The 69,469-nt window shown below is 61.0% G+C and overlaps 1 protein-coding gene and 1 long non-coding RNA gene across 2 annotated transcripts; one reads left to right on the forward strand and one right to left on the reverse strand.

The window, feature by feature from the left end:
- Positions 1 to 484: 484 nt before the first annotated feature.
- TESK1 (testis associated actin remodelling kinase 1) lies at positions 485 to 27,604 on the reverse strand. The gene is made up of 10 exons (XM_084628193.1): positions 27,169 to 27,604; positions 12,660 to 12,781; positions 12,230 to 12,278; positions 9,214 to 9,360; positions 7,895 to 7,977; positions 7,253 to 7,343; positions 5,729 to 5,812; positions 3,940 to 4,029; positions 3,377 to 3,527; positions 485 to 2,843 (listed from the first exon to the last, which is right to left on the reverse strand). The coding sequence occupies exons 1-10, from the start codon at positions 27,412 to 27,414 to the stop codon at positions 1,768 to 1,770; spliced, it is 2,139 nt and encodes a 712-aa protein (XP_084484319.1). The 5' UTR covers positions 27,415 to 27,604; the 3' UTR covers positions 485 to 1,767.
- Positions 27,605 to 60,498: 32,894 nt separating this feature from the next.
- LOC311520787 lies at positions 60,499 to 68,503 on the forward strand. The gene is made up of 2 exons (XR_014711698.1): positions 60,499 to 61,316; positions 66,022 to 68,503. It is a non-coding gene; the product is annotated as an uncharacterized lncRNA (long non-coding RNA).
- Positions 68,504 to 69,469: the final 966 nt, after the last annotated feature.

Genomic DNA, 69,469 nt, shown 5'->3' on the forward strand with positions numbered 1-69,469 from the left:
CCCGGGGACCCCGTGACAGCTGCCCCCAGCAACATGGTGCAGGGATGGAGCCAGGGTGGCCCCAGCTGCCGTGCTCCCAGCACAGGATTGGCTCCATCCCTCCCACCGGTGTATCCCCCTGGGCCCCGGCCAGAAGGCAGCAAGGACGAGCCCCCTCCCCAGCGACACCTTCCTTTTCACCAGCAGCTGCTGAGCCTACCTGCCCCACTGCCCGCCCCCCACCATCCCCTCCTCCCTGCGCTGCAACCAGGGGCCTCCTGGGGCTGAAACCCACAGGAACAGCCTTAAGTTCTGCTGACACGCTCCCCACCCCCAGGGCTGTGCAATCCCAAGGACACAGATGGGGAAACCGAGGCACAGCACTGAGGGGCCTCACTTGAGGTGGGTTTTCCTGACTCACACTCCCAGGCCTGGCTGTGTCCCTGTCCTGCGACCAGCAAGACCAGTGCCCCCCCCCCCCCCCGCACGGCACACACACAGTGGGTGCTGGGACAGTCACTTTTATTGGAACACCTTAAATAAGCCGTATATATTACTAGCAATTATCAATCATAATAAAAAACAAGAGTCTGCACGCACCAGGGCATCGTACACGTCGGCTGCGGGGAGCCCGGGGGCCACCCCAGGCAGGGACTGGGCAGCTTGGGGACGCAGCTGGGGGGGGCAAGCCCCAGCTACCATATTGCAAACAGACCTGCCCCATTGGCCACTCCACAGCCGCCATGGAGGGGGCAGGGCCTGAACCAGGAAGTGATGGGGGTGGGGTGGGGGGGTGTATTTATCCCCACTTGCCAGGGACTGGCATCCAGCCTGCTTTGTGCCCGGCGGGCCGCAGGCCCTGCCCCCCCCCCCCCCCCAGACAGGCAGGTTCCATGGGGGAGGGCATCGCGCTGTCTCCCCTGCTCAGCGCCCGGCTCACCCGTTACCCAGCCCCCTTACCCCTGTGTGTGATGGACAGAGGGGAGCCCCCAGTGCACACTGCTGCCCCCCAGGCTTGTGCTCCCATCGCCTCTGAGCACGGGGGCTGGGGAGCGGACGTGCAGGGACAAGCGACCAAGGAGGAGCCCCAGGCCCTGGAGTGACCCCCTGACTGCAGCTGCTCAGGGGTCACCCCTGCTCCTCTCCCACAGCCGCGGGCAGGGAGGGGCGGCATGGAGGGCCGGCCCAGCCCACCTCCCCCAGCGAGCCTTCCCAGAGACTCCTGGGTGGCATCGCGCCCCGCTGGTCCATCAGCGCCACACCTGTGTCTGGTCACCGGAGCCCCCAGCTTTGAGTGGGGGTGCAGAGCCCCTCTGCCCAGCCACGTCCCCATGGTGGGACATGAACCGGCACCGCTCCCCCCTCCTAGGGGAAGCGCTGGCCCCGACGGGGTCGTGCGCACGAGGCCGCCATGTTATTGCACATCAGCCCAGCACGACTCGCCCACCCCCCGTGCCCCTGCAGGGAGCCAGCCCCGCACAGAGCCGGCTGCTGGGACTGTGCCCAGCCTCTCGCTCCCTGCACGAGGTCCCCCTCCTCCCCGCTCACACTTGGCCAGCCAGGACCCGAGCCCAGGTTGTGCGTGGCCTTGGCAATGGCTGACGGTCTCACCAACACGGCGAGCGGCCCTGAGGCGACCCTAGGGGAGAAGTGGGGTCCCGGCCGGCAGGCCAGGTCCGGGGATTCCTGGGCTCCTTGCTCCGGGCCCTGCTCAGCGCAGGCCATGGGGGGAGCTGGAGCCGAGGCGGGGGGGGCTCGCCCATCTGTCCATCGCCCATCTGCCCCCCACTAGGACTGCGCCTCCGGCAGCTTGAGGCTGGGCTCGGGCGGGCGCTTGGGGTGGTGGCCCCGGTCCTGGCAGAGGAGGCTCTTGGCCTCGCAGGTGAGGTGCTGGTAGCGGGGCGGGCTGGGCGCGGGCCGAGGGCAGACGGAGGCGAAGCTGAAGCTGAAGGGGCCCAGGCAGCAGCCGGGGCAGGCCAGCACCTCGTCCTGCTCCAGCCCGGCGCTGGAGGCATGCCGGGGCAGCGTGCTCGAGTGCTCCGTCCGCTCCAAGGCCGCCGCGCGGGGGATGCTGAGCTCCGAGCAGCCGCGCTCCAGGCCGCGGCCCCAGCCGTGCGGGGTGCTCACCACCACGCTGTTGTTGTTGAGGGGCAGGCCGTTGGGGGGCCCCGGCGGCCAGGGCTGGGCGCCCGACGCCGAGGTGCTGATGAAGGTGCCGTTGGCGAGCGGCGGGGCGGGCGCCGGCTCGGGCTCGGGGCTGTCGGGGCTGCAGTCCATCTGCTCCACCGCGGGGGGGCTGGGAAGGGGCGAGCGCCCTGCCACCTCCCCCGTCGCCCCCCAGCTCTGAGCGGGGAAGGGGCTGTGAGGCTGGGGGCCCTCCCCACACGCCGGGGACTCCTGCCGCCGGCAGGTGCGGGCCAGCTCCCCCCACAGAGCCAGGCTCCCCCGGCGGGCCGGCTCGGGGGACGTGGGCAGCGAGCGGCTCTTGCCTGTCAGCACCAGGGGGGCGGAGAAGTCGCACTGCGCCTCCACCACGGGCTCGGGCGTGACGGGCGTGCCCAGCTGGTAGGGGGCGGGCGGCGGCAGGGCGAAGGACAGTGAGATGACCGACTTGCTGGGCGTGTCGAAGAGCTTGATCTTCCCGCCCTTCAGGTCCTCGCGCCGGGAGAAGGGGTTGAGGCGCAGCGGCATCTCCTTGGGGCGGGCGCCCGCGTCGGGCTCCTGGGGCGGCAGCAGGGCCGGGGACCTGGGGGGGAACATGTCCGAGCGGCTGCGGGCGAGGCGGGGGTCGGGCTGGAGGTGCGGCCAGCTCAGATCCCGCGGCGCTGGCTGCTTGGGGAGCGCGGGCTCGCTCGCTGCCTCGCCTGGCACAACACGGACAGCGGGTTAGCAGCCCCCCAGGCTGGGCCGGGCCCGCGGCCTCCAGCCCCTCCCGCCCGTTTGGAGAGCGCCTGGCTCCGTGCGCAGCCAGGGGCTCTGGGCACCGGGCGGGAGAACCCCCTGGGCACCCTGCTGCCCGGCCGTCTGCCCCGCCACAGCAGGCCTGGGTCACGCCAGCCCCCTGCCCTCCCGCCCCGCAGAGCGGGGCTGGCATTTCCGCCTGATCCCACCCCAGGGCTGTGGGGCCTCCCCATTAGTTCAGTGGGGTGAGAGACGGGTCCCCACGGGGGGGACAGCCAGCAAGCCGCCCGCGGACCCCTTTGCTGCAGCCCTCTCCAGCAAGCGCCCGGGGACAGGCTCAGCGTCCGCAGTGCCCAGCTCTGGCCACAGGGGGGCAGCACATGCCCTAAGGTCCCTTCAGCACCCGTAGTGCCCAGCCCAGTGCCAAGGGCTGCTGGGGGTGCCCGGGGGGGGGTCAGCAGGACGGACAGGCCCGGGGGAGGGGCAGTCACGGTACCGTTCGGCGTGGCCGGGGTCCCGGGCGAGGGCACGCTCTCCCCATCGCTCTGTGGGTCGGGGCCAGTGCCCCCCGCTCCCAGCTGGTGCTGCAGGATACCCTCCAGGCGCTGCGTGATCTCCACGAAGGCGGGTCGGGCCGTCGGCTCCATCTGGGTGCGGGAGTCGCCACATCACCGACGGCCACGGGCACCAACTCTCCCACCCGCCTGCCCGGCTTCACCGGGGCCCCGCCCCCGTGGGACTTGGGAGGGATTGCTGGGCAGGAGACGGGGGCAGCTTCCCCCCAGAGCAGGGGACAGCTTGCTTGTGCTGCCCCGTCCTGCACGCTGGGGGCGAGGGAGGGGAGAGCAGGCACGGATCCCAGTGGCTCTGGTGCCAGGATCCCAGTCCCATTCGGGGACAGGCTGGCCGGGGGGCAGGCCTTGGCACCAGGAATCTGAATTTCAGATGCGGGTCCCTGTTTGAGGCAATCACCCGGCTGCCTCGTCTCGGTGTCCGGGAGATGGGGGCAGGCCCAGGGACCCTGCCCAGGGGGAGGGAAGGGAAGAGAGGGACACGTACCCTGCAGCAGTGGAAGGCCAGCTGGAGGAAGGCCGCAGGGCAGTCATCCCCCACCATGTTGCAGAAAGCGGCAACGTCCAGCCCAAAATCCTGCCCGGGGAGACGAGGGGAGGTCAGCAACTGAGCCCGAATCACGGGGTCCAGGGCAGGAGGCCTGCCCCCCTCCCCAGCGCCCCTCTGCATTGAGCTCCTGCCCCAGACGGCGCCCCAGGGGGATCCCAGCCACAGGTCAGGAAGTTCCCCAAAGCCCTGCCCCGCACAGGAGCCGTCCCTGGACCCGGGGAGCAGGGCCCGTGTCTCCGGGGGAGTGCGTGGCCTCCTGCGGTGCGTCTACACTGCACTAAAGGAGCCGTGGCACAGACGCAGCTGGCCCAGCTCAGCCGACAGGGGCTGCGGGGCGACGGGGAGGGTCCCAACGCCCACGCTGCTGTCTAGCCCTGCAGCCCGAGCCAGCTGAGCCGGCTCTGGGGCAGCGCCGCGGGTTTCTCTTGCAGCGTAGAGGTGCCCGGGGGGATCGGGGCCTCGGGGCGCAGGGTCAAACCAGGACCAGGAGTACAACTCCCCTGCCACGAGGAAGGGTCGGGGGCAGCCAGTGTCTCCTGGGACGGCGCCGGAGATGGCTCAGCCCGACAGGTCACTGCAGGGGCTCGGCCTCCCTCCCAGCACCGGGGACCCGGGCCCAGGAATTGCTTGGCCTCGGCCTTGCCTCCCGCTGTAGCTGGAGGCGGCTCCAGCTCGTCCCCGGCTCCCCGGACAGGGACAATGGGCAGGCTGGTCCGTGCTCTAAATGCTGGGTCCAGTTATTAGCACGGAGCAGCACGTCCCCCTGTCACCCCACACGTACACCAGGGGCAACGCAGAGGGGAGCAGCATCTCCACCCCTGGGCAACACAGCCACAGCCCGGGCAATGGGCTGGCACCCCCAGGGTCCTTGGGGCAGGACACCCCAGCTAGAGAGACAGCGACCCTAGCATGAGGGCTGCCCAAGCATCCCCACTCAGCCCCTGCCTCAGTCACCCACAGCTTGCCGGCTTTGCAGCATGACCCAGCTGGGCGGTGGGGTCTGCACAGCTCTCGCGGCATGTGGAAGCGCTCTCTTGGGGCTTGACGCCCATCACCCTGGTATCTGAGCTGGGGCGTGGCCCATAGGGAGGAGACGCACGCCGCGTGCTGGCGCTGAGCGAGCTGGGAGCCTGCGGAACTCCCTGCCGCAGCGCAGCGTGACTGGCGGGATCACTGACCAGCGTGGGCCAGCTGCAGGGGCCTCCCCTCAGGCCATGCTCACAGCCCAGAGACGCTCAGCGTGCACAGCCCGGCTGGCCCCGCGAGGGGACAGGAGGGGGCTCCCCACGCAGCCCTGGCCAGCCAGGGGAGAGGGCGTCTCGGGGAGCAGGTCAGTCTCTCGAGACAGGAAACGCCAGGGGGTGCCGGCCACGGTGCCTCTGCCCTGTTGGCGTTGTCCGAGGGGGTCCTGGCTGCCCGCAGAGAACACAAGAGCCTGGCCCCCAGGGGCTGCTCCCCGTACAGGTCCAGGTCACACGATCCCCTTGCGCTGGCTCACAGCTAGGCGGCCCCATGAGCCGGGTGCCCCAGGGAGCCTGGCACCTGTGCTGCTGGCACATGGGGCAGAGTCAGGCTGCAGGGTTGTAGCGGGAGCCAGGCCGCATGCAGGCCTCTGCACCCCTGCCATGTGCCCCCCCGCAACGCTCCGCCTCGGCCCCCCGGCTCGCACCAACCCCAGGGCAGGCCCTCGTCCCTCCCGGCACCAGGTGGCCCAGCCGAGCGTTACCTCGGTGCGGGGCAGGTAGTCCGGATCCGCGGGGACCCGCGCGATGGTCTCACACAGGATGATGCCGTAGGCAAAGACGTCAGCCTGCGGAGAGGAGCGGGAGGTGGAGGGTTTGGCAGAGGCGCTGAGGGGAACCCGACTGCCCTTCCGCTGGGCACGCATGAGCCAGGACATCCTCACGGCGCCCGCTGGGGCCACGGCCCCGCCGTACAGCACGGCACATCACGGCTTCCGCAGCCCCGGCCTCTCCCAGTGCGGCGGGGGGAGGGGGTGCTGGCTGTGGGGGGCTCCCGGCTACTCCAGCCTGGCCTCTCCCAGCAGGGTGTGTGTCGGAGGTGTGGTGGGTTGGCCAGGGGAGTGACAGGTTCAGGATGCCCTCCAGGAAACGCTGGAAGGACAGTGTCAGTGACCACTGTGATGAAGCGGGACTGTTCTTAATGTTTCTTCTGAATAGTGTGGGGGTGCCTCAGTTTCCCCTAGGCAGTTCTTAAGTATCTAGGGGGTGGGATAAGGGGATGTAATTGTTGCAGAGCAAAGGGCCAGGGTACATAAATGGCCGACACTCTGTCTCCTGGCCACTGATAGCCTGGGCCCGTCCCCCCTGCAAGGTGAGAGCTAAAGGGTTGGAGAACAAAGGAATCCGGTGACCTCCTGGCCCAGGAAAGGAACAAAGCCCAGAGGAGGAGGGGCTGGAGGGAGTTTCAGTTTGGGGGCTGGCCGGGACATGGAGTGAAGGGCAGATGTGGTTGTCTGGCTCACTGCCCCCCAAAATGGACCCGGCTGAGGGGTCCTGGTCTCTGCACCTACAAGCTCTGTGTTAGACCATGTTCCTGTCGTCTAATAAACCTTCTGTTTTACTGGCTGGCTGAGAGTCACGTCTGACTGCGGAGTTGGGGGGCAGGACCCTCTGGCTTCCCCAGGACCCCGCCTGGGCGGACTCGCTGGGGGGAAGCGCACGGAGGGACAGAGGAGGCTGAATGCTCCGAGGTCAGACCCAGGGAGGTGGAGCCGGGTGAGCTGTGTGTCCTGCAGACAGGCTGCTCACAGAAAGGCGACTGCCCCAGAGTCCTGCCTGGCTTCGTGGGGAGCAGTTCCAGAGCATCGCCCAGGGAATCTGTGACACCCACACAGCCCCCTCGCCCTGCCATCCCCCAGCACCCTCCATGTCCCACCACCCCCCATGCCCTCTGCACCTTGCCCCCACATTTCCCCCCTACCCTGCTGGCCCCCTCACCCTCCCCATGCCCTGCCGCCCCCAGCACCTCCCATGCCCCCCGCACCCTGTCAGCCCCCCCATGCCCTGCTGCCTCCCAGCACCTTCCCCCCCGCTGACCCCCAGGAGCCACCATCACACACACATCCCCCCGCTCCACTGTGGCCCTGCTGGCTGCCAGGCCGGCACTGCCCCTGGAAATGGCCGAGCCCAGGCGTGGCAAAGGCAAGCAGCCCCTGGTCCCGCCAGCCTGGCCGTGCCCGGTGCCCAGCGCAGCGAGGGGAAGGCCCCAGGCGCAGGCAGCGAGTTACCTTCTCGTTGTACAGCTCCCCACGCAGCACCTCCGGGGCCATCCAGTACGGCGAGCCCACCACGGCCAGCGGCTCCTTCTGAGCGTCCTCGCTGGTGGGGCAGAGCCGCGGGGTTAGCCCCGGGCCCCGGCCCTGCCGGGCAACCCCGAGCCCCCACGGTCTCCTCCCCGACCCAGGGAAAGCCCAGCTCCCCTGCGTCCCCTGCCCAGCTGGGGCAACCCCCAGTTCTCCCCCCAGGTCTCCTCCCCCAGCCGGGCAAGCCCCAGCCCCACCGGGTCGCTGCCCACAGCCCCCCCGCCCCCGGGTCTCCTCCCCGGGGTCCCTGCTCACAGCCGGGGCAGCCCCCAGCACCCAGGTCCCCTCCCCAAGCCAGGCAACTCCCGGTCCCCCTGGGTCCCCGCCCCAAGCCAGGGTCAGCTTGCAGCGCTTCAAATCCCTTCCCCGAGCCCTCCCCATCCCCCCTCCAGCCAGGGGCAACCCACACCACCCAAACGACCCCCCGATTTCCCTCCCCCAGCTGGCTCTGATCCCCAGGAGGGGGTGGGTGCCGCCCTGCCTTGGGGGTGGGAAGGGTCCAGAGGGGACTGCTGGCCCCTCTGCCTAGGCCTGCCCCGCTCCGGGGTGGGGGAGCTCCCCACGCACCTGTAGGTGGGAATCTTCTCTGCCAGGCCGAAGTCGCCCACCACGGCCGTGTAGCCGTTGTCCTCGCTCTTCACCAGGCAGTTCTGAGAGCCAGAGGAGAGGAGACGTCACGCCGCCTGCCCCGCCTGGCACCTGCCCCATGACACACTGCCCCCTACAGGCAATCGAGAGGGTCGCGGGCAGGGGCATTCCCACCCTGCTGTCCCGGGGGAGGGCAGCGAGAATCCGAGGGAGCGCAGGGGGTCCAGCTCAGCCCTCTCTGCGTGTGTGATGAAGTTGGGGATGTTTGTAGCGTTCTACACGAATAGCGTGTGCGCGCCTCAGTTTCCCTGTGTGCTGCATGTTTAAGAATGTGGCGGGAAAGGGGTTGTTGTTGTAAAGGACCAGGTGTGACCTCTCCAAGCAGCTGGGACCCCCAGACAACGGCCTGGAGATGGGGAACCCCAACAACTGCTGCCCTGGTGACTAAGAGGCCCACCCCCGCTTGGCAGTCAGCCGGTTCTGGCCAGTGGGAAGACACCGGGCTGCGGAGAGAGGACCCAGGAGACCTGACCAGCTGGTCCAGCCAGAAGGGAACAAAGGATAGACGAGAGCAGAGGAGACCAGGCAGCCTGTTTACCTGGGACTGAAGACAAAGGACAGGGGAGGAGCTGTTGGGGACGGGTGATATCAGATGCCCAGCTGGAGGGGGGGCGTCTCTGGGCTGGGAGGGGACAGCAGCCAGAGCCCACCTGGATGTGGGACGGCCCTAGATGTGCTGGGCTGAGGGAAGCCAGGCCTGAGGCCGGAGAGTTTCCTGTGCTGGGTTCAGACTTTCAATAAACCCTCCTGTGTTATGCTGGCTGAGAGTCGCTCTGGTCTAGAGATCAGGGGGATTATTCCCTCTGGCCGTGGAGGCCCCGGGGGCCCAGAGCGAGGGGACTCCCCGAGGGGGCCCATGGCAGAGACAGGCGGGCTAAGGCTCAGAGCGGTGCGGCTCCAGGAGGCAGAGGGGCTGGACCCCCGAGAGCAAGCGGACCCCCGCGAAGAGCAGTCGCACTGAGGGGGTCCCCCCAGGGACTGTACGGGGCCGGGACAACGTGCCCTTCACACCGTCCCGTCAGGGAAGCCCCCAGGCGGCAGAGCGAGGCTTGGGCTCAGCACCCTGCCAGCCCCGGCTCGTCCCGGGGCCCCCGCGGCTTCCACGGGGCCGGGCAATGGAGGGGCTGTTTCCTCCGGGACCCTGCGCCGTGGGCGAGCGAGCGAGGGCTCCGGGGGGCCGGGGAGCGCAGGGGAGGGGCTGGCAGCTGGGGGGGAGCGCGGGGGAGGGCACTGCCCACCTTGGAGGTGAGGTCGCGGTGGAAGATGCCCTTGGAGTGCAGGTAGCGCAGGCCGCAGGCGATGTCCAGGGCCAGCCGGATGCGCACGGCCCAGGAGAGCGGCACCGGGCTGTCCAGCAGCTGCTCCAGGTTCCCGCCGTTGATGTACTGCCAGGGAGAGGGGACGGGCAGCGTGCCGTCAGCCCCCCGCACCCCCACGGGGCCCGTTCCCCTGCCTTGCCCTGCCCTGTCGCCTCCCCCAGCCACCCTGCCCTGCCCTCCTCCCCCATGGGGCCCGTCACCCGTCCTCCTGCCCTGCCCACCTCCCCACCGCCTCCCCCAGCCACCCTGCCCTCTCCGCCTCCTCCATGGGGCCCGTCACCCGTCCTCCTGCCCTGCCCTGCCCTGCCCGCCTCCCGCATGGGGCCCGTCCCCCCGTCCTCCTGCCCTGCCCTGTCCACCTCCCCACCGCTTCCCCCAGCCACCCTGCCCTCTCCGCCTCCTCCATGGGGCCCGTCACCCGTCCTCCTGCCCTGCCCTGCCCTGCCCGCCTCCCCCATGGGGCCCATCCCCCTCGTCCTCCTGCCCTGCCCTGCCCGCCTCCCCCATGGGGCCCGTCACCCGTCCTCCTGCCCTGCCCACCTCCCCACCGCCTCCCCCAGCCACCCTGCCCTCTCCGCCTCCTCCATGGGGCCCGTCACCCGTCCTCCTGCCCTGCCCTGCCCTGCCCGCCTCCCCCATGGGGCCCGTCCCCCCGTCCTCCTGCCCTGCCCTGTCCACCTCCCCACCGCTTCCCCCAGCCACCCTGCCCTGCCCGCCTCCCCCATGGGGCCCATCCCCCTCGTCCTCCTGCCCTGCCCTGCCCGCCTCCCCACCACCTCCCCCATGCCCGCCTCCCCACCACCTCCCCCAGCCACCCTGCCCTGCCCGCCTCCCCCATGGGGCCCGTCCCCCCGTCCTCCTGCCCTGCCCACCTCCCCACCGCCTCCCCCAGCCACCCTGCCCTCTCCGCCTCCTCCATGGGGCCCGTCACCCGTCCTCCTGCCCTGCCCTGCCCTGCCCGCCTCCCGCATGGGGCCCGTCCCCCCGTCCTCCTGCCCTGCCCTGTCCACCTCCCCACCGCTTCCCCCAGCCACCCTGCCCTGCCCGCCTCCCCCATGGGGCCCATCCCCCTCGTCCTCCTGCCCTGCCCTGCCCGCCTCCCCCATGGGGCCCGTCACCCGTCCTCCTGCCCTGCCCACCTCCCCACCGCCTCCCCCAGCCACCCTGCCCTCTCCGCCTCCTCCATGGGGCCCGTCTCCCCGTCCTCCTGCCCTGCCCGCCTCCCCCATGGGGCCCGTCCCCCCGTCCTCCTGCCCTGCCCACCTCCCCACCGCCTCCCCCAGCCACCCTGCCCTCTCCGCCTCCTCCATGGGGTCCGTCTCCCCGTCCTCCTGCCCTGCCCTGCCCGCCTCCCCACCACCTCCCCCATGCCCGCCTCCCCACCACCTCCCCCAGCCACCCTGCCCTGCCCGCCTCCCCCATGGGGCCCGTCCCCCCGTCCTCCTGCCCTGCCCACCTCCCCACCGCCTCCCCCAGCCACCCTGCCCTCTCCGCCTCCTCCATGGGGCCCGTCACCCGTCCTCCTGCCCTGCCCTGCCCGCCTCCCCCATGGGGCCCGTCCCCCCGTCCTCCTGCCCTGCCCTGTCCACCTCCCCACCGCCTCCCCCAGCCACCCTGCCCTCTCCGCCTCCTCCATGGGGCCCGTCTCCCCGTCCTCCTGCCCTGCCCTGCCCGCCTCCCCACCACCTCCCCCAGCCACCCTGCCCTGCCCGCCTCCCCCATGGGGCCCATCCCCCTCGTCCTCCTGCCCTGCCCACCTCCCCACCGCCTCCCCCAACCACCCTGCCCTGTCCACCTCCTCCATGGGGCCCATCCCCCTCGTCCTCCTGCCCTGCCCTGCCCTGCCCGCCTCCCCCATGGGGCCCGTCCCCCCGTCCTCCTGCCCTGCCCTGCCCGCCTCCCCCATGGGGCCCGTCTCCCCGTCCTCCTGCCCTGCCCACCTCCCCACCGCCTCCCCCAACCACCCTGCCCTCTCCGCCTCCTCCATGGGGCCCGTCTCCCCGTCCTGCTGCCCTGCCCTGCCCGCCTCCCCACCACCTCCCCCAGCCACCCTGCCCTGCCCGCCTCCCCCATGGGGCCCGTCCCCCCGTCCTCCTGCCCTGCCCACCTCCCCACCGCCTCCCCCAGCCACCCTGCCCTCTCCGCCTCCTCCATGGGGCCCGTCACCCGTCCTCCTGCCCTGCCCTGCCCGCCTCCCCCATGGGGCCCGTCCCCCCATCCTCCTGCCCTGCCCTGTCCACCTCCCCACCGCCTCCCCCAGCCACCCTGCCCTCTCCGCCTCCTCCATGGGGCCCGTCTCCCCGTCCTCCTGCCCTGCCCTGCCCGCCTCCCCACCACCTCCCCCAGCCACCCTGCCCTGCCCGCCTCCCCCATGGGGCCCATCCCCCTCGTCCTCCTGCCCTGCCCTGCCCGCCTCCCCCATGGGGCCCGTCCCCCCGTCCTCCTGCCCTGCCCGCCTCCCCCATGGGGCCCGGCCCCCGATCACAGAATCATAGACTATCAGGGTTGGAAGGGACCTCAGGAAGTATCTAGTCCAAGCCTCTGCTCAAAGCAGGACCAATCCCCAATTAAATCCGATCCTCCTGCCCTGCCCTGCCCGCCTCCCCCATGGGGCCCATCCCCCCAGCCACCCTGCCCTGCCCTGCCCACCTCCCCCATCGAGCCCATTCCCACTGCCACCCTGCCCTGCCCACCTCCTCCATGGGGCCCGTCCCACCTCCCATCTTGCCTTGCTTGCCTCTCCACCGCCTCCCCCTGCCACCCTGCCCTGCCCACCTCCCCCATGGGGCCCGTCCCACCCTCCATCTTGCCTTGCCCTGCCTGCCTGCCAGCTCAGTGCCCACCAGCCCCAGCCCATGTGCCCCTGCCAGGGCAGGCACAGCTTCATGGGCCCCTGTGCAGCATCCCTAGGACCCCCTGGGCGACCCCCTCTTACCTCCGTGAGCGCGTGCAGCTGCCCCTGGTGCACACAGACCCCCATGAACCTGAGACACAGAGGGGGGCGGGTTAGACCAGCAGCGCCAGGGACCTGCCCCCTGGACGGGCCAGAGCCACTCGTAGAGAAGAGAGAGAATCCACGAGGCGGAGAAGGGACCGGCTCCCTCCGCCCAGCACATGCCAATCCGGGGCAGGGACCTCACCCCCCAGCCCGAGCTGGCTTCCCCTTGCCCTGGGCGGACGCACACGGGCAGAGCCAGGGCCTCCACGAGGGCCACAGAGCCAGGCTCAGCAGCCAGGCCGGGCCAGGAGGGGCCACGCTCGGCTGGGAGCAGGGCTCGCAGAAGCCAGCTGCTCCTCTCCGCAGAGCAGGGCAAGGGCCGCCCGGGTGGCAGGGGGCGACGGGGGGGTCACTGCGGGCCCCTCACCTGAGGATGTTGGGGTGCGAGAGGCGGTTCATGAGCTGCACCTCCCGCAGCATGTTCCCCCGGTTGCTCATCAGCTTGTTCATCTTCAGCACCATGATCTGGCCGGACTGGCGGTGCCGTACCTGGGGGGAGCGGAGAACGAGGAGTAATGGTCTCAAGTTGCAGTGGGGGAGGTCTAGGTTGGATATTAGGAAACACTATTTCACTGGGAGGGTGGTGAAGCACTGGAATGGGTTCCCTAGGGAGGTGGTGGAATCTCCATCCTTAGAGGTTTTTAAGGTCAGGCTTGACAAAGCCCTGGCTGGGATGATTTAATTGGGGATTGGTCCTGCTTTAAGCAGGGGATTGGACTAAATGACCTCCTGAGCTCTCTTCCAACCCTGATCTTCTATAATTCTAGGGGTGGGACACAGCATGGCCTAGCGGGCAGAGCACAGGACTGGAAGCCAGGACGCCGAGTGCTGAGATGGACCTGCTGGGTCCCACCCTGCCAGGAGCCTCAGTTTCCCCATGTGAAGTGGAGAGGAAGGTCTGCAAAAACACTGCGGATGGCTGGCTCTGGGCACGTCAGTGCCGTTGTATTAACAAGGCCCCTTAGCAGAGGACTGAACAGCCCCTGGAGCCCGGCAAGGCTCTCGGGGGCGAGGGGAGGAGCCGGGAGCTCAGCACTCTGCAACTGACCAGAACCACTTTCCCAAAGCGCAGCGTCGGCCCCGAGCCTGCAGGCTCAGCACCAGGCCCTGGCGGACCCGGGAGCCCTGCCTGGGTGAGCAGCCGGCCGCAGGGAGCGGGGGCTCGGCGCCCAGCCCTGGCAGCTGTAGCAGGGCGGTATATTTAGCCTGCTCTGAGCGGAGGCCACCACGTGATCCGCGTTACTGGGGCTGCTCCAGGGAATCCCAGAGGGGCGGTGGCTGCCGGGGTCCGTCCTCCCAGCACACACGGAGCCCCCGTCTCTCGCACACAGACCCCGCCACACGCACACACGGCAGACACGCACACGGAGCCCCCGCCACACGCACACACGGCTGACACGCACGCACACACGGCTGACACGCACACGGAGCCCCCGTCTCTCGCACACAGACCCCGCCACACGCACACACGGCTGGCACGCATGGACATGGAGCCCCCGCCACACGCACACACGGCTGACACGCACACACACGGAGCCCCTGCCACACGCACACACGGCTGACACGCACACGGACACGGAGCCCCCGCCACACGCACACACGGCTGACACGCACACATGGCTGACACGCGCACGGACACAGACCCCGCCACACGCACACACGGCTGACACGCGCACGCACACGAAGCCCCGCCACACGCACACATGGCTGACACGCGCACGGACACAGACCCCGCCACACGCACACATGGCTGACACGCACGGACATGGAGCCCCCGCCACACGCACACACGGCTGACACATGCATGCACACACGGCGCCCCCACCGCATGCACACAGACCCCATCACACACACACAGCTGACACACGCACGCACACGGAGCCCCCGCCACACGCACACGGAGCCCCTGCCACACGCACACACGGCTGACACGCACACGCACACGGAACCCCCCGCCACACGCACACACGGCTGACACACGCACGCACACGGAGCCCCGCCACACGCACACACGGCTGACACACGCACGCACACGGAGCCCCCACAGGCTCAGAGTCTTCCCCGGGGGTTCCAATTCCCTAGGGGGGTCCCTGGGCTCTGGGGGTGCTGGGAAGAACCGGGGGCCTCGCCCCATTTCCGGAGAGCAGTGCAGAGCACCCCCCAGCCCAGCTGCCCACCGGGCGGGGCCCTGCGGTGGGGCCCAGCCGCTGAGGGAGGAGCCCCAGCCCCCAGGGAGCCGCAGCAGGCTCAGGCATTCCTCAGGGCTGCTGTCAGCTCCCCACGTTTGCCCTTTTTAGTCAATGCAGCTCTGAGTCCCTGTGGCTGTGCCAGGCCCCGGCCCGCCCCCAGCCAGGCCTGCCCCCCCCGCGAGGGGCTCTGCTGGGCTCTAGGCAGAGTCTGCCTCCCCCAGTCAGTACCGGCAGGGCGTGGGAGCTGTCTGGGGGGCAGATGTAGACAGGCCCTGAGCAGTTCCCAGGGCAGAGGCAGGAGGGGAGCAGGCCCCTCGCAGCACAAGGCCGTCCGCCTCCCTTGCTGTCCTGAGCAGTTGGGCAGTGTTGCTGTGCACTGTTAAGAGAGCTGCCAAGCCTGCCCCAGAGGTGGCTGCATGCCAGTCCTGGGCAGGGGTGCCCCACATACCGTGTGTGCAGCACTTTGGCTGAATGGGGCCAAGGAAATGATAGTTACACTGTGAACCTGCCTCCTTCTGCTGCCTGCCCCCTCCCTCAGCACAGGACCCGAGGGCGTCATCCTGTGGGGGGTGCCCCATCCCACAGGGACCTGCGCAGATGCCTGTGCCCCCCTCCTGCCCCCCAGTGCAGAGCGGGGCACGTGGTGATCCCGGCACAGCCTCCACCACGGGGCGAGAGCCATGCAGGTACCGGATACTGCAGCTGGCAGGCCAGCCAAGGTTGGGGAGCGGGGGCCAGGGGGTTCTGGGGGGAGCCTGCCTCAAACCCAGCCCCTTCTCTGGGCTGGAGAGTGAGGGGTCACACAGAGCCCCCTGCCCCCACCGGGCGCTCCCCCGCACACACAGCACACAGGAGACGTAGCCAGGAGGCGCCATGCTCGGCCCGGGGGCACTGTGCCCGGGCGTTGCCGTGCCTTGCCCAGGAGGCGCTGGGCCCAGCCAGACTAAGTGCCCCTTCCCTACAGATGTCCGTGGCCATGCTCGTGGTGCACGGGGCCTAGGGTAGACGCACCCTCCCCATGGTACCCTGTGCTCGTTCCCACGGCTTTGGGGGGCTGGGGGGGGCAGATTCAGGCTACAGCCAGAGCACCCCCCAGGCTGGCGCCCCGTGTCCCAAGGCCGGGTGTCTCCCCTGGGCCCCCAATGGCCTCGCCTGCGCCTGCCTCTCCATTCGGCCCTCCCCCAGGCCCTGCATTATTCAGCAGCCCCTCGGCCTGGGCGCTCGCGTTTCACCGGCGTCGCCTTCCCAGCCAGCTCCCCGCACCTGTGCCACCGAGGGGCCCGGGCGCTAAGGGCAGCTCCCTGCTTAGCACCCACTCTCCTCCGGAGCCACCTGGCCCAAGAGCAGCGACCAGACAGAGACCCAGGCCTGGCCACTCCCAGGGGCACCCTGGGGCACCCTGATTCCTGATACCCCCCTCCCCAGCCAGAGTACCCAGGGCAATCGTGATCCCTGACCACCCCATCTCGCCCCCGCGCACCCCGGCTCCCCTGCCGGAAGCACCCGTCAAGCAGCGGGCGCTCTCTCCCCACCCAGCACTCCCCGCAGAGGGGGCTCCCGGGGCTCCCGCAGGGAGGGCACGAGCAGAGCTGCCCCGGCACACAAGCGCCAGCTAAGCCCATCGGCGCGAGAGGCAGGAGCAGGTTCTGCTGCTACCCCCCAGCAGAGGGCGCACAGGGCGCGGCAGCTCTCCCAGGCCCAGTCAGCACCGGGCCCCATTGCGCTGGGAGCTGCACGCACTCGCTCGCACAAACACGTATGTACACACGCTCGCACAAACCTGTGTGCACACGCACGCCCGCGCCCTGGCCTGCTGTTCACAGCAGTGCGCTCTGGGGGAGTGCGGGCCCCTCCCCATCGGGCAGGGGACTGGGATGCACACCCAGGTGCCAGGCCTGCGAGAGCCCAGCTCCCAAGCAGGGGATGTCCCAGCCCCCCTGCACCCCGCCAGGAGCAGCAAGGCCCCCGTCGTGCGCAGCCAGCCCAGGTCCCAGCAGGGGAGCGGGGGCTGTGCAGACGGGCCCAGGCGCCCCAATGCCCAGGGGACCCCAGCAGCCGGGGCAGGGAGCAGGACCCCACATGGGTCGGGAAGGGCCCAGGGACAAGTGGGCAGCCTCCTGCCATGGGGGAGGGGTGAGCTCCTTCGGCTCTGCTGGCCGGGAAGCCCCCCGTCCTCATTCCCTCTAATAAGCCTCCTCCCATGGTAATTTGCCAGGACAGATGGAGACTAATGCGGCCTTATCCCCTTGTACAGGGGCAGGGAGGGGGAAGGGAGGCTCCCAAGTGCTGCAGGACTGGGGGAAGGTGAGGGCCAGCACATGGCAGGGCCCCCCAGGAGGAGCTGTCTGAAAAGGCGGGGGGCAGACAAGACACTCCCCTTGCACTGCGGGCAGGTCCTCCGGGATCCCTGCATATCTCTGGGCCCTGCCCACCCAAGGCAGCAGGACAGAGCAGGGTAGGGTGACCAGATGTCCTGATTTTATAGGGACAGTCCCGATTTTGGGGTCTTTTTCTGATATAGGCTCCTATTACCCCCCACCCCCATCAGGATTTTTCACACTTGCTGTCTGGTCACCCTACAGCAGGCGTGTGGGGCTATCTCCAAGGGGTCAGCTAGCTGGGCACAGACCCCTCCCTGGCCCAATTTCTTCCCATGGACCGGCCCAGTCCTGCCCCATCTCCTGCCAAGGACACTGCACCCCCCCCACTGCACCCCCCCTAAACCTTCCCAAACACTCCCCTCCACACCCTGGGGAACAGGCACCGAGAGATCCCAGCTCTGTGCCCCCCTGCCACTCCTCCCATGTCACTGGATCCCGTAACAGGATCCCACAGTGTGGAGGGGGGGGGGCAGGGCACACGGCTGCCATGCTCTGCTGGCCAGGAGCCAGCCTGGGTAGCACAGGCAGGCAGGAGAGCGCCCGAATTCCCACTGATTGGGCAGGGGGCTGCCATGGGACAGACAGAGCCTGCACCCCACACCCCACTCCGCTACCAGAGGGCTGGGCAAACCCAGCACCCCAGAGCCAAGGCACCCCCAGCTGGCTGAGAGCAGGTTCACCCTGCCTCCTGGGCCCTCTCCCCAACCGTCTCCCTGCAGAGCACACCCCAATGCAGCCCTCCTTATAAGCCAATATTTAAGAAATAATTCACTGCCTGCCAACTGATCATAAATCCCCCCCCGTGATCTGGTGATCCTCATGGAACACCGGCCGAATCTTAAACCCCTTAAAAATACCAGTATGAGCGCCTGGGAAGGGGAGGTGGGAATTAAAGTTCAACTTATAAACACCACAGAAATACCAAACCACTGGGGAACAGGGGTTAAAATAAGGAGTCCCTATGAAAATACCACCCGACACTCCAGCTACCCACAGTGACCCTATCAATAAAATCAGCCAGTTAAAACAGGAACAATATGAACAGTTCTTGTGGGATCCTGCCCAATACCCCGTAGTAAACTGACCCTATGGTTCCCAAACACATGCACCAAAACCTAAACCAAAAACTATACGTTCAAAAAAGGCACCCCAATTAACATAGACACACCAGAGTTGTTTGTAACTCAAAGTGATCCAGTAAAAGTCTTGTTAAATCCACTATTAATAAACATAAAAATTGGTATACATTAAACTCAGCTAAACATGTCTAAATTGGAACCCAAATAAAAACACATCCACACCCCAATGGCCGGGCAAGACAAAATGTAGTAAACGCCACAGCAAAGAAAGTTAAATTTAAAGCAAAAATTACAAATACTGTAACCCTAACGGTAACTAAAACAAGTTACGTTTCTTGTCACACCTGCAAACTAGTCTCATTCGCAAGCAGGCAAATACTACTAGGAATTTGGTACAAAGAGGCCTAAACCCCTAAAAGCCACATAAGACCCCTCTGGCGGTGGCTAACCAGCACCTCTCAGCTGCGAGAGAAACAAACCATGAAATTAGGAAGTAAAACTGCCTTGGGCATAGAAGGTACCAAAATGGGACAGCGACGGCCCGTGCCCTGCCCAGCCCCAGGAAGCAGGGCCCGCTGGGCTCCCCGCAGACCCCCTGCGACAGCTCCCCCAGCATGGAGAGGTACCAGCTTGGCCCCCATACGACGCGCCCCCCCAGGGCATTGTTCCCTGGCCCCTCCCTCTGCTAGGACCTCCACCATGGCAACCCCCAGGAGAAGGCTCCCCAGGCACCCTGTGAACACACTGAGCCGAGGCAGCTCCTGCCCCTCCCCCTCCCTCACTAAAACGTGGGAGACCCCCCCAGGACCCCATGTCGAGCGCCTCTTCCCAGCTGGCTGCCTGAGAGGCTGCCAAACCCTACCTTGGGGAGACCAGCTCCCCCCCACATCCTGCTCCCCCCCCGGTACCCAGCGACCAGCCGGGCCCCCCAGAAACCCCTCTCCATGCAGCTCCCGCACGCCTAGCACATCACTACTGTTCCCTGCCCCAGCGCCCCCAGCATGACCCCCCCAGCCCGCGGGCACCCTGGGCCAGTGGTGAAGGGGTTAAGCGGTGTACGTGCAGCCAGCCTCCCACACACGGCAGTCGGCGGCTGGCGCCCTGCTCGGCTGTGCCGGGAGCGTGGGGCGTGGCCGCAGCGCCCCCCAGCCCAGGCTCAGCTCCAGGGAGCAGCCAGGGATCGGGTGCCCCTAGCGGGGCTGCCTGACCCCCATTCCCTGCACCTGCCCACTGGCATCGGGGCACCTCCTCTGTCTGGCACCCCAGCTCAGTTACAGCTCCAGCTGGGCCCCACACCCGCTAGGCCCCCAAACCCCTGCTACCCAGGACCATGGGGGCACCTCACCCGTCAGGGCCCACCTCAGCATGGCCCCCAGAGAGAGGAAACCCCAGGGCCATCGCTGGGTCCTGCAACTCCAGCTCCCTCCCCACACTTCCCCACTGGGAGGTGCTGTGGCCGTGTGCAGAGACAAGGCTCCCCCAGCTGCATGCTCACTCCCCAGTGGGCAACATCAGGGAACAGGCAGCCCCGGCCAGGCACGACCAGGGTCTAATGCACCGTCAGCCCCGGGACAGCCTTCAGCAGGGGCAGCCCCGCGAGATGGGAGCCGCGGGCAGAGCCCTTGTAGGCAGGCTGCCTGATCCCTTGCAGCCCACAGCGCGGGTGGCGGGGAGGGGACGGGGGGGCAGAGATAAGCTACGCCACCCGCCCTCGCCTCCCCATGCGGTGGCACCATGCCCTGGAATCCCGGCACATTCCCCAGAGCTGAGCTCTGCCGGCAAGCACATGCGGCCCTGCTCTGGGTGACGGGCAGGCAGCCTGGTCCTGCCCACCACCCACAGGGCTGGATGGGCCCTTCTGCTCCTCCCTACGTGACACCCGCCTGGCACCCAGTGCCCCCGGCCTGGCACCCCGCGACTCCCCCCACCCCCACAGCACTGGCTGCCCGCTCTAGTTCATCCAGCACTTGGACGCCAGCACCGGGCCCCCGGCACACGCTAGCTCCAAGATCCATCCCCTGCCACGCCACCCGGGCAGCAGGGAGCTGAGCTGCCCTAGCAGCAGACATTAGAAATGATTAACGAGAACGTTAATGAGAGCGAGCAGACGGCCCATGAGCCGCAGCCTGGCCCCCCCTTCCCCAGGGATCAGTCCCCTTCTCCCCAGCAGAGCCCAGCAAGGTGCCATCCCAGCAGGGCTTAACTGCCTAGGCACAAGCCTGGGGGCCATGCTCTACCTCCCCCTCTGCACCCGGGGCCTGTCCCTGCCTCAACCCCCTCCTCCTGCAAGACGGGACAGTCCTGCCCCCGGGGGCGCGGGGAGACCTGCTCCAACAGCCGGTGACTGGACAGCAGGCAGATTCCAGGGAACCTGCCCACTCGCCATGGATGGACACAGAGCGCACTCGGGCGCAGGGTGGCAGGTCTCTGGGGGCCTGGCTCTACGCCCCAGCTGGGAGGCGCACCGGAGTCGCCCGGGTCCAAGTCCTGCTTCGAGCAGGGGGTTGGACTAGATGACCTTCTGGGGTCCCTTCCAACCCTGATGATTCTATGATTCTATGATTCAAGTGTCGCACCCACGGGCCAGGCGGATCCGGCCTGCTAGGATGGAGCCCGAGTGCGGGATCCCCGTCAGCAGCCTGTGGCTCCCCTGCCAGCCTTCTTTGCTCACAAGTCTCCATGCCTGGGCTCAGCACTGCCTTGGGCCCTTCGGTGCTGCGGGCACCTTGCCCTCCCATCCCCATGGTTACCAGCCGCTTGCCATGCTCCAGGTTAGCCTCTCTGGGCTCTGGCATTCAGCACCTCCTCTGGGCACGGCCAGGCTCTGGGGAACTGGAACTCCTGCAGCTGCACTGTGCCCCCCGGCCCTCACTGGGTCCCAGAGCATGAGCCATGGGGTTCTGCAACATGGCAGGTAGCTGTTAGCTGCAATATGGACACACGCCCCAGCATGCATTCCTGACCCTAACGGCCAGGGATCCTTATGTGCTTAGGCATGGGGGCCAGTCTGCCCCTCAGGCTCTAGGCATGTTCCCAACATGGGCTAAAACCCATCCAGGTTCAGACACGATGCGAAGGCAGCAATTAGAAATAAAAAGGCAATATCTAACAAATGGAACTAAGAGGAACAGAACGGGAATGGGAGCAAGCAGATTGCAACTGATATAAATGAGAAGTTATGCAGAATGGAAAATTGATAAGGGAAGCTGAAGAAATCAGGGAAAATATCCATGGCTGGCTGGGCCAAGGACAATAAAAAGGAGGGTTTTTTTAAGGTATGTCAGGAATAAAAGAAACCCTAGCAATGGCAGAGGCCCATTATTAGATGGAGATGGCAAAGTTTTTCACAATGACACAGAAAATGAAGAAGCATTCAAAAATATCTCTGTTCTGTATTTGGAAAGAAGCAGGATGATGTACTCATATCACACAAGAATGAAGTACTACCCAGTCCAGTAGGAACTGAGGATGATGTTAGACAACATCTACTAGGGATAAACATTTTTAAATCAGCGGTCTTGGTAACTTGCACCCAAGAGTCCTAAAAGAGTTGGCCTGCTGATGATAAATGTTTAATAAATCCCAGAATACTGGGGAAAATTCGGAACACTGGAGAAGTGCTAATGTTGCATCAATATTCAAAAAGCTCAAGCAGGATGACCCGGGTAACAATAGGCTGGTTAGCCTGACATAAATCCCAGACAAAATAATGGAAAAACTGATATGGGATTCAAGTGACAAAGAATGGAAAGACAGGAAAACAGGTTTTATGGAAAACAGGTCTTGTCAACCATATCTGATTTCATCCTTTGATGAGATTCCAAGTTAACGAAGGATGGAACAGACTGTTGGAAGGTGTGTGACATTCTGGTTAAAAACGAGCAGTGTACACTATCAATAAGGCACATGCTAAATAGCTTAAGGACTGGCTAACTGACGGATCTCAAGAAGCGGTCACTGATGTGGAATCACTGAACGGGGGTGTTTCTAGTGGGGTTCTGCTGGGATTGGTACTATGCCTGACACTAGTCACTGTAAGAGGTGGCCTGGCCAAGTGGCTAGAATACTGGAATAGTGCACTGGGCTGGGTCTCAGAAGAGCTGGGTTCTAGCCTGAGCTTGGCCACTGGCCTGCTGTGTGACCTGGGACAAGTCGCTTCCCTGCCCAGTGCCTCGATTTCTCCACCTGTAAAACTGGAGACTGATCCTGCCCTCCTTTGTGCAGAGCTACTGAGGAAAAGGCCAGGGATTATTACTGTCATCAGCAATCTGGGGAGATCTGTGGAGAGCAGCCAGACGGGCGGGGCAGCAAGTAATGAGGACAGGGTGACACTCGCTAAGCTGGGCCCATTCAAACAACATGGGGTTCAAAACAGCCAAACGCAAACAGCGACTCGAAAAAGGATCCGGGGCCCACAGTGGACGAGGAAGAGAACAAACGCTTCCAGCGCGATGCTCTGCTGCAAAGGGCTAAGGGTATGAGCAGGAGCGGGGGGATTTTACCTCCGTACACAGCGCTGCTGAGACGGATGCTGGATCCTGCGTCCAGCTCTGGCGGCCATAGTATTAAAAAGACGTTGAACACTTGGAGAGGTGCAGAGAAGAGACACACAAATTATTTTCCACTGCATGCAGCCGATGAAGTGAGCTGTAGCTCATGAAAGCTTGTGCTCAGACAAATTGGTTAGTCTCTAAGGTACCACAAGGACTCCTCGCTGCTGTTACAAATTATTCCAGCACTCGTGAAAACGACGAGTGAGAGACAAAGGGCTGGAAGCTGAGGCCAAAGAAATGCACATTAGAAACAAGACCCAAATGCGTGCCAGGGAGGTGGTTCCCGCTGGCACAGACGGCCAGGGACTCCCCGGCTCGGGTTGCCGATCCACGCCGGAGCCCTTCTGGAGGGGGCTTTGGTCCAACCAGGGACTGGGCTCAGCACAGGGGTAACAGGTGAGATTCCCCAGCTGTACTAAGCCAGGACCCCCGTGGTATGGAACGACACCTCCCCACCACACACTCAACGCCGACCGGCCGTCCTTCCCCCGCCGCTGACACCCGAACCCCCGGCCCTTCCCCCGCCGCTGCCACCCTAACCCCCTGCCCTTCCCCCAACGCTGCCACCCGAACCCCCGGCCCTTCCCCCGCCGCTGCCACCCGAACCCCTGCCCCTCCCCCGCTGCTGACACCCTAACCCCCTGCCCTCCCCCCAACGCTGCCACCCGAACCCCCGGCCCTTCCCCCGCCGCTGCCACCCGAACCCCTGCCCCTCCCCCAACGCTGACACCCGAACCCCCTGACCCTCCCCCGCCGCTGCCACCCGAACCCCTGTCCCTTCCCCCAACGCTGCCACCCGAACCCCCGGCCCTTCCCCCGCCGCTGCCACCCGAACCCCTGCCCCTCCCCCGCCGCTGCCACCCTAACCCCGTCCCTCCCCCCAACACTGCCACCCTAACCCCCTGCCCTTCCCCCCAACGCTGCCACCCGAACCCCTGTCCCTCCTCCGCCGCTGACACCCTAACCCCCTGACCCTCCCCCGCCGCTGCCACCTGAACCCCCATCCCTTCCCCGGCCGCTGCCACCTGAACCCCTGGCCCTTCCCCCGCCGCTGCCCACCCCCACCTGCCCCTCCCCCGCCGCTGCCCACCCTAACCCCCTGCCCATCCCCCGCCGCTGTCACCCTAACCCCCTGTCCCTTCCCCCAACGCTGCCACCCGAACCCACATCCCTTCCCCCGCCGCTGCCACCCGAACCCCCTGCCCCTCCCCCGCCGCTGCCACCCGAACCCCTGGCCCTTCCCCCAACGCTGCCACCCGAACCCCCGGCCCTTCCCCCAACGCTGCCACCCTAACCCCCTGTCCCTTCCCCCAACGCTGTCACCCGAACCCCCTGCCCCTCCCCCTCACTGACACCCTAACCCTTGTCCCTTTCCCCGCCGCTGACACCCTAACCCCCTGCCCCTCCCCCGCCGCTGCCACCTGAATCCCCATCCCTTCCCCCGCCGCTGCCACCCAAACCCCTGGCCCTTCCCCCGCCGCTGCCCACCCCCACCTGCCCCTCCCCCGCCACAGCCACCCTAACCCCCTGCCCATCCCCCGCCGCTGCCACCCTAACCCCCTGCCCCTCCCCCACCGCTGCCACCCTAACCCCCTGCCCCTCCCCCACCGCTGCCACCCTAACCACCGGCCCTTCCCCCGCCACCTGAACCCCCATCCCTTCCCCCACCGCTGCCACCCTAACCCCCTGCCCTTCCCCCGCCGCTGCCACCCTAACCCCTGCCCCTCCCCCGCCGCTGCCACCCGAACCCCCGGCCCTTCCCCCGCTGCTGCCCACCCCCAACTGCGCCCTTCCCCCGCCGCTGCCACCCGAACCCCCGGCCCTTCCCCCGCTGCTGCCCACCCCCAACTGCGCCCTTCCCCCGCCGCTGCCACCCGAACCCCCGGCAGGGGGCGCAGGGCACGTGTATCCCACCAGCTGGGGGCGCGGATCCCGCCGGCTGGCAGGAGAGTCGTTATTAGATGGAGCCGTATTCCTGAGCAGCCAACCGCCCGCCTGGCTGTGTTGAATGCCACCCTTAGCCTGCCTGGGCCAGCCTCTCGCAGGGACGGCCAGTGTCACCAAGGCAGCAGCTGCTCCCCACGGCAGCCAGCCCTCCTGCGGGGCCCTGGGGCGGGGAAAGGACGCCAGACCCAGATCCCTGCCAACCGGCCCCAGGTGCCAAGGCCACAGCAGGAGGCCGGGGCAGGGGGACCTTCAGGGGGCTCTTCCAGGCATGGAGCTAGCGAGCTCCCTGGGACCCAGGCTGACCCCGCGCCCCACCGGAGAGCTGCAAACGGGGGCTGGAGCTCGCGCTGTCATGCTGGGCAGCACCCACAAGCACCCTGGGGAGCCCCTCTCAGCTCTGCTCCCCCCTGAAAGGACCCCAGGGATGAAGCCGCATGGGGCCAGGCATGGGGGGGAGGGTGTTACGACCCGTGGGCGCCTCGAACACCTCGTGCCATACGCTGCCAAACCGTCTCGGGCAGCCGGGCAGGCTCACACTCGCAGGCTCCTCTGCGGAGGGAGGGGCAGAGAAGGAGCCTCCCGCCCCCAGCGGCCCCTCCCCACCCCGCACCAGGACAGCTGCTGTGAAAACGAGCAGGGCCCTGTGGCCGTGAGACAGGCTGTGCGGAGAGCCCAGGCCAGACCCTGCCGCTCCCCCCTCCAGAAACCCCGCGGCGGGCACGACCCTGGCCCCATGGCCCCTGGCGAGATGGGCCGCCCCTGCGGCCCACGAACCCCGCCGCGGGCACGACCCCGGCCCCACGGGCCACGACCCCCGCGGCGGGCACGACCCTGGCCCCACGGCCCCTGGCCTGATAAGCTCTGGAACCACAGGGGCAGGGCCCGACTCCCTGCAGCCCACGGCACAGACACACCACCACAGCCAGCATCAGGGCCCCTCTGCTGGGCTGCGATTCGATAATCAAACTGCTTCCCCAAGCCCCAGCCATCACGCGGGACGGCGATGCCAGCTGCCCCCCGGCACCCTGGGCACTAGCCTTCCCCTGTACCCCCGGCAGGCAGAGCGCCCTGCCCGCGACTGGCCCCGCCACCGCGCTCAACAGTGGGTGGGACCCAGGTCATCGATGGGCCCAGCACCCCCATCCCATTCTGCCCAACGCCACCTGGGCCCACAGCTGCACCCCGCTAAGCTGCCGTACTGAGGTGCAAAGACGTCGCTCTTCCCTGACCTGCCCCACAGAATTACAAGGGACCCCCTGTCCCCCACTCGGCCCCATTGGCTCCGCTCACACCCAGAGCTTCCTGGCTTGGCTTCCCACTGTCCCTACAGCTGTAAACAGCCTGGACACGCCCCACACCCTGCGACACACAATCCTGTGCTCCGGCCCCAGCTGCCAGCCCTCTGCCCTGGGAGCCCAGGGCAGGGGCCCCCACAGCTCAGCCACTGCAGCCCCCTCCCCTGCGGCTGGGCAGACACACACACTGCCCCTCTGCCCTGGGAGTCCCGACACCCCCACACAGCCACGGACACACACTGCTCCTCTGCCCTGGGAGTCCTGACACCCCCACACACACTCAGGAGCTCAGCAAGGGAGGGGTTCTGAAGCACCCGAGACCCAAGGGGACGGGACACCCCAGCTAACAAAGCCCCCTCCTCGTGCCCAGGCCCTGTGGTGCCTAAGAGCCCAGGGCCCAGCAAAGAGCGTGTGGTGTCTGGCGCGTCCCAGAGCCCCGAGGTGAGGTTGCTCTGGGTTTGCAGAGGGGAAGCACTGCCCACAGCAGAGCCGCCTGACCCAGGTCCCCGCGCCAGGGACCCTGGGCTCCCAGGTTTGGGTGGGGGAGGGGAAAGCCACTGTCCTGGAGACGAGGTGCGGGGTTCAGGGTTCCCCGGCCACGCCGACCAGCCTTGCTGAACTCCATACCTGGCCAAATGCCAGGGCCAAGGCCTGAAGACCAGAGGCCAGCAGGAGCCTGGGGGAAGCTGTGCCAGGGACCTGGGAGAGGGAGTGGGGTGTCCCCACAATAGCCCAATGGCCGGCGCTCCCTGGCACCCAGCCCCCATGGCTGGTGCCCACTGGTACCCACCCTCCTATCTTCTAGCCCCTGGCCCACAGCCCAGCCCACGCGCCCATGGCCCAGAGGAACTGGAGGAACGGCTCTGACAGGTTGCTGAGCCGGCCCTCTCCACCCCCAGCCAGAGGCCTTGAGCCGGGGCATAGGACAAGGAAGAGGCAACTGCCACAAGGCAACCATGGTCCCTGTCCCTTGTGCGGTCCCCACACTGCCCAGTTTCCCACCCCTCCAAGGCACCATCCCCATGGAGCCCTCCCATCCCCATGCACCTGCCCCACCCCTTTGAAGCGCCAGTCTCCTCAGAACCCTGCGCAAACGACCATCCCCATGGCACCCAACCCTTACCCCTCTGAGGTGCCCAACCCATGCACCTGCCCTGTCCCTGAAGTGCCCATCCCATCCCATGCTGCCCATCCTCACATGTCCATCCTGCCCTGCCCATCCGCAGGTGCCCGTCCCTGTCCCGCACTGCCCGTCCCCAGGTGCCCGTCTCCGTCCCGCCCTGCCCGTCCCCAGGTGTCCGTCTCCGTCCCGCACTGCCCGTCCCCAGGTGCCCGTCCCCGTCCCGCACTGCCCGTCCCCAGGTGCCCGTCTCCGTCCTGCCCTGCCCGTCCCCAGGTGCCCGTCTCCGTCCCGCACTGCCCGTCCCCGTACCTTGAAGACCTCGGAGAAGAAGCCGGCTCCGATCTTCTCGCAGTAGAAGTCGTCGATGCGGGCCAGGGTGGAGACAGCGCTGCGCAGGGCCCGGTACGAGGAGGGCCGGAGGCGCCCACAGCCCTGCCAGGCGGCCAGAGGCTCCCCGTCACCCTCGTCCAGCCGGTCCACCCGCAGGGAGAGCCCGGGCCGCCGGCTCAGCTTCTCCCAGTCCATGTCGGGCGCGCTGAGCACCCCCAGAGCCATTCACATAGTGCTCGGCTCGGCCCCCTGCCTGGGCACAGCTCCCCTCGCCCCCAGCTGGGAGCCCAGTGTCCTGCCCGGGCGGGGGCACAGACAGGCGCAGGGCCTGGGGGCCTTCAGGGGCCCCAGGACCAGAGGGGATCCAGGGGAGTTGGGCACCAGGGGCAGGGGAGGGGGCAGCCCCTGGGGAGGGGTGGGGATGGGGGGGTCATGCCCTGGGGTGGGGCCGGGGGGCTGCAGCAGGCCCGGGGCAATGGCCGGAGTGGGGGCGGGGGCCCCGGGTGGAGCCGGGGCAGGGGATCGGGAGCAGGGCGCTCCGGCGGGGGGCAGCCCCGGGGCGCAGCGGAGCTCGGGCTCGCCAGGGGCCCGGCCGGGCTCGGTTCCGCCGCTCCGTGTCTCCGCTTCTCTGCGGCTCCGAGCGCGGCCCTGAGAGCGGAGGGGACCGGAGAGGCGGAGCCGGGGCGGGGCGAGCCCTTAACTCCTTGGGTACCAGCCTCCCCGTCCGCTGCTGCCGCGCTCCCCGGCTCCCTCCCGGCCCCGGCCCCAGCCCCTGCCCCGCTCCCCGGCTCCCTCCCGGCCTCTGCCCCGCTCCCCGGCCCCCGGCTCCTGTCCCGTCCCCCTGCCCCGCTCCCCAGCTCCCTCCCGGCCTCTGCCCCGCTCCCCGGCTCCCTCCCGTCCCTCTGCCCCTGCCCCGTCCCCCGGCTCCTGTCCCGTCCCCCGGCTCCTGTCCCGTCCCCCTGCCCCGCTCCCCGGCTCCCTCCCGGCCCCGGCCCCTGCCCCAGCCCCGCTCCCCGGCTCCCTCCCGGCCCCTGCCCCGCTCCCCGGCTCCCTCCCGGCCTCTGCCCCTGCCCCGTCCCCCGGCTCCTGTCCCGTCCCCCTGCCCCGCTCCCCGGCCCCCTGCCCCGGCCACCGGCCCCAGCCTCTGCTCCGGTTCAGCCTCTGACCTGACAAGCCGCAGGCCCTGCAAGGGGCCCCACATCCCAGAGCCTGGCTGGGACGGGCTCCCCAGGGCATGTGGGGCCCTGCCCCCAAGGGCACCTAGCGCCTGCCTGGGCAGGGTCCCCCATGCTTAATGTTTAGTTATTAAGAGGGAAAATGCCATGAAGCCCCTGTAGAAATCCCCCGTCCTCACCCCGTGAACGCGGCGGGCAGGCCTGGTCGCCCCAGCCCCAGCCGGGACATTCGAATGGGAAAGGTTCAGAGGAGGGTGACAGAAATGGCCCCTCGGTGTGGGGGTGTCTCCACTACAGGCCTGGACGGGTCTTAGACCTGCCCTCAGGTCCCAGCCCCCCCCGAACCGGCCGCCAGCCCCCGCCATGTCCTGTCAGCCTTGCTCCGTCACCCAGGACTCTGGGCTCCACTTCCCCGCCGGCCTCCCCGGCCTGCTGTGCCCAGCCCCAGCCATTTACAGATGGCCCCGAGTGGGCTGAGCACACCCTGCGCCAGGAGGGCAACTGGACTCCATGTCTTTGGGAACGGCAGCCCAGCAACCCCCTGGCCGAGCTGGCACAGCCCGCAAGACCGCGTGCTCCTGCCAGGGCCATGGTGTTGAGGGCAGAGATTCTCCCAGCACCGCTCTGGCAACTTGCTCTGGGGAGGCCCCGTGGGCTGGGGGACGGGGCCCCGAAACCCGTTGCCAAAGAAGGGGGATGGTCTGTAATGTCTGGATGACTCCTAGGCGTGCCTCAGTTTCCTGCCGCACTTTGCGTTGTTACCCATGGGGGGGTAAGTCTGCTCCAGGGTCAGCGCAGAAAAGGAAGTGGGTGTCCCGGGGCCGTCTGGGCCGCAGTGCAGAGGGTTGTTAAGGAGCTGGCCGCACCCCATGGTGATGCTGGATCCCAGCCAGGCCATGGGACCCCAGTGCCCAGCACCTGGACACCCAGGGACCCACAGGCAAGGGGCAGGAGGTCCCCCCAGCTCTCAGCAGGGAAGCTGGGCAGAGATCCCTGCTGGAGGACAAAGGGCTGAGACAGGCCAGGCAGGGGGTACAGAGCAGGCTACTGGAGGGAACTGGCTGCTCGCACCTGGGACTGACCAGCCGAGGGAGCGAGAGAGGGCCAGGGCCTGACCTGGGGCCAGGCCAGCCCGGCTGGGGAGCTGCTCTGCTCGGCCAGGTGGACGATGCTTCAGCCTGCAGATCTCTGGGCTGAGCTAAGGGCTGCCCATGGGGGCTCCAGGTGCCTGACAAACGCTGCTCTGGCTGGAACAGGCTGCCGGGCAGCACTGCAGACCCTGGCAGGGGGCATCGGTCCCTGCGGAGGAGACATGTCTTGCCCAGGGTCTGGCTGGGACTCGCTGGGCAGGGCTCTGGGGGTGGAGCAGGAGGCTGGGGCCCAGGGGTTCAGATTCAGAGGCGATGGGGCTGCGGGGCTGGGGGAAGGAAGAATGGCCAGACCAAAGGTCCATCTAGCCCAGTATCCTGTCTCCCGACAGTGGCCAAGGCCAGGTGCCCCAGAGGGAATGAACAGAACAGGGAATCACCCCTTCCCAGAGCAGGGCCCTGTGGGAGTCTGGCCCTCTGAAGGGATCCTCCAAAGGACTGTTCACAAGCTGGGGCATAGCACACATCTTGTGGATCCATGACACTAGATAGAGTGGGGATGGGGGCAGGACTCCTGGGTTCTATCCCCAGCTCTGGCAGGGGAGTGGGATCAAGTGGTTAGAGCAGGGACCTGGGAGCCAGGACTCCTGGGTTCTCTTCCCAGCTCTGCCATTCACGCAGTATGTGATCTTAGGCAGGCCACGTCCCTTCTCTGAACCTCAGTTTCCCCTTCTAGTCACAGCGCCTCTCCTAGGGAGTGGGTGAGGTGTAGGGAAGGGCGAACTCTTGTTATTTGCCAGGGAAACTGTGAACTGGGCAAACTGTATATGTGCCTGGCAGGTCTGCCCATGCCCATCCCACAGGGGCTGCATGCTGCGTGGCCCCCTCATGGGCAAATAACAGCAGCTCCGTCCTGTGGCTTGTGGCTCGGAGGATGGGCTAGATGGGCTAAGGATGGCAGGTGCCAGGGGAAGGGGCTGCCATGGGCCCTGTTTACCCAGCCGGGCTAAGGATGGGCTAGATCGCCTGACGGGCTGTCCCCCCCGACTTCAGCAACTCTGATCAGTGAACTATGGAGGAGGGGTGGCCGTAGCCGGGGCCAGCTGGTCCTGGCTTTCTCAGCGCCGCCTTGGCAGGCTGGGCTGGCTGCATAGACACAGCTCAGACCAAGGCCTGTCCCGAGAGCCTGAGGGGCTGCTGGGCCAGGCCTGCTCATCGGGGCTCAGGGTTAGGGCCAGTGTGGGTTCTCGTGGTGCCCGTTGCATGCAGAGCACTGCGGTCCCGTCGCTCGCTGGAGCAGAGGATGTACAGGGGGCAATCGCGCCGAATCCGCCTGGAACCACGTGGGTCCCTGGCTGCTCCCGGTGCAGCTCGGAGCCCAGAGGCAGCCCTGCCCATGGGGTGCAGGGACTGGCATCGCATGCGACAGCAGGAGATAAGAGCGGCTCAATCTGCAGGAGGCTCATTAACCAGATGGCACTGCAGGTTCATGCCCGAGTGACTGATAACAAACCCCGGGCTGATAACAAACACCCTGGAGCTCCCAGCCACTCCCCCAGCAGAGTGACCCCGTCTGCCCGGCCTGGCAGCTGGCACGCTGGTGGGAGTCACTCGCTGGCACGGGGCGAGGCTGAGCCCTGACCCAAAGCTCGCTGCTGGAAGCGGATTGCAGAAGCTCATGGCTAGACGTGGGGGGAGACTGCAGATCCCAGCATGCAGCGGGGCCAAGCTGCTCAGAGCTGGCTGATGCTTTGCATGCCAGGGCCCCTGGTCTCCATGGGTCCCCCATCCCAGAGCAGCCTTGGGCCCCCGTGCTACCTGGAGTTTAGCCAGTGAAGCTGGGACCTTCTCCCTAGGCCAGGGCCCCTCACGCTGGTCCGGCTCCTGGTCCCTTGCCTGGCACGTACAGCAGCAGAGATGCTCAGACGGGAAGAAATGTGCCAAGGACAAAGCTCCAAATACAGCAGGAGACTGGGCACCACAATGTGGGGGATGCAAAGGGGAAGTTGGGCGGGGGCCCAGGGGGCTGCTGGGGAGTTAGGGGTCCCTGGGGTGGGATCTGGGGGCTGCCGGGGACATAGGGGTCCCTGGGGTGGGGTGGGATCTGGGGACTGCCAGGGACATAGGGCTCCCTGGGGTGGAATCTGGGGACTGCTGGGGACATAGGGGTCCCTGGGGTGGGGTGGGATCTGGGGGCTGCTGGGGGGGTGAGCTCACTTGGGGTGGGCCTGGGTGCTGTTCACATTCTGGTGAATTTCAGGTTGTTTTCTTCTGAGACAGGTGAGAGAAAACAGCTGAGACCAACCCTCCCCCTGCCCTCCAACTCCACTCCGCTGGGGGGCCCTGCCCTGGGGATAAGTGAGAAACCCTCCCTTGTGTGCCCACGTGGGGCCTGCCTGTGATGTCGGGGTGACCCCTGAGCCTGGCAGTGCCTGGCTGGATAGGGGATTGCTCCCCAGTGGGCAGAGCGGGAGACAGGGGTGGGGTGGGTCATGTGACCATCAGGGTGGGGGTGCATGGGGTGTTAACAGTCTGGCTGGAGCCAGCCAGACGGACGGAGGATCCCAGAGCACAAGGGGAGCCTCAGGGACAGAACGAATCCCCTGCAGGCGGAGCCCGTGACCCAGCCTGGGGCTCCGGGGGCCAGTGGCCTGAGATGCCAGGAGGTGTCTGTGTTAAGAGCTGAGCTCTCGCTGGGACTGACTGACAGACACGCAGAGCCAGGGAATGGATCCTGCAGCCCCCTGGCTACAGACTAACACACCTGCTCCGGCTGGGCCAGGCTGCCGGGTGTCCCTGCAGGGCCGAGCTGGGCGCGTCAGTACCAGGGTCTGGCTCAGTGGGCAGGGGTCCGGGGGTGGCAGGAGGCTCAGCCCTGGTCCACACTGCAGAATTACTTCGGTGTAGCTCCGTCGCTCGGGGTAACCCACATGCAGTCACACCGCCCTTGGCCCCGTACAGGCCGCGCTATGGCTTCTCCCGCCCCTCAGGGAGGGGGGTTCACCACGCCCACAGGGAGTGCTCCCCCCCCGGCTTGCAGTGTCTGCCCTCAGTCTCAGAGGCCAGCGGGTGCCGGAAGGAAGAGCGGCCCCGGGGGGATGGTCCTGACCTACTGAAGGGATCCTCCGAGAGCCCGTTTCTAAGTTGGGGCTCAGCCCCGATCCTGTGGGCCTGGGACACTTGACACAGTCCTTCTCCCAGAGATGTTAAGAGTAACAAGAAGGGTTTTTTCAGGTATGTTGGCAACAAGAAGAAAGCCAAGGAAAGTGTGGGCCCCTTAATGAATGAGGGAAGCAACCTAGTGACAGAGGATGTGGAAAAAGCTAATGTACTCAATGCTTTTTTTGCCTCTGTCTTCACGAACAAGGTCAGCTCCCAGACTGCTGCGCTGGGCATCACAACATGGGGAAGAGATGGCCAGCCCTCTGTGGAGATAGAGGTGGTTAGGGACTATTTAGAAAAGCTGGACGTGCACAAGTCCATGGGGCCGGACGAGTTGCATCCGAGAGTGCTGAAGGAGTTGGTGGCTGTGATTGCAGAGCCATTGGCCATTATCTTGGAAAACTCGTGGCGAACCAGGGAAGTCCCGGATGACTGGAAAAAGGCTAATGTAGTGCCCATCTTTAAAAAAGGGAAGAAGGAGGATCCTGGGAACTACAGGCCAGTCAGCCTCACCTCAGTCCCTGGAAAAATCATGGAGCAGGTCCTCAAAGAATCAATCCTGAAGCACTTGCATGAGAGGAAAGAGATCAGGAACAGCCCGCATGGATTCACCAAGGGAAGGTCATGCCTGACTAATCTAATCGCCTTTTATGATGAGATTACTGGTTCTGTGGATGAAGGGAAAGCAGTGGATGTATTGTTTCTTGACTTTAGCAAAGCTTTTGACACGGTCTCCCACAGTATTCTTGTCAGCAAGTTAAGGAAGTATGGGCTGGATGAATGCACTACAAGGTGGGTAGAAAGCTGGCTAGATTGTCGGGCTCAACGGGTAGTGATCAATGGCTCCATGTCTAGTTGGCAGCCGGTATCAAGTGGAGTGCCCCAAGGGTCGGTCCTGGGGCCGGTTTTGTTCAATATCTTCATAAATGATCTGGAGGATGGTGTGGATTGCACTCTCAGCAAATTTGCGGATGATACTAAACTGGGAGGAGTGGTAGATACGCTGGAGGGGAGGGATAGGATACAGAAGGACCTAGACAAATTGGAGGATTGGGTCAAAAGAAATCTGATGAGGTTCAATAAGGATAAGTGCTGGGTCCTGCACTTAGGACGGAAGAACCCTATGCACAGCTACAGACTAGGGACCGAATGGCTAGGCAGCAGTTCTGCGGAAAAGGACCTAGGGGTGACAGTGGACGAGAAGCTGGATATGAGTCAGCAGTGTGCCCTTGTTGCCAAGAAGGCCAATGGCATTTTGGGATGTATAAGTAGGGGCATAGCGAGCAGATTGAGGGACGTGATCGTTCCCCTCTATTCGACATTGGTGAGGCCTCATCTGGAGTACTGTGTCCAGTTTTGGGCCCCACACTACAAGAAGGATGTGGATAAATTGGAGAGAGTCCAGCGGAGGGCAACAAAAATGATTAGGGGACTGGAACACATGACTTATGAGGAGAGGCTGAGGGAGCTGGGATTGTTTAGCCTGCAGAAGAGAAGAATGAGGGGGGATTTGATAGCTGCTTTCAACTACCTGAAAGGGGGTTCCAAAGAGGATGGCTCTAGACTGTTCTCAATGGTAGCAGATGACAGAACGAGGAGTAATGGTCTCAAGTTGCAGTGGGGGAGGTTTAGATTGGATATTAGGAAAAACTTTTTCACTAAGAGGGTGGTGAAACACTGGAATGCGTTACCTAGGGAGGTGGTAGAATCTCCTTCCTTAGAGGTTTTTAAGGTCAGGCTTGACAAAGCCCTGGCTGGGATGATTTAACTGGGAATTGGTCCTGCTTTGAGCAGGGGGTTGGACTAGATGACCTTCTGGGGTCCCTTCCAACCCTGATATTCTATGATTCTATGATTCTATGATTCCCTGCGGCCCCAGCCTCGCCCGCCTGCTCCCCGGCTCCTGCTACACTTGCTGTCGCTTGCGAGGCCTGGCTGTGCTCCCTGGGGCGCAGCCACCTTCCCTGCTGGCCCCTGGCTTCCAGCGCATCTCCCCGGCGCTGCCCCCTGGCCGTTCCCCTCCTCTGCCTCAGGGTCTCATGCGGCTCTTGTCCCTCTGCTCCCTACCAGGGCCCCCAGCAGAACCGTCTCCAGCTCCCACGCCCCTGCGAGCCCTGCTGCATGGCGTGGGATGGGAACCCGGGCGCAGAGTCCGCCATCGAGAGGCTGCTGCTGGAGGTGTTACCTCTCCGGGACCTGCCCTGGGCTTTGGCGATGGGGTAAGCCAGGCCTGTGCCCCAAGGAGCGTCCCAGCGGTGGGGCCGAGGGACCGAGCCGGGGGAGCCGGGAGAGTTTGTCCTCTCACACGCTCGGTATTATCTCACCTCGGTGTTGAGCCACCTCCATCTTACATCCCCCCACCGTGGTCCTGTGCCATCGCTCGGGGGAGCCGGGGGGTCAAGGTGAATCGCTACCACCTGCTCGCAGCGCGAAGGCGTCTTGTCTGAGCCCACCAGAGGAGGTTCCCCCAAAGCTACCGGCTGCCGGCTACACACGCACCCCACTCCGGGCTGCCGCAGGCCCTGCCCTTTCCCTCCGCAGGCTTGCAGCTTACACACCCTGCTTTGCTACACTCAAGTGCCCTGTCCCCTATGTTCTGGCCACCGCCATGCCCACCGACCCACTGCCCTCAGGGAAGCAGTGTCCCCTGGGCCCCGTCTCACCTCAGCTCAGCTCTCCTAAGCACCAGGCACCTAGACCGGTTCATAGTCAATCCCAACTGATGTTTATTTACCAGAGCCTGAGACAGAAATTCAAACAAAAGGGTTTGAAAAGATCTGTCTGCAGAGAACAGAAAAACGTACTGTGCAATGTAGAGCCCGCACCTCTTCACGCAGTCCTGCCCGGTCTAACAAGGAGCTTCCCCCGCCCCGCCAGTCAATCCACATGGCACTTGTCCCCTCCTGAGAGCTGGGATCCGCCTTTTATGAGCCACCCCTGCCGGCAGAGTGTCACTTCCCTAACGGGTAATCTTTGTGCCCTCTTCCTTCTCTTCTGGTAGCAGCCCTTTGGTTGGATCAGCACTCAGCCTGCATCTCCCCCGGCCATAAACACAGAGCGGGGCTAGGTCAGGGATCTCAGCTGTTCTCACTGAGCCAGATGACAGGTCTCACCTCCTCCCGCATTCACCAGGTCCCAGAGTCCTGCCGATGTTCGCTATGCTAGGATCCATCAGTGACTGGGAAACACCTAGTTCTGAGCTCTGGGCAGACCCCCCCCCGGCCGCCTGTGACCCGATAGCAGATGTGATGCACCAGCCAGGGCCTGTCTGCAGCCAGGGCCTGTCTGCATGGCGGGTACCCAGGTGTGAGCCCAGGAGCAGCCCAGATGGGAGGAGGCCCAAGGACCAAGCTCTGGGGTGAGACAAGGTGCCAGGCATGCAGAGGGGGCTGCTCTGGGCATAGGAGCCCCGTGGGTGTGACGATGTGGGACTGTTCTTAATATTTCCTCTGAATACTGTAGGGGTGCCTCAGTTTCCCCTATGCATTTCTTAAGTCTCTAGGTGGTGGGATAAGGGGGTGCAATTGTTGCAGAGCAAAGGGCCAGGGTACATAAATGGCCGACACTCTGTCTCCTGGCCACTGATGGCCTGGGCCCTTCCCCCCTGCAAGGTGAGAGCTAAAGCGTTGGAGAACAAAGGAATCAAGTAACCTCCTGGCCCGGGAAAGGGACAAAGCCCAGAGGAGGAGGGGCTGGAGGGTGAGTCAGTTTGGGGCTGGCTGGGGACATGGAGTGAAGGGCAGACGTGGTTGTCTGGCTCACTGCCCCCAAAATGGACCCGGCGGAGGGGTCCTGTTCTCTGCACCTACAAGCTCTGTGTTAGACCATGTTCCTGTCGTCTAATAAACCTCTGTTTTACTGGCTGGCTGAGAGTCCCGTCTGACTGCGGAGTTGTGGGGCAGGACCCTCTGGCTTCCCCAGGAGCTCCGCCTGGGCGGACTGGCTGTGGGAAGCGCACGGAGGAGCAGAGGAGGCTGAATGCTCCAAGGTCAGACCCAGGAAGGTGGAAGCCGGGTGAGCTGTGTGTCCTGAACACAGGCTGCTCACAGAAAGGGGACTGCCCCAGAGTCCTGCCTGGCTTCATGGGGAGCAGTTCCAGAGCATCGCCCGGGGACCCCGTGACAGTGAGGTTGGGGCCAGCTGGGCTCAGGGGGCAGAGTGAAGGTGAGTGGTACTGACAGTAGAAGCCGAGAGTAGGGCAGGGCTGAGGATGAGGGGCTAGAAGGTGAGGCACAGGCTCAGGGACAGGAAGTCACAGCAGAAGAGGAAGCCGATCTCACCTCTGTTTGCCCTTCACTAGCCAGGCAGCCCCAGGCTCAGACAAGGGCAGGAGCTGGGCAGCCTGGCTGTGGGGCGATTCTTTCATGGGTCCGTGCTGAGCCCCCACAAGCTGCCAGCTTCTTGGACCCTCTCCCCGGCCCAGAAGAAAGCTCCTAGGATATGGTGCATTTCACCTCCTTACTCCTCGCTCCATCCCCTCCCTGGCTGAGGGTGTTAACCCAGCACCGCCCGGCCTGAGGCTGGTGCCTCACCCCCTCCCGTGGGCCAGAGGGGGCATCATGTGGGCAGGGCATTTTTGGGGATGTTGCTAAGGAACCACCACAAACGGAGAGAGCGTTAGCGTAAGGCACCCAGCCCCCACGCTGCCCACAGCGGCTGCTTCCTGTGCCAGGAAGGGGGCAGAGAGCCCCGGGGAGAGCTGCTGGGCTCGGCCCTCCAGCTCCCCGAGAGCGCCCCACTGACCATCACAGAGCCCAGAAGGGCCCATCTCGCTCCGATGCCGCAGAGCTGAGTGGGCGATGGGACGAGGGGGGCGGGCTGGCCGGGGACTCTGCTGCTGCTCAGAGCCAATGCAGGCTCTGCCCTTTATTGCCTCTCCCGGCCTGGCAAATCCCATTTAGAGCTTAATAAGCAACCACGCGGCTCGCTAACATTTCTCATCCTCTTCTGCTGCTCCACGCTGAGGCAGCCCCCGGTGTGAGCCGAGCATGGATCAGAACCAGCCGGCCCGGGGAAAACCTGCCTCCCGCAGCTGCTGCAGTGGCCGAGCCCCAGGCTGGCTGCTAGGAACATCCCTCGCCCCTCCACCTGGCCAGATGTGCCAGGCTCGCACAGCCTGGGCAGACGGAGATCCTCTGCAGGACGGTCTCTCTGACACTCTGAGGCCAGAGAGCCGCTCGCTGCACTCCCCAGGCAGGCTACAAATGGGGAAGGAAAAGGGTTCAAACAGCACCCGTGGTCCCAGCTCCCCAGGAAGGTGTGGGCTGTGTGGGGCACTGGGTGAGAGAACAGCCTGGTGCCACCCATGGCCGGAGCCCCCAGTATCTGTGTCTGGGCTAGTGCAGGGGGGCCGCTAGTGTAGACAGGAGGCCAGCGCTCTCCCTGCCCGATAGTGGGGCCTGTCTCCCACTGCGTCTGTGCAGCAGCTGGCAGAGCGCCCGGTGCAACAGGGCCCTGCTCCCCGCTGGGGCTCCAGGGACCTCCATGACATGAATAAATACCCAGACTAGCCCTGGCCTAGTTTCTCTCCTGTCCTATTTCAGGATGTCAGTTACCCCACCCTGCTGATCCCTGCCTGGGCAGGTTCCGCTGGCTCTGGACAAACAGGTCTCCGACTGGCTCCCAGAGGAAATTAACATCCTCCAGGCCAGGGGCTTTTACAAGTGTGTGTGCAAGCCAGTGCTCACGGTGAGCCAAGTGCGTCAGCACTGGCTGCAGGGCAGGGGAGCGGCCCGTGACAGATACCCAGGCAAAGGGGCGCTGGGGCCCCTGGCAGGGCAGGATTGTTACCTCTTTGCCTTTCAGCAGCACCCCCAGGCCCTGAGCAGGACCAGGCCCTGCTGTACTGGGTGCCTTGGCACAGAGGTGTCCAGGACCCACAGGGTCGGTGCTAGGTCCCAGCTTTGCAATGGTCTGTAAGAGGAACCTGCCAGAGTGCCAGACCCCTCGGGGTCTTGCTCTTCTTCCTCCAGGGTGAGCCACGCAGTTTCACCGCCTCCTGCAGCCCCCCTGCTCCACCCCATGAGCTCCGCTCAGTGAGTCCCACTGAGACAGAGCCCAGTGGAGACCTGTCCACTCCGCAGGGATTAATGCAGCTCGCCCAGCATCTGGAGTGACACTCACACAGCGCTGCCAGAGCCGTCGGGTCGATCAGGCACCTGGACACAGCACAGGGAGCCCTCAGGGTAGCAGTAACGAGGCTGGTTCTGGCGGGACCCCACGGAGAGTGCCAATTCAGGACAAATGGCTTCAAGCAGGGCAGTCACAGCCCCAGGCTGGGGTTTCTGTGCACACCAAGGCAAACCAAACCAGACAGACAGAGAGGACTTTGGTTTTACCCCACTGGCTAACCACACGTCACACAAGCAATTCCCTTAGACACTCCGATGAAGTGAGCTGTAGCTCACGAAAGCTCATGCTCAAATAAATTGGTTAGTCTCTAAGGTGCCACAAGTCCTCCTTTTCTTTTTGCGAATACAGACTAACACGGCTGTTACTGGGAAACTGGACAGGTTTCAGAGTATCTCCACCAGTGCCACTCGTTATGAGGACAGATGGTTATGAAAACCAATACCCCCGTAAAAGAAAAAAGGTTCCCTCAATCCCAAAGGACCAAGCCCCAGACCTAGGTCAAAATACAAATCAGATCTTACCCACAAATCACGCTGTTGCCCATCCTTTAGAATCTGAAATCTAAAGGTTTATTCATAAAAAGAAAAAGAGAGAGACGAGAGCTAGAATGGGTTCAATGGAATCAATGACATACAGGAATGGCAAAGTTCTTGGTTCAGGCTTGTAGCAGTGACGGAATAAACGGCAGGTTCAAATCTAGTCTCTGGAGAACATCCCCAGCTGGGATGGGTCATTCAGTCCTTGGTTCAGAGCTTCTGTTTGTAGCCAAGTCCCTCCAGAGGTCAGAAGCAGGACTGAAGACAAGATGGAGGAGCTGCAGCAGCTTTTTATAGTCTCTTGCCATGTGGTCTCTGCTTTCTTTGTCCCAAGGACAAGCTGCCCATCACCTGGCCTGGAAACACCTCAGAGTTCTCTCCATAGGCAGGTCCCTGCACACCTTGCTGAGACCCAAGGTGTATCTGCCTTCTCTCAACGGGCCAGGTGTGTAGCTGATGGTCCTTAATGGGCCGTCCAGCAGGCTAGGCAGAGCTGACACCAACGTGTCTGGGGTGTCCCCCAGAAGCACAGCACAAGTTTGAAAAACAGACAGTCTAGAGCCAATACTTATAACTTTAACTACAAAAATGATACATGCACCCAGATAGCATAATCATAACCAGCAAACCATAACCGTGTCTTAGACACCTCATTTAACCCCCTTTATACAAGATTTGGTGCCACTGCATGACCTTGGTTGCAACAATGATCTATACGGTCCCAGATGATGTCAATAACATCACAGTAGCCCAGAGAACTGATGGTTGGAGCATCGTCCAGTCTGGTCAGCCCAGAGCCCAGCCAAGCTGTTGGGAACCCCTTGGGTCAAGCTCTGTCTGATCTCATAGATCAGACTCCAGGTGAGAGCCTGACTCCTCCCAGCTGCCAGCTTTGATCCTCCACCTTGTTGCTCCCCAGTCCTTTGATCTCAAGCTGGGGATTATTCAGTTTCCCTAAGGAGAGGCGGGACAGTCCATATCCCCTGGATCACTGGTTGCTAGGCGCCAGTGTCCTGTTGATTGGAGTTGCTCTCTCTTCTCAGGCCCAGACAGCTGGGGACACCCACACCTATGTGTGTCAGCCTGCCCTGAGAACAAGCAGTCCCCTTCCACCCACCAGGTAACAATGCAGCATATGGGGAAACTGAGGCACAAACAGGCCTCATAAAAATATTACAAACTGTTCCCACTTTGTCACACCCTGCCCATGGAGCGTCCTGCAGATGAATTGGTCCCACACTCCCTTTCCTGACAGAGTGATGCCAACTGTTCCCAGCAGGTGGAAGTGGAAGGGAAGGTGGGAGGAAGGCAAGTGCCTCTGGGGAGTGGGAACAGGGCTCTAGATGCCCCAAGGACTTCCACCTGTGCCTTCCCTCAGCCAGCAGGTGTGGGTCTTTGCTTGGCCAGCCAGCATGGCTCTGTCCTCCACCCAGCAAGGGGAGCCCTAAGGGGCCCCTGTTGGCAGAACAGAGGTTGGGCTGGCCTGATGGGGACCCCCGGGCAAGGGCTTCTGTGTGAGCCAGGCTAGCCCAGCCAGGAGCTGAAATGACCAGCTCACCCCAGAGGGACCCCTGAGGCCCCTGAAGCTCAGCCAGCCATGTCCTCCAGTGAAGGGGTCGGGGGGCACATGTCCTGCAGGATGCCCTGCGTGGCTGCCATGGCCGTGACTCCCAGTCACACCCCGTGTCTGTTCGGGCTGCGGGTTCAATGGCTGCTGAGCGAGAGGCCCTGCCCCCACCCCTTCTGCCCGCGGCCCCAACCCCTGCCCACCAGAGCCCCAAGCGCCCCCCCCCGCAGCCGGAGGAGTCTCAAGCGCCCCCCAGCCGGCCACTGGCTGGAGCTGAGCCCCCGCCGTCTTCAGGGGAGAGGGGAAGCGAGGTCAGGGCCTTGGGGCAGAGCATGGGCAGGGCCACAGCCTGGGTTGGGGCGGCTCAGCCTCCCTGGCCTTCTGGACCCACCGCTCAGGCCTAAGCCCCAGTCCAGTGTCGTCAAAGAGGCTGAAGGCACGTGGCTGCAGCCGGCAGGGGGTGGCTGACTTTGACCTCTCCCGGGACAAGCCCGAGCCCCGGGTCCAGGCCATCCAGGCCCCTGCCCTTCGTGCTGAGCTCCGAGGGTCACTGGCCTTTGTTTACTTCCTCCCAGCCGGCTCCTCCAGAGACACCAAACCAGCACCCCTGCCAGCCAGGGTGACCAGATGTCCCAATTTTATCGGGACAGTCCTGATATTTTGGGGTAATAAGCGCCGATTACTCCCCACCCCGTCCCGATTTCTCACACTTTCGATCTGGTTATGCTACTGCCAACCTCCCCCCGGCCCTGCCCCTGGAGCAGGGCAGAACAAGCAACTGCCTGGCCCCAGCCCCTTCCCGCAGGCTCCTCCCAGCATGCTCTGCAGGGCCACGCTCCTGCAGACTCGGCCAAGGCGGGCGTGGGGTGAAGCCCACAGTTGAAGGGCCCGCACGGCAGGGCCCTGCCGGCAGCCTCCCCTCTGCTAGGGTGACCCGGTGTCCCGTTGTTGACCGGAACACCCCGTCAAAAAGGGACCCTGGCGGCTCCGGTCAGTACCACCGACCGTGCCGTTAAAGGTCTGCTCGGCCGTGCTGTGGTGCTAAGGCAGGCTAGTCCCGACCTGTCCTGGCTCCGCGCTGCGCCCCGGCAGCAGGTCCAGCTCCTAGGCAGGGGGCCACAGGGCTTCGCGTGCTGCCCCCACCCCGAGCACCGGCTCCGCACTCCCATTGGCTGGGTACCGGCCAGTAGGAGCTGGGGGGCGGTGCCTGCAGGCAAGAGCATCATGTAGATCCTCCTGCCCACCCGCCTACTAGTGCCGGACCTGCTGGCCACTTCTGGGGCACACGCAACAGGGTGTCAGGACAAGCAGGCAGCCTGCATCAGCCCCCCTGCGGTGTCGCTGACCGGGAGCGGGCCAAGGTAAGCCCACGCCCCAACCCTGAGCCCCAACCCCGTGCCCCTGCCCTGAGCCCCCCCAAACCTGGAGTCCTCCCCTGCACCCCAAAACCCTCACCCCCAGCCCCAGCCCAGAGCCTGCACCCCCTCCCACACCCCAACCCCCTGCCTCAACCCACTGGCCCCTCCCACACTCTGAATCCCTCAGCCCCACCTCCCAGCCTGGAGTCCCCCTCTGCACCTCAAACCCCTCATTCCCAGCCCCACCCCAGAGCCAGCACCCCCAGCCGGAGCCCTCACCCCCTCCAGCATCCCAAGCCCCAACCCCAGCCCAGTGAAAGTGAGTGAGGGTGGGGGAGAGCGAGCCACTGAGGGAGGGGGATGGACTGAGTGGGGCGGGGCCTCGGGGACAGGTGGGGTGTGACGGGGCTGCCCATGGGAGCCAGCTGAGGTCACTCAGTCAGGGTGATCCGCAAACAGAGCGGATCAGACAAACCCCAAACGCTGGGGGATATTCCAGTACTGGGATTTACCCAGCCAGCCCAAACCAGCTTCTCTAGCCCCTCCCTGGGTGCTCAGATGTCCACACAACGCAGTTCCCTTAAAGTACCAGCCTCCGGCCTCCATCCAGACACACACGTCAAACAGAGGAGGATAAACTCTGAAAATCTTATTTCATCATTGTCACGGCGTCCCCAGGCGATGCTCTGGAACTGCTCCCCATGAAGCCAGGCAGGACTCTGGAGAAGTCTCCTCTCAGGGAGCAGCCTGTCTGCAGGACACACAGCTCACCCGGCTTCCCCCTTCCTGGGTCTGACCTCGGAGCATTCAGCATCCTCTGCCCCTCCGTGTGCTTCCCCCAGCGAGTCTGCCAAGGCAGGCTCCTGGGGAAGCCAGAGGGTCCTGCCCCCAACTCCGCAGTCAGACGTGACTCTCAGCCAGCCAGTAAAACAGAGGTTTATTAGACGACAGGAACATGGTCTAACACAGAGCTTGCAGGTGCAGAGAACAGGACCCCTCAGCTGGGTCCATTTTTGGGGGCACTGAGCCAGACAACCCCGTCTACACTTCACTCCATGTCCCCAGCCAGCCCCAAACTGAAAACTCCCTCCAGCCCCACCTCCCCTGGGCTTTGTCCCTTTCCCGGGCCAGGAGGGCACCGGACTCCTTTGTTCTCCAACCCTTTAGCTCTCACCTTGCAGCAGGGAAGGGCCCAGGCCATCAGTGGCCAGGAAACAGAGTGTCGGCCATTTATGTAACCTGGCCCTTTGCTCTGCAACAATTACACCCCCTTATCCCACCACCTAGAGACTTAAGAAATGCATAGGGGAAACTGAGGCACCCCTACAGTATTCAGAGGAAATATTAAAAACAGTCCTACTTCGTCACAATCATATAAAAGAAAAGGTTCTCCTGACCCCAAAGGACCAAGCCCCAGACCCAGGTCAAATAATAACTTAGATCTTACCCAAAATACATGCTATAGTCAATTTTTGTTAACTAAACTAAAATGTATTAAAAAAAAGAAAAAAAGAGGTGGAGAGTTGGTTAAAAGATCAATACACAGACAGACTTGAATTCAATTCTTCAGGTTCAGCTATACAGCAGAGATGAGCTTGTAGTTGCCAAAAGTCCTTTTAGAAATAGTCCACGGGTTATAGTCCAATCTCCATGTTCAGGGTGACTCCAGTCAGTGACTGGGGATCTCAGTCCTTATGGCTTAAGGTTTCCCCCTCTTGAAACCCAGAGCAGATCTGAGATGAAGAAGGATCATGTCCCAAGGTTTTTATACATTTCCTGCAGCCTTTTGGCCTGAGAAAACAATAGGCTTAACTTTCCTTCTTCCAAACATCCTGGCCATTAGCACAGGGTAACTTATCCATTAACATTTCAGACACAGGTTACCACAACCTTCAAAGAGACATAGACAATAACACTATTGCACTCAAGTACAACAAGGAGTCCGGTGGCACCTTAAAGACTAACAGATTTATTTGAGCATAAGCTTTCTTGAGAGTCTTTAAGGTGCCACCAGACTCCTTGTTGTTTTTGGGGATACAGACTAACACGGCGACCCCCTGATACATTTCACTCAAGTGTCTTCCTAAATGTTAATATTCCTTTTGTTGATCTTTGAATCAAAGCTACAGCCGTAGACAAGACTTGTTTGCGGACATCACAAGCCCTGAGCACACAGCTCCCCTTCTCTCTCTCACAATGCCGGCTGCATTTCACAGCTCTCTCCATTTCCATCTCTTCCTAACCAGTCCCTAAAGTCCGGCCCTGGGTCAGGTCAGTCTGGGAGGTAATTAACTCTTTCTGGCCCTGTCACCTTTCAATGAGATATTATATTACACTCTGAACGTCACAGCAGGGGTAGCTTGTTCAGTTTTGTATGATTAGAAAGTTGGCAACCCTCCCCCTCTCCGACACTCAGGGGGCCGTGGGTCAGACTGGAGCTGTTGCTACATGGCCCAGGGAGGGGTGGCTGCCAGCAGGCAGGGCCCTTGACATCAACGCAGTGCCAGAGGCCTGATTTCTCCCCCCTTTGCCATCCTGCCCCCGGGCTTGCCACATGCACCAAGGCCCGGCTGTGTGAGCAGCGCAGGGCACCGTGGGGCTGCGCTGTAGGGCAGCAGCACCCCATGGCCACTGGTGATTAACAGCTGGCTTTTGGCCCGGATGCCTGGGTTCACGCCCTGGCTCTGACGACAAGCGCCCGAGGGCCTGTAATGCCCCGAGTGCTCCTGCTCCCGCCTGGAGGCCTGGGCCGAGCAGAGGTGCCTGGAATTCTCTGGCCAGGCACAGGGCCAGTCCCAGAGACCCCTGCATGAGCGAGGGGGGTCATTGCTCCAACCCGGCCGGGGCAGGGGGAGGACAGACCTGTCTGGAGGGTGCTGAGAAGGAGGGTGGAGCAGCCCCGAGCGCCCCAGCTCCGCTGCTGTCTGTCCGACCCCTGGTCCCAGCCCGCTTGGGAAGCAGCTGCTTGGCTTTTCCTTCCCTATTCCATCCGGACCCTTCTGGGCACAGGGTATTTTGGGCACTGCCCTGTTCCCACTTACCCTGGGTGGCTTCTGGGCACCTGTTCATCACTGGGAGCTTGGCCAGGCTGAGACGCGAAAAGGGGAAACGCCAGGCCCTGGGTACCAGAACTCCAGCCCTGTACAGGAAACGGGGGTCCAACCTGGGACCCCAGCACCAGCCAAGCCCCTGGGGCTGCTCTGAACTCTCGCCCTGCCTGGGGCTGGCCACTACCGGCGTCTGGGGACAGCACTGGGGGCAAGGGCGGGGACTATGGGGCAGAGCACTGGGGGCTGGAGCCCTAACATAGGGTGCCATCTGTGCAGGGGGCGACCGGAGGCAGCTTCACCCAGGGAGTCCAGGGCAGAGCCTGCTGCTCACCCTGGGGGCAGAGCTGGCATGTAGAGGAAGGGGGTATCGGGCAGGGGGGCGATGGGGAGGGCAGTCCCCATTGGGGAGGGGACACAGCTGGGCTGGGAGAGCAGGTTGGAGACGTGTCCCCGGTGCCGTGAGCGCATCTGGAGCCCGGGGTTCTGGGGCAGCAGCAGAACTAGGTACAGGGCATTTCTGAGAACACGGGGGGCAGGAGAGCTCCTCCCCCAGGGCCTGGCCTGGGGTGTGTGTGGGGACTGACCCCCTCTCACCAGGGCCTGTCGGGGGCAGGGGGGAAGGGATCCCTCATGCCAAGACCTATCAGGGGTTGTGGGAGGAGTGGACCCCTCATGCCCGGGTCTGTCGAGGGGTGGCAGGAGCAGCCCCCTTGCACCAGGCCCATCGGGGGCTGGGGGGAGCGGACCCCTTGCAGGCATTTCCATGGCAATGGTGATATTTGGTGAGATTTAGGAGCCCACAAAAGGCAGCTGTCGTATCCTCTGGGCCAAGGGCCTCCCCCTTCTGTGTGTAGAACCTGCCACCACAAGGCGTGATGGAGGGCAGTGTTCCCTCTAATATTTTACATCCATGTGCGGAATGAATTTTGTTATGTGCACCAATATGGAGGGGATGTGTGGCGGGGCTGGGGCCAAGGGGGTCGGAGTGTGGGAGGGGGCTCAGGGCTGGGGCAGGGGGTTGGGGTGCAGGATGGGGGTGAGGGCTCCAGCTGAGGGGGCAGGCTCTGGAATGGAGCCTGGGATGAAGGGTTTGGGGTGCAGTAGGGGGATCCAGGCTACGGCAGGGAGTTGGGGTGCAGTGAGGTATAGGCTCTGGGCTGGGGGTATGGGCTCTGGGGTGAGGTTGGGGATGAGGGGTTTGGGGTGCAGGAGAGGGCTCTGGGCTGGGGCAGGGGTGCAGTGGGGTATAGGCTCTGGCCTGGGGGTGCAGGCTGCGGGTGGGGCCAGAAATGGGGGGTTCAGGGTGCAGGAGAGGGCTCCAGCTAAGGGTGTGGGCTCGGGAGGGAGCGGGGATGGAGGATTTGGGGTGCAGGCTGCCCTGGGGCTGCGGCAGGGAGAGATGACTCCCCGCAGCCCTTGCGCTCTGCAGCAGCCTGGTGCCGGGGGAGAGGCGCTGCTCCAGTCCAGGCCCCTGTGGCTCTGAGCCTGCACGCCCTTGATAGCCTGATGCACGGCCACGCAGCTTAGAGGGAACTTAGGCGGGCACCACCCTGCCAACCCCCCTGCTCGGGATAATCGATACCCAACCTTCCATCCATAGAGAAGAGGGCAGCAGCAATGACCCCCAGGCCCACCATCTGGCACAGATCCAGCACCCATCCCCGCCCCCCCCCTTGAGCCAGCACCCTCTGGCACCCACTGCTCCCAGTGGGGCAGGAGGGGCAGGAGACTCGGGCTATTCCAGGCCAACGGCCAGAGCTCACGCCAAAGGGGGGAGCCTCCGGAGCCTTCCCCCCTTATCGCCAGGGTCTGGAGTGACTACACACCCCATGGATTGGGGGCACTCCTGGGCACCGGTCAGTGCGAAACGTGGCGTAGGCATCCATGGCAGTGGGGGTCAGCCGGATGTGGGGAGAGATGGAGCCAGAGAGTGAACCAGAGCAAGACGCAGGGCTCCCGTCCCCAGGCAGCGGGCAGAGATCTGCCCTGACAGTCACTAGCCCAGGGTGTGGGAGCTGGACAAGCAGCTGCCCCCACTCCAGACCCTGTCCCCCAGATGCTGGGGAGTTGGGACGTGTACGTCACATCCACACTGCCCCCACCCCGAAGCTGTCAGACCCGCTGCAGGCCCCAGGACGTGGTGCTGGCCAGGCTAGGGTTGCCAGTTTTGGTTGGACATATTCCTGGAGGTTTCATCACATGACATAGTCTTTAATTCAAGATTAATCTTTAATTCCTGGAGACTCCAGGACAATCCTGGAGGGTTGGCAACTCTATGGTCAGCAGGAGGATTTGGGTGTGTGGGGGGGTGTTCCCAGGCCTCAGAGCTCTGTTCTCCCTGGCCCACGGGGGTGGGAGGGAGGGCGAAGCAAGAGCTGGGCCAGGCCAGGGCCACGCCCAGTGTTAGACCTGGCAAGCCAGACGAGGGGGTGGGGCAGTCAGTTCCGGCTGCCCAGGGGTCAGAAAACCCATTTGCCCCCCAGCCCCGCAGAGGCCGGCAGTGCTGGGGTTCCTGCTGGGCAGGGAAGGAGAGACTCTTGTGCCCGCCGTGTCGCGGGCAGGGGCCCGTCCATAGCACAGGCTGTGTCTGCAGCTGGGCCCCAAGCCAGACGCCAAACGGGAGGGAATCGGTGCTGTGCCAAACTGGTCACAGCGGGGAGCCCTCGGCCCAGCCAGGAGCCCCCTGCGCCTGGCCAGGCTGGGCCGTGCTGGGCTGGGAAGCCGCCCCAGATCTCACAGCTCCACCCCGCTGGGTCCAGCTGGGGTCACGTGTCCGAGAGCGGGTGCGATGTGCAGCAGCCTGCTCTGGGAAGAAGCGTGGGAACTGCTCACAGGCCAGTCAGAAACCCCATCCTGCAGCCCCAGCTTCCCCAAACCCAGCCTGGGGCGAGCGTCCCCCTGCGTCCCCAGCCCCCAGCCCGGGCTGGGAACTTCCCCTTTCTCACTCTTGGTTTTGTTACAACCGATTTCAGTTAAATCTTGTGCAATAAAAATATCTCCCCGCATGGGCTGGCGAGAGTGTGTGTGCTGGGGGCTCCGCTGCAAGGGGTGGGAGGTGCAGCCAGGGTGGGGTAGGGCTTCAGCACAAGGGGACGTAGGGTGGGCCCCTGGGGGGGGGGTGCCCAGGGTGGCCGAGGGCTGCAGCTGTGCGAAGCAGGAGCGTGCTCCGAATAACCAGCTGCCCTCCCGTCCCCAGGACAGGGTCTGTCCTTGCGCCAGGCCGGACATAAAACAACCCCGCGCAAGGGGGGCACAAGCAAAGGGGGGGCACAGCTAAAACCAGCTTCGCGACTCAGCCCCAGCAGTGGGTTCAGCAGCGCGTCTGGCTCTCCAGCCGGGCCCCCGCAGCCAGCGAGAGATCGGCCACGAGCCTTTTCAAGAGTAAAATTCAAGATGTTCAGAACATGGAGCACGTACATTCCCCTGGGTGACCCCGGCCCCAGAGCCCTGGGACGGAGACGCCGGCTCTCCAGACATAACATGGCACCGCCAAGCACCGGGAAGGGGGTCCTTGTCCCCCGTGGGACGCAGCGTCACGAGTTGGTTGAGTTCAGGATCCTGACGCAGGGAAGAAAGGTAAGCAGCAGGATACGGACCCTGGACTTCAGGAAAGCAGACTTTGACTCCCTCAGGGAACGGATGGCCAGGATCCCCTGGGGGGCTAACTTGAAGGGGAAAGGAGTCCAGGAGAGCTGGCTGTATTTCAAGGAATCCCTGTTGAGGTTACAGGGACAAACCATCCCGATGAGTCGAAAGAATAGTAAATATGGCAGGCGACCAGCTTGGCTTAATGGTGAAATCCTAGCGGATCTTAAACATAAAAAAGAAGCTTACAAGAAGTGGAAGGTTGGACATATGACCAGGGAAGAGTATAAAAATATTGCTCGGGCATGTAGGAATGACATCAGGAGGGCCAAATCGCACCTGGAGCTGCAGCTAGCAAGAGATGTCAAGAGTAACAAGAAGGGTTTCTTCAGGTATGTTGGCAACAAGAAGAAAGCCAAGGAAAGTGTGGGCCCCTTAATGAATGAGGGAGGCAACCTAGTGACAGAGGATGTGGAAAAAGCTAATGTACTCAATGCTTTTTTTGACTCTGTCTTCACGAACAAGGTCAGCTCCCAGACTGCTGCACTGGGCATCACAAAATGGGGAAGAGATGGCCAGCCCTCTGTGGAGATAGAGGTGGTTAGGGACTATTTAGAAAAGCTGGACGTGCACAAGTCCATGGGGCCGGACGAGTTGCATCCGAGAGTGCTGAAGGAATTGGCGGCTGTGATTGCAGAGCCACTGGCCATTATCTTTGAAAACTCGTGGCGAACCGGGGAAGTCCCGGATGACTGGAAAAAGGCTAATGTAGTGCCCATCTTTAAAAAAGAGAAGAAGGAGGATCCTGGGAACTACAGGCCAGTCAGCCTCACCTCAGTCCCTGGAAAAATCATGGAGCAGGTCCTCAAAGAATCAATCCTGATGCACTTGCATGAGAGGAAAGTGATCAGGAACAGCCCGCATGGATTCACCAAGGGAAGGTCATGCCTGACTAATCTAATCGCCTTTTATGATGAGATTACTGGTTCTGTGGATGAAGGGAAAGCAGTGGATGTATTGTTTCTTGACTTTAGCAAAGCTTTTGACACGGTCTCCCACAGTATTCTTGTCAGCAAGTTAAGGAAGTATGGGCTGGATGAATGCACTATAAGGTGGGTAGAAAGCTGGCTAGATTGTCGGGCTCAACGGGTAGTGATCAATGGCTCCATGTCTAGTTGGCAGCCGGTATCAAGTGGAGTGCCCCAAGGGTCGGTCCTGGGGCCAGTTTTGTTCAATATCTTCATAAATGATCTGGAGGATGGTGTGGATTGCACTCTCCGGAAATTTGCAGATGATACTAAACTGGGAGGAGTGGTAGATACGCTGGAGGGGAGGGATAGAATACAGAGGGACCTAGACAAATTGGAGGATTGGGCCAAAAGAAATCTGATGAGGTTCAATAAGGATAAGTGCAGGGTCCTGCACTTAGGACGGAAGAACCCAATGCACAGCTACAGACTAGGGACCGAATGGCTAGGCAGCAGTTCTGCGGAAAAGGACCTAGGGGTGACAGTGGACGAGAAGCTGGATATGAGTCAGCAGTGTGCCCTTGTTGCCAAGAAGGCCAATGGCATTTTGGGATGTATAAGTAGGGGCATAGCGAGCAGATCGAGGGACGTGATCGTTCCCCTCTATTCGACATTGGTGAGGCCTCATCTGGAGTACTGTGTCCAGTTTTGGGCCCCACACTAAAAGAAGGATGTGGATAAATTGGAGAGAGTCCAGCGAAGGGCAACAAAAATGATTAGGGGTCTGGAACACATGACTTATGAGGAGAGGCTGAGGGAGCTGGGATTGTTTAGCCTGCAGAAGAGAAGAATGAGGGGGGATTTGATAGCTGCTTTCAACTACCTGAAAGGGGGTTCCAAAGAGGATGGCTCTAGACTGTTCTCAATGGTAGCAGATGACAGAACGAGGAGTAATGGTCTCAAGTTGCAGTGGGGGAGGTTTAGATTGGATATTAGGAAAAACTTTTTGACTATGAGGGTGGTGAAACACTGGAATGCGTTACCTAGGGAGGTGGTAGAATCTCCTTCCTTAGCGGTTTTTAAGGTCAGGCTTGACAAAGCCCTGGCTGGGATGATTTAACTGGGAATTGGTCCTGCTTCGAGCAGGGGGTTGGACTAGATGACCTTCAGGGGTCCCTTCCAACCCTGATATTCTATGATTCTATGATTCTATGATGAAGTGGGACTGTTCTTAATGTTTCCTCTGAATAGTGTGGGTGTGCCTCAGTTTCCCCATGCAGTTCTTAAGTATCTAGAGGGTGGGGTAAGGGTGTATGATCCTTGCAGAGTCCTAGAGGGCAGGTATGTGCAGGGGTCTGGACACAGAGAATGGCCGACACCCTGTTTCCTGGCAACTGATGGCCTGGGCCCTTCCCCCCTGCAAGGTGAGAGCTAAAGGGTTGGAGAACAAAGGAATCAGGTGACCTCCTGGCCTGGGAAAGGGACAAAGCCCAGAGGAGGAGGGGCTGGAGGGAGTTTCAGTTTGGGGCTGGCTGGGACATGGAGTGAAGTGCAGACGTGGTTGTCTGGCTCACTGCCCCCCAAAATGGACCCGGCTGAGGGGTCCTGGTCTCTGCACCTACAAGCTCTGTGTTAGACCATGTTCCTGTCGTCTAATAAACCTCTGTTTTACTGGCTGGCTGAGAGTCCCGTCTGACTGCGGAGTTGGGGGCAGGACCCTCTGGCTTCCCCAGGACCCCGCCTGGGCGGACTCGCTGTGGGAAGCGCATGGAGGGGCAGAGGAGGCTGAATGCTCCGAGGTCAGACCCAGGAAGGGGGAAGCTGTGTGAGCCGTGTGTCCTGCAGACAGGCTGCTCCCCGAGAGGAGACTGCCCCAGAGTCCTGCCTGGCTTCATGGGGAGCAGTTCCAGAGCATCGCCCGGGGACTCCGTGACAGGGGGTTGGTGGGTCTGTGGAATAGATGCCACGGCTGCTGGTGCCCAGTGCTTGGCCAGAGCCCAGTGGGTGCCAGCAGCAGCCCCCGGCCTGGCCACCTTTGCTCCCTGCATAGCCCGGGGCAGGAAGCAGCCGCCCGGGGAGGGGACGTGGCCTGTGGATCCGGAGAGACACCTGGTGGGCAACGAGGAGATGACATGCTATGACCGTGCCACCCTGCCCACACCCCTTCACAGCTGGCCTGGCCCCCACCGGCTCCCGGGCAGCCTACCGGAAAGGTTCACCCACCAGGGACCGGTGTCGCCCCTGGGAAGGGACAGGGGAGGTGCCCGGGGCCCCGTGGCATTAACAAGCTGTGGAGCTCCCCAAGCCACCTCCACTCTCGGGGTCAGGGGGCGACCCCGCTGAGGAGGACATGCCAGGCGGGGCCTGTCGGGGTTCAGAGGCTCAGAGGCAGGCAGGAGGAGGAAGAGGAGGGGAGCACCGCAGCAGATGGGGCCAAGCGAGACCCTCTCAGGGAGCCCTGGCTCCTGCATGCGCAGAGCAGTGGGGGAGGCCGAGCAAAACAGGGAATCATCAAGTGATCCATCCCCTATCTGCTCATTCCCAGCTTCCGGCAAACAGAGGCTAGGGACACCAGCCCTGCCCATCCTGGCTAATAGTCATAGAATAACCTATCCTCCATGAACTTACCTAGTTCTTTTTTGAACCCTGTTATAATCTTGGCCTTCACAACATCCTCTGGCAAGGAGTTCCACAGGTTGACTGTGCATTGTGTGAAGAAATACTTCCTGTTGTTTGTTTTAAACCTGCTGCCTGTTCATTTCATTGGGTGACCCCCTGGTTTCTGTGTTACATGAAGGCGTAAATAACACGTCCTTATTCACATGCTCCACACCCGTCACAATCGTATAGACCTCGATCACATCCCGCCTTCGCCGTCTCTTTTCCAAGCTGAAAAGGCCCAGGTTTATTAATCTCTCCTCGTACAGCAGCTGTTCCATACCCCGAATCATTTTTTGTTGCTCTTCTCTGTACCTTTTCCACTTCCAATAGATCTTTTTTGAGATGCCAGTTGTCACAGAGTCCCTGGGCAATGCTCTGGAGCTGCTCCCCATGAAGCCAGGCAGGATTCTGGGGAAGTCTCCTTTCTGTGAGCAGCCTGTCTGCAGGACACACAGCTCACATGGCTTCCACCTTCCTGGGTCTGACCTCGGAGCATTCAGCATCCTCTGCCCCTCCTTGCGCTTCCCACAGCGAGTCCACCAAAGCAGGCTCCTGGGGAAGCCAAAGGGTCCTGCCCCCCAACTCTGCAGTCAGACGGGACTCTCAGCCAGCCAGTACAACAGAAGGTTTATTAGACGACAGGAACATGGTCTAACACAGAGCTTGTAGGTGCAGAGAACAGGACCCCTCAGCCGGGTCCATTTTGGGGGGCAGTGAGCCAGACAACCACGTCTGCCCTTCACTCCATGCCCCAGTCAGCGCCAAACTGAAGCTCCCTCCAGCCCCTCCTCCTCTGGGCTTTGTCCCTTTCCTGGGCCAGGAGGTCATCTGATTCCTTTGTTCTCCAACCCTTTAGCTCTCACCTTGCAGGGGGGAAGGGCCCAGGCCATCAGTTGCCAGGAAACAGGGTGTCGGCCATTCTCTGTGTCCAGACCCCTGCACATACCTGCCCTCTAGGGCTCTGCAATGATCATACACCCTTATCCCACCCCCTAGATACTTAAGAACTGCCTAGGGGAAACTGAGGCACCCCCACACTATTCAGAGGAAACATTAAGAACAGTCCTGCTTCGTCACAGCCAGATCCACAAGAAGTATTCAAGCTGTGGCTGTACCATGGATTTAGATATAGGCAATGTGAGCAACAGGAGTGATGTAGTGGTGGGAGTCTGCTATAGACCACCAGATCAGGGGGATGAGGTGGATGAGGCTTTCTTCCGGCAGCTCGCAGAAGCTACTAGATCGCACGCCCTTGTTCTCATGGGTGACTTTAATTTTCCTGATATCTGCTGGGAGAGCAATACAGCGGTGCACAGACAATCCAGGAAGTTTTCGGAAAGCGTAGGGGATAATTTCCTGGTGCAAGTGCTAGAGGAGCCAACTAGGGAGGGAGCTTTTCTTGACCTGCTGCTCACAAACCGGGAAGAATTAGTAGGGGAAGCAAAAGTGGATGGGAACCTGGGAGGCAGTGGCCATGAGTTGGTTGAGTTCAGGATCCTGACACAGGGAAAGGTAAGCAGCAGGATACGGACCCTGGACTTCAGGAAAGCAGACTTCGACTCCCTCAGGGAACGGATGGGTAGGATCCCCTGGGGGACTAACATGAAGGGGAAAGGAGTCCAGGAGAGCTGGCTGTATTTCAAGGAATCCCTGTTGAGGTTACAGGGACAAACCATCCCGAGGAGTCGAAAGAATAGTAAATATGGCAGGCGACCAGCTTGGCTAAACGGTGAAATCCTAGCGGATCTTAAACATAAAAAAGAAGCTTACAAGAAGTGGAAGGTTGGACATATGACCAGGGAAGAGTATAAAAATATTGCTCGGGCATGTAGGAATGGAATCAGGAGGGCCAAATCGCACCTGGAGCTGCAGCTAGCAAGAGATGTCAAGAGTAAAAAGAAGGGTTTCTTCAGGTATGTTGGCAATAAGAAGAAAGCCAAGGAAAGTGTGGGCCCCTTACTGAATGAGGGAGGCAACCTAGTGACAGAGGATGTGGAAAAAGCTAATGTACTCAATGCTTTTTTTGCCTCTGTCTTCACTAACAAGGTCAGCTCCCAGAATGCTGTGCTGGGCATCACAACATGGGGAATAGATGGCCAGCCCTCTGTGGAGAAAGAAGTGGTTAGGGACTGTTAAGAAAAGCTGGACGAGCACAAGTCCATGGGGCCGGACGAGTTGCATCCAAGAGTGCTAAAGGAACTGGCGGCTGTGATTGCAGAGCCATTGGCCATTATCTTTGAAAACTCGTGGCAAACGGGGGAAGTCCCGGATGACTGGAAAAAGGCTAATGTAGTGCCCATCTTTAAAAAAGGGAAGAAGGAGGATCCTGGGAACTACAGGCCAGTCAGCCTCACCTCAGTCCCCGGAAAAATCATGGAGCAGGTCCTCAAAGAATCAATCCTGATGCACTTGCATGAGAGGAAAGTGATCAGGAACAGCCAGCATGGATTCACCAAGGGAAGGTCATGCCTGACTAATCTAATCGCCTTCTATGATGAGATTACTGGTTCTGTGGATGAAGGGAAAGCAGTGGATGTATTGTTTCTTGACTTTAGCAATGCTTTTGACACGGTCTCCCACAATATTCTTGTCAGCAAGTTAAGGAAGTATGGGCTGGATGAATGCACTATAAGGTGGGTAGAAAGCTGGCTAGATTGTCGGGCTCAACGGGTAGTGATCAATGGCTCCATGTCTAGTTGGCAGCCGGTGTCAAGTGGAGTGCCCCAGGGGTTGGTCCTGGGGCCGGTTTTGTTCAATATCTTCATAAATGATCTGGAGGATGGTGTGGATTGCACTCTCAGCAAATTTGCGGATGATACTAAACTGGGAGGAGTGGTAGATACGCTGGAGGGTAGGGATAGGATACAGAGGGACCTAGACAAATTGGAGGATTGGGCCAAAAGAAATCTGATGAGGTTCAATAAGGATAAGTGCAGGGTCCTGCACTTAGGATGGAAGAACCCAATGAACAGCTACAGACTAGGGACCGAATGGCTAGGCAGCAGTTATGCGGAAAAGGACCTAGGGGTGACAGTGGACGAGAAGCTGGATATGAGTCAGCAGTGTGCCCTTGTTGCCAAGAAGGCCAATGGCATTTTGGTATGTATAAGTAGGGGCATTGCCAGCAGATCGAAGGACGTGATCGTCCCCCTCTATTCGACATTGGTGAGGGCTCATCTGGAGTACTGTGTCCAGTTTTGGGCCCCACACTACAAGAAGGATGTGGATAAATTGGAGAGAGTCCAGCGAAGGGCAACAAAAATGATTAGGGGTCTGGAACACATGACTTATGAGGAGAGGCTGAGGGAACTGGGATTGTTTAGTCTTCAGAAGAGAAGAATGAGGGGGGATTTGATAGCTGCTTTCAACTACCTGAAAGGGGGTTCCAAAGAGGATGATTCTAGACTATTCTCAGTGATAGAAGAGGACAGGACAAGGAGTAATGGTCTCAAGTTGCAGTGGGGGAGGTTTAGGTTGGATATTAGGAAAAACTTTTTCACTAGGAGGGTGGTGAAACACTGGAATGCGTTACCTAGGGAGGTGGTAGAATCTCCTTCCTTAGAAGTTTTTAAGGTCAGGATTGACAAAGCCCTGGCTGGGATGATTTAATTGAGGATTGGTCCTGCTTTGAGCAGGGGGTTGGACTAGATGACCTCCTGAGGTCCCTTCCAACCCTGATATTCTATGATTCTATGATTTTTTGTCTTGTTATTTATCGTTTTCCTAGTGTTTCCTAACAGCTTTCCCCAGAGCTCCTCTAACCTCCTGATCACCCCTGGACTCTCCCTCACTGGCTCTCCTGGACCTTTCATTCCCCCAGCTGCTGCCCTGCCCTCTTACCTGGGCAAAAGGGAGCAGCTGCTCTGCACAGAGACCTGGCCTTGCTCCATTTTCTTGGGCCGCCTGCCTGTGACTGCTGCATCCCCCTGAGGAGCTGGAGGATGTTCCATGTGCAGGGATCTCTGCATAGGGCACAAGACTGGAAGGGACCCTGCTGGGTCATCGAGTCCAGCCCCTGCTATCACAGGCCAGCACCTCACATAAACCCCAGGCAGAAGCTTACATAAAACTCATTAGGTGGTTTGCCAGGAGGAGGCTGGTCCAATTTTACCCCACTGCATCCCAGACTTTGGTTTTACCCCATCGGCTAATCACAAGTCACCCAAGCAATTCCCTCAGACACCCCAGTTTCCCAGTATCTCCACCAGCGCCACTCGTTGTGGGGACAAATGGTTATGAAAACCAACACCCCAGTAAAAGAAAAAAGGTTCCCTCGATCCCAAAGGACCAAGCCCCAGACCCAGGTCAATGTACAAATCAGATCTTACCCACAAATCACACTGTTGCCAGTCCCTTAGAATCTAAAATCTAAAGGTTTATTCATAAAAGGAAAAAGAGAGAGATGAGAGCTAGAATGGGTTCAATGGAATCAATGACAGACAATAATGGCAAAGTTCTTGGTTCAGGCTTGCAGCAGTGACGGAATAAACGGCAGGTTCAAATCAAGTCTCTGGAGAACATCCCCAGCTGGGATGGGTCATTCAGTCCTTTGTTCAGAGCTTCTGTTTGTAGCAAAGTCCCTCCAGAGGTCAGAAGCAGGACTGAAGACAAGATGGCAGAGCTGCAGCAGCTCTTTACAGTCTCTTGCCATGTGGTCTTTCTTTCTTTGTCCCAAGGACGAGCTGCCCATCCCGTGGCCTGGAAACACCTCAGAGTTGGGTCCATAGGCAGGTCCCTGCATGCCTTGCTGAGTCCCAAGGCGTATCTGCCTTCTCTCAACGGGTCAGGCGTGTAGCTGATGGTCCTTAATGTCCCATCCAGCAGGCTAGGCAGAGCTGACACCAACGTGTCTGGGGTGTCCCCCAGAAGCACAGCACAAGTTTGAAATACAGACAGTGTAGAGCCAATACTAATATCTTTAAATGATACCTGCACCCAGATAGCATCATCCTAACCAGCGAACCATAACCCTCCCATAGACACCTCACACGACAACCTTGGTACAATATTTGCTGCAAATATAGAACAGTGGTTGCAACAGTGATCTATACGGATACAGATTCTGCCAATAACGTCACACAGCCTGACAGCGATCCCAGCAAAGTACTGGGATGGCTGATCTGGGATTCGATTCATAAACATACAAAGAGGGTAATGGAATTAATGCCAAGCCACAGAGGGTGGTAGAGGATAGATCCTGTGAACCTAACGTGATCTCTTTTTGATGAGATTATTCGGTAGCGATAGGTACCAGTGGTGATGTAATGTACTTAGATTTCTGTAGGGCATTTGACTTGATACCACATCACGTATTAAGAAACTAGAATGCTACAAAATGAACGGTTTCAGAGTAGCAGCCGTGTTAGTCTGTATTCGCAAAAAGAAAAGGAGGACCTGTGGCACCTTAGAGACTAACCAATTTATTTGAGCACGAGCTTTCGTGAGCTGCAGCTCACTTCATCGGATGCATTCAGTGGAAAATACAGTGGGGAGATTTATATACACAGAGAACATGAAACAAGGGGTGTGACCACGCACACTGTAACCAGAGTGATCAGGTAAGGTGAGCTATTACCAGCAGGAGAGCAGGGCGGGGGGCTGGAACCTTTTGTAGTGATGATCAAGGTGGGCCATTTCCAGCAGTTGACAAGAACATCTGAGAAACAGTGGGCGGGGGGGGGGGAATAAACAAGGGGAAATAGTTTTACTTTGTGTAATGACCCATCTACTCCCACTGTATTTTCCACCGAATGAATCTGATGAAGTGAGCTGTAGCTCACGAAAGCTCATGCTCAAATAAATGGGTTAGTCTCTAAGGTGCCACAAGTCCTCCTTTTCTTTTTGCGAATACAGACTAACACGGCTGCTACTCTGAAACCTGTCTAAAACAGAGCTTGTGGGTACAACCAGGACCCCTCAGTCAAGTCCTTCTGGGGGAGCAGGGAGTTTAGACCCCAGCCCTGGGGTTTCCTGCGTTCCTCCATCCAGCCCCAAACTGAAACTAACCCCCCCCCCCCCCCCAGGAGGCTCTCTCCTGCAGCCTTTGTCCAGTTTCCGGGCAGAGGTGTTACCTCCCCCACCCCCTCCTGGCTCAGGTGACAGGCTCTTAGGTCTCCCATCCCCAGTGAAACCCCCCTGCCACATTCCCAGGTCAACACTCCCCCCACCCTGCTGCGTCACACCCTGCACACCAGAGAGGGGGCTCCCGCTGGCTCTGATGCAGTGAGGAAAGCAGGGAGCTCGCTGCCTAACCCCACTGGGACAGCAAGGGCAGCACTGAGCACAATGGGAGCTGAGACCCCAGCTGAGTGGGGGGACCCACAGGCAGGGCAGGTCAGCTGCCAACCAGGTTCGGCGCTGCTGGGAAGTGATCCCACGGCAGGGAGGGAGCGACCAGGGACAGGGCTCAGTGGGGCTGTGACCCCAGGCCCAGCCCGCGAGAGGGAACAGGTCCCGCTCCCTCCCCCAGCAGCTGAATTCCAGACCGAGCGGCAGAAGGATCCCTCCTTGGAGAAGCTGGGGGGACTTGCTGGCCACAAGCTGCAAACCCCCATGGGGAAGGCTGCAGGGACAGATTCCTGTGGGAGAAGGGATTCCTGTGCCGGGAAGGGGCTCCCCCAGGGGAAGTAGAACTGTTGGGGATCAGGAGGCAGCTGGGGGTGCCCCAGAAGTATCACCGCCGGCTGTTGTACCTGGCCCACGATGTCCCTCTCTCAGGACACCAGGGGATCCAGGGCCCAGGCAGCGGCTGCTGCAGAACCGTGACTGGCCCGGAGTCTGGGACACAGCCCGGGAGCACGGCAGGTCCTGCAACCCCGGCCAAGGTGGGGGGAAGGCTAGGATAAGGGTGATGCCCCCTTGAGACCCCTGCCCATCATAGAAGAACCTTTCCAGAAGGGGGCTCTGGACATAGTTGGGCCCCTCAGCAAGGCGACCTGGTCAGGGAAGAAATACGTCCTGGGGATGATGGATTTCGCCACTTGCTACCCAGGGGAGGGGGCTCTGTCCTCCACCGAGGCAGACACCAGGGCAGACGCGCTGCTGACCATCTTCAGCAGAGGGGGGTCCCCAGCGAGGCCCTTACAGACCAGGGGTCCAATGTCCTGTCAGCCCGGCTCCGGGGCTGGTGGGAGAAAGGTGGGGTCTGGCCCACCTGGGCCTCTGCAGTTGACCCTCTGTCCCAACGGTTGGTGGAGAGAGTCTATGGGGCCCTGGGGTTGATGCTGAGGACTTTTATGACTCAGCATCTGCAGGACGGGGACAAGGACCTGCCCCACCTGCGGTACAGGGAGGTGCCCCAGGAATCCACCGGGTTCTTCCCTTTCGAGCTACTGTATGGGAGGAGAGTGGGGGGACCCCTGGACCTGGAAAGGGACGATTGGGAGGAGAAGGGGGAAGACCCCCTGGTGGATCTCTTCCCTGAGATGGGAGCCAATCCTCCCATCAGGTGTCCCCCATTCAGAGTCACTGGGAGAACAGCCCAGAACCTGGAGAGAGAGGTTAAGGACATGCTGGCTTTGGAGGTGATCCAGCCATTCAACAGCCCATGGGCCTCACCCGTGGGGCTGGTCCCCAAGAAAGACGGGTCGATTCGATTCTGTGGGGACTATCAGAAGCTTAATGCCATCACCGTGTCCGATGCCTACTCCAGGCCTAGGCCTGGTGAGATTCTAGACAGGCTGGGGGGGGGGGGGCGGTCATTACCACTCTACTATGGATCTCACCAAGGGAGACTGGCAGATGCCTTTGAACCCAGATGCCAGGTTGAAATCCGCCTTCACCACCCCTTTGGGGCTCTTTGAGTTCCTGATCCTGCCTTTCGACCTCAAAGGGCCATTGGCCACCTCCCAGCGCAGGGTGGATAGGCTACTGAGGGGGATGGAGAACTTGGCCCTGGCGTCCATTGATGACATCTGTGTCTTTAGCCAGACTTGGGAGGAGCATGTATCCCAGGTGAAGAAGGTGCTGGGCTGCCTCAAGGAGGAAGGACTGATGGTAAAAGCTGAAAAGTGTAAGGTGGTGTTGGGGACACTGGGGCATGGCCACTAGGTAACTCGAAGGGATGGAAGACCACGAGTGTCGATGAAGCCCCCTCGCACTAGGCCCCGGTGTCCTTGGCCCCCCCTCCTGCCTGGAGGCACTCGCAGCAGCTCTGCGTACTAGGCCCAAGTGTCCTTGGCCCCCCCGCCTGGAGGCACACACAGCAGTTATGCTGAGAATCTGCAACAGTATGCTGCAGAGTCAGACTGCCTGAAACTAAGCAAGGCCAAACAGGGGAGATATGGAAGAACAATGCTGAATAAAGCAGCTTTATGTAGAGTTTAACAAATGATACAGAGAATCAGGGAACTAGCTGGGAACTGGATTGGCTGGCTATATGGATACTTGGGGCAGCTTGCTATTGGATAAGTATGCTGGGAAAAAGGATGTATAAAAGCCTGTGTAACTTCCTGCTCTGTGTGCAGGATTTGCGATTTTATTCTCCCTGTACCTTTTTGCAGCTGCAAATAAACTTTTCTGCTTCTCCACCCTGTTGTGATTATTGGGTGCAGCACACCGGGTAACGAACCAACTCAAGCTGTTGTTCAGCCTCTCGGCACTGGCTGCCGGCAACAGCTTTTGGCGTCCCTAGGTGGGCGACGAGGCTGCAATTTAGCCTTGCCCGGACCCTTCCTGGAGGTCGAGGATTGCGGCGAGAACCGACGCCCAGCGCTCACCGGTGAGTTCATCGGGGGCCTCGGAGGAGACGCGATTTGATCGACCCCAGAGGGCACAACGGTGCAACGCACTCATATAGTGGAGAAGCTGTTGTGGACGGCGGTGAAGAACCGGTCCCTTGGATAAGGTAGGAACCTTTTAAAATCCGGATTATATGCTCTGTTGAAACCTGGGGACGCCCAGAGTTACCCTGTAGGTATGGGACAGGGACAGAGCTCAGAGGTTAGGGCACGGTGTACGCCCCTAGAGTGCATTCTAGCAAACTGGAAGGTATTTGGTGCGGATCCGATGACTAAGAGCCAATTAAAACGATTCTGTACAGTTGACTGGCCTCAATATCAACTAGAGGACCAGGAGTGGTGGCCACCAGGAGGGTCAATTCATTACAACATGATCCTCCAGTTACTCCTGTTCTGTCAGAGAACAAGGAAATGGAATGAACATATGTATGCGCATTTGTTTCTGACTTTATGTACTCGACCAGATATTTTACAGCACTGTAATCTGACTCCGACTGGTTCGGTAGCAGCTAATGTTAGTCCCCAGACCCCCACCCCCACTGTAATGGCAGAGCCGGTGTCCCCTTCGGCCCCTACACCCACACCTTGTAAGTCCCCAATGGTTGGCCTATACCCCTTTATCACCGAAACTAAAGTCGCCCGGTCTGGATCAGACAGGCGTCCGGCCACGACTATGCAGGTTTATACTCATGTGCCCTTTAATCCTGTGGATTTGGCTGCTTTCAAAGCACAGGCAGGAGAGTTTTCCACCAACCCAAGCAGGTTTATATCAGTCTTCGAGGGGTGCCTCAGTAGTCACAAGCCGGACTGGGATGATTGTAACGTCCTCCTGCGAACCCTATTGTCTGAGGTTGAAAGACAACAGGTTGTGTCCAAGGCAAGGGAGGAGGTGCAGAGACGGTACGACCGGGATCGTATTAATGTCCCTGACCCGGATGCACAAGTCCCCCGAGCAGACCCCAGGTGGGATCCAAATGATCCTGGGGATATGACCCGCTTTACCTCCTATAAGGAGTTGCTTTTACATGGACTCCATCACTCGACTGTCTGACATAACAATTGGGCAAAGCCATATGAAGTAATGCAGGATTTAAAAGAAAGCCCAGGGGCCTTTCTACAGCGTATTCAGGACACCATTCGACAGAACACTAATGCAGACCCCGATGATCAGGCAACTGAGTCAATTATTAAGGGAATTTTTACGAGCAGAGCAGCCCCTGATATTAAGAGAAAGTTACAAAAAAAGGAGGATTTAATGGGTATGACCATGGCACAAATCTTAGAGACTGCAAACCGAGCTTATAGTCTGAGAGAGACAGAGAAGGAGAGAAAGCAAGTGAGATTGATGGTAACAGCAGTACAGGCCGGTACTAAGAGAAGTGGCCGGGGAGGAAGGGGCTGTGGACGTGACCGTCCGGGCCTGCAGGAGAGATGACTGGGTTGCAACCAGTGTGCCCTGTGTCAACAGGAGGGACACTGGAAAAATGAGTGCCCAAAGAGGAAAGAAAAGGGGGGTGCCCCTATGATGGCAATGGTGGAGCAGGAATAGGGGTGTCAGGGGAGACGGACCACCCTACCCCCGGAACCCCGAGTAAAGATGCGGGTGGGAAGCTCAGAAATAGATTTTTTAGTGGACGCTGGAGCGGCCCGAACTGCCGTAAATCAGCCTCTTCAGTTGCCAGTAGCAGATTTCCTTACGGTGGGGGGAGCCACAGGCAGGGACACCAAGTGCCCAGTGTATGCCCCAGTGGAATGCGCTTTGGGAAACAGGACTATATCCCACAAGCTGGTATACCTCCCTGAGTGTCCAACGCCTCTGCTGGGACGGGATCTACTTTGTCGCCTCGGTGCCACCCTGCATTTTACTGAGGACGAAATAACCCTTACCTTACCCCCTGAGAATGCCTGGATCATGACCCTTGCAGTTGAGCCCTCAGCCATGCAAGCCCCAGAATGGAGTCCGTGGGAAGACCAGGTGTACCCCCTCGTGTGGGCATCAGGGATTCCAGGAAAGGCCACCCACCAGACCCCCATTACTATTCAGCTCATACCAGGGAAAGGCCCAGTGCAAGTAAAACAGTATCCAATCAAGAGGGAAGCCAGAGAAGGTTTACAGGAAACTATAGATCGATTCCTAATGTATGGTATTCTCCGGGAATGTCAGTCAGCCTGGAACACTCCCATTCTACCTGTACAGAAGCCTGATGGCACGTATCGGCTGGTACAGGACCTAAGGGCAGTCAATGAACGGGTTAAGACTCTGCACCCTCTTGTCCCTAACCCGTATACCTTATTGGCTTCTATAGGGGGACAGTATACCCATTTTTCAGTCCTTGATCTGAAAGATGCTTTCTTTACCATCCCAGTTGCCACCCCGTCACAGGAGATCTTCTCCTTCGAGTGGGAGGTCCGAAAAAGGGTTAAAAAGCAACTTTGCTGGACAGTGTTGGCCCAGGGATTTAAAAACTCCCCCACCCTCTTTGTCCAGGCTCTGGCCAGGGACCTACAGGAGTGGGATAATGAGGAGGCCCTCCTTCTGCAGTATGTAGATGATTTGTTAATTGCCACTGTGGGCCAAACACCCTGCCTTAAAGCCACCGTGAGCCTCCTGAATTTTATTGGACTCCGGGGATATCGGGTAGCACGGAGTAAGGCTCAGATTGCCCTCCCAGAAGTACGGTACCTCGGGTTTCACATACGGCAAGGGGAGAGTCAGCTTTCAAGCGAAAGAAAGGAAGCTGTCTGTCAAGTTCCTACCCCAAGTAACCGTAAGCGGCTCAGGGCATTTCTGGGTATGGCAGGCTTTTGCAGGATATGGATCCCAGAGTTTGGACTGTGGGCTAAACCCCTGTACGACTGTGTAAAAGGAGCAGATCATGACCCCTTCTATTGGACCCCAGAGGCTGACAGGGCATTTAAAATCCTGAAAAGAAAATTGATGGAAGCCCCGGCTCTGGGCCTGCCGGATCTCTCTAAGCCGTTTCAGTTGTATGTACATGAACGAAGGGGGGTGGCCCTAGGAGTGCTCACACAGCTGTTAGGAGCATGGAGACATCCTGTGGCTTATTTTTCTAAGCAATTGGATCAGGTTGCAAAGGGTTGGCCGGCATGTTTACGGGCGGTCGCAGCTACTGCCCTATTGCTTAAGGAAGCCGAGAAGCTAACATTGGGAGGGGTTATGCAAATCTATACTCCCCATATGGTCCGAGCCTTATTGGATGCAAAGGGAAGGCTTTGGCTCACCCAGGCTCGGATTGCTCGGTACCAGGCTAAGCTGTTAGAGAACTCTGAAGTCACCCTATAGCCTTGCCCCTCCCTTAACCCAGCCACTCTCTTGCCAGAAACAGAGGAACAGGAACATGACTGTTTAGAGATCATAGATGCCCAGTACTCCAGTCGTCTGGATTTAAAGGATGTATCCCTCCCAAATGCAGATTATGAGTGGTACACGGATGGTAGCAGTACTGTAATAGATGGGCAAAGGAGGGCGGGTTATGCTGTTGTGACCCTCCATGACACTGTGGAAGCTGAAGGTTTGCCTGCTGGGACCTGTGCCCAGCTTGCCGAACTAATAGCCCTGACCCGTGCACTTGAACTGTCAAAAGGAAAGCGGGTCAACATTTTTACTGATTCAAAGTATGCTTTCGATGTGCTCCATGCTCATGCTGGCCTATGGAAGCAAAGGGGAATGCTGACAGCCCAAGGCTCCCCAGTCAAGTATGGGACCCAAATCCTCCGGCTCCTAGAAGCCGTACAACTCCCCTCGGAAGTGGCGGTGGTACCCTGTAAAGCCCATCAAAGGGAGGATCAAGATGTGGCCAGAGGTAACGCCCGGGCAGATAGAGAGGCTAAGCATGCTGCCACCCTGCCATCCCCTCAGGCTGAGAACGCCCATATGCATGCCCTTATCCCATCAGTAGGGGAGCTTCCAACCCCTCAGTACTCTGGGGAGGAGAGACAGCTAACTGACAAACTCGGTCTCCGGGAAGAGGAGGGATGGCTCCATTCCCCAGAAGGGAAGGTCCTCTTACCAAAGGGCCTAATCCGGCCAGTGCTTCAGAAACTACATCAAACCACTCATGCTGGCAGGGAAGCACTTATCCAGCTAATGGGAAAATACTTTATCACTTCCGGACTCCGACCCCTGGCTGCCCAGGTACAAGCGGACTGCTTAGTCTGCCAAAAGAATAACCCCCGACCGGGACATCCTGTGCCATCAGCTGCCCTAGAACCCACTCCGGGCCCCGGACAAGTGTAGCAAATAGACTTTACTGAGTTTCCCCGGACCCAAGGGTTCAAATATCTCCTTGTCATAGTGGATCGGTTCAGCGGATGGCCAGAAGCCTTCCCATGCCGTAATTGCACTGCCAGGACAGTGGCCCTCAAGTTTGTTAAGGAGATCGTTCCTCGCTTTGGACTCCCCCTGTGGATGGAATCTGACAACGGGACACACTTCACGTCAAAAATCATCCAAAGCATCTCACATGCCTTACAGATCCCCTGGAAACTCCATACGCCCTGGAGACTGCAAGCCAGTGGGGTCGTGGAGCGGACCAATCAGACCCTTAAACGGCATCTCTCAAAAGTGTGCCAAGAAGCCTCACTGCGATGGCCTGATGCTTTGCCCATCGTCCTACTCCATATCCGCATTCTTCCAAAGGGTAGATTAGGGCTCAGTCCCTTTGAAATTATGTCTGGAAGGGCATGGCCTATGAATGGCACCCCGATTCTGTCAGGGGAATGGGAGTTGGGTAATGGCTTTTTGTCACAGTATATGTGTTCCCTGTCTGCTGTTCTCTTGTCTCTTCACAGGTATACCAAGGATTCCCAGCCTCTCCCCTTGGACTCTCCCGTCCACTCCTTACAGCTGGTGACTCTGTGCTTGTTCGTACCTGGAAAGACGAGCCTCTCCAGGAAAAGTGGAAAGGACCCTATACCGTCCTGCTGATCTCCCATACAGCGGCAAAGACCGAGGGACACAAGAACTGGATCCATCATTCTCGTCTGAAGGCAGTACCCGCCCCCTCGTCAGCAGAACAGTGGACCATCCAACCTGCTGACTCTTCATCTAGTGACGATCTCGGGCTAAAGCTACTGTTTAAAAGACACAAATAGCGGGCACCTTAATGCTAAAATGGGCCCACCCAGGTCCTGGAGACCCTGGGTTGGGAAGACTCTGGTGATAATTAATTGGGTAACATTGTTATTCTCTGTATTGGTATTTCCAAACTGTGCATATCGGGAGCATAACTCCTTTGTTTTGCTTGCGCACCATGTTGCTAATTTAACAAACCAGACTGATTGCTGGGTATGTGCTCCGACTCCACTGTCCCCCAAAACGGGAATGCCCCTTGACATGCTGCCCCTGACCCTAGCAGAATTAGCCACCACCAAAGAGCAGGAAAGAACGGACTCGCCGTTCTGGAACAAGATCTCTTTACAGCAGGCCACCTATCAGGACCAGGAGTATTCAGTTGCAGTACTCACTGAGGGAGTGTTATGTTTTACCCGAAGCCAATCTGATCCCTATGGGTGTCCTGTGGGAAACAGCTCCTCTGTTATTACACAGTGGGCTGAGGGGTATTGGATAAAGACCAAAAGGCGAGGCCAGCAATGTGGGTGTAATGGTTCCTCCCCTTTTAGAGAAACTCTTACAAATAATCTTACCACAAGAAAGGGGTTTGGAAATGTAACTTGCCGTCCAGTTAATATCTCCAACGTAGCAAGCCAATGGTGGGTTTGTAGTGGTCCCTATGGCGAGTGTAATTTAAACGGCACAATTAGAAATGCCCCCACTTGTACCCAATCAGGAGGATGGGATGCCCCCCCTAGGGGCATATGAACAGTTTGGAAAAACAGCTTCAGATATCCCAGGAATCCCCTTAAGAAACAGTCCTTACTGGGCCCTACAGGGTCACTATTTTGTATGTGGCCGAAAGGCTTACAAGGTGCTGCCAGCCAACTGGACAGGTAGCTGTTATATAGCTCGTGGAGTTCCTCATCTTTCCATAACTGCCACACTGCCCAAAGGAAAGATTAGAAATGCCCGAGACACCTCTGTTGAGTCACGAGAAAAGACGCTGTGGCGACTGACTACGGCATAGGAGGGCAATATGAAGAATCCCCTCACAACCGAGAAGCTGGTAGGGTGCTCTGTACTGGGAATAGCGCCACTGTTTACCGGGCCAGCCCTGGCATGCATAGGCCGCTATACTGTAAGGCTGCAGATGGTACTTGAGAAAGTGGCCCTAGAGTTAGAGGACTCGGTTAGCGATTTAGGGTCAGCAGTAAAAACATTAAATAAAGAGGTTCAGCAGCTCAGGACGTTTTCCCTCCAAAACAGGCTGGCTTTGGACTATCTCTTGGCATCCCAAGGAGGGGTTTGTGCCCTCGTCGGGCCCCGATATTGTGTGTATGTAAATGATAGCAGTTATGAGATCTATGACAAGGTGGTACAGGCTAAGGCCCATGCCCGAGCTGAAGCACAGGTTGCCTGTACTGCCCCAGAGAACGATTGGTTGCAAACCTTGTTTTCAGGCTGGGGTTTGTCGTCTTGGCTTGGTGGTTTATTTAGCCTGCTATTGAAAATTCTCTTTCCTGTACTGCTTGTATTACTGGTATTGTGCTGTGCGGTATCATGAGTTAGGGCTTATTTTGCAAAAGTTAATAAGTCATTCTCTTCAGGGCTATCACAAAGTGCTTATGCAAAGTCCTGTTGTAAAGAAATAAGTAGCCCAAGTAAGAAAACTCAGAGCCAAGGCTGTTGAGTGTTCTCAAAGGGGGGAGTTGTTGGGGACACTGGGGCATGGCCCCTAGGTAACTCGAGGGGATGGAAGACCACGAGTGTCGATGAAGCCCCCTCGCACTAGGCCCAGGTGTCCTTGGCCCCCCCTCCTGCCTGGAGGCACTCGCAGCAGCTCTGTGTGCTAGGCCCAAGTGTCCTTGGCCCCCCCGCCTGGAGGCACACACAGCAGTTATGCTGAGAATCTGCAACAGTATGCTGCAGAGTCAGACTGCCTGAAACTAAGCAAGGCCAAACAGGGCAGATATGGAAGAACAATGCTGAATAAAGCAGCTTTATGTATGGTTTAACAAATGATACAGAGAATCAGGGAACTAGCTGGGAACTGGATTGGCTGGCTATATGGATACTTGGGGCAGCTTGCTATGGATAAGTATGCTGGGAAAAAGGATGTATAAAAGCCTGTGTAACTTCCTGCTCTGTGTGCAGGATTTGCGATTTTATTCTCCCTGTACCTTTTTGCAGCTGCAAATAAACTTTTCTGCTTCTCCACCCCGTTGTGATTATTGGGTGTAGCACACCGGGTAACGAACCAACTCAAGCTGTTGTTCAGCCTCTTGGCACTGGGTCCCGGCAACAGTGGGGATGGCAGAGGTGTCGTACCTGGCCCACAAGGTGGAGAGCGGATGCCCAAGCCCAGAGTTGGCCAAGGTGGAGATGATCAGAGATTGGCCCATTCCCCAGACCAAGAAACAGTTCCAGGCCTTTATTGGGATGGTGGGGTGTCACGGACTCACAGATCGTGCCCACTCTTGGCCCCATGCGGTCCGTGGGGGGTGCCCTTCTCCCAGGGGTCCACTCTCTCTTGGGGTTAAGCCCCTCCATCTCCTGGAGCCGCACCTCTCTGAGCCTTAGCACACCTGTTTCTCGCCGTGGGCCCCCTCAGGGAGTCCCCTCACTCTGGACCCCTGGGGCCTCCACCGCCCGAAGGGGATGATGCCACCCTGATCTCTAGGCCGGAGCGACTCTCAGCCAGTGTAACACAGGAGGGTCTATTAAGCATTGAACCCAGCACAGGAAACTCTCAGGGCTTCAGGCCTGGCCTCCCTCAGCCCAGCATATCCAAGTCTCCCCTGCATCCAGGGGGGCTCTGCCTGCTCCCTCCCTCCAGCCCCGAGCCCCCCTGCTTCCCAGCTGGGCATCTGATATCACCGGCCCCAGGCCCCGCCTCTGTCCATTGTCTTCTCTCCAGGTAAACAGGGCGTATACAGGGTCGCCTGGGCTCCCTCTCCTCTCTTCACAGCCCGTTGTCCTCCCACTGGCCAGACCCTGCTGGGACTCCCGATCTGGGCCTCCGGGTCCCCAGGTCACCAGTCGCTTGGGTTTCCATTCTCCACACCAGTGGTTGGGGTCCCAAGTTCCCTCTCTGGTCCTCTGTAACAACAAACTCCCTCTCCCATCCCTTCATTAAACCCGTAGCACCTAGGGAAACTGAGTCCCACCCCCTCTGCATGCAAA

Source organism: Lepidochelys olivacea (genome assembly GCF_965140295.1).
Source record: "Lepidochelys olivacea isolate rLepOli2 genome assembly, chromosome: 5".
Classification (NCBI taxonomy): Eukaryota; Metazoa; Chordata; order Testudines; family Cheloniidae; genus Lepidochelys; species Lepidochelys olivacea.

Coding starts and splice junctions, on each gene's coding strand:
- TESK1 (XM_084628193.1), bottom strand. CDS start 27,414: ATGGCTCTGGGGGTGCTCAGCGCGCCCGACATGGACTGGGAGAAGCTG. Junction 12,782..27,168: donor TCTTCTCCGAGGTCTTCAAG/GTACGGGGACGG, acceptor CGCTCCCCCCAG/GTACGGCACCGCCAGTCCGG. Junction 12,279..12,659: donor TCGCACCCCAACATCCTCAG/GTGAGGGGCCCG, acceptor TCTGTGTCTCAG/GTTCATGGGGGTCTGTGTGC.